Here is a 60,948-nt window from a genome sequence, read left to right on the forward strand (position 1 = left end):
TTATTGATTTAATTGAAAGGATTTTTAAGATTTTAATTGATTTCTGAAGCTAATTATCATGTTGATTTCTTGAATTGATTTTAAGGTTTACTTAACGAAATTGAGTTGTTTTTAGAGTGATTATAATCATATTAAATCATTTTTTCGATCGCAAATGATTTGGATGTTGATTTCTTGAAAGCAATGTCGATTTTTGGTATTTTTGGGAATCCTGGAGTTTAGGTTTGTAGATGTTGTTTTGTGATGTTCTAGCTGAGTTAGATGTTGATTCTAGTTGTTGTTTATCAGCTTGTAGTGTGGATATTCATGCGCTTCAGTTTGGGACTTTCGAAGTGACGTTTTGGTAAGGTTTTTAGTGTTTTCAGCATTGATGTTTTGTTTTAGAAACAGAGGGTTCTGCTTTGTTTTAGATTAGATTTTGATGTGTTAATTTTCTTTGCAAGGTTTTTATTGTGTTTTTGGTTGAGGAAACTTTGTGCTTAGAGTTTAGTGAACATTAAGGTAGTGTTTCGAAGCGTTTTTGGTTTCCGGACAACAACCGGAGTGACTCTCATTCTTGGGAAATGAACATGGTTCAAGGGAAATGAATATGTTGATTTACATATGATGTTACTTATGCTGGAAATGAGAATGTGAATTGTGAATGTGATGTGTTGCAAATGATGCATAGAATTTTGGAAACGGTTTTGTGAAAATCTATATATATTCTGAATGTGAATTGGATGAGCTGAACTTTCTCATTGTCCAAATATATGGGTTGATCATGAAAACTAAATTCGTAAGTGTGTTTCAAGGTGTATTTGAATCGATATGTGAAAAATGTGATGTGTTGCAAATGATGCATAGAATTTTGGAAACGGTTTTGTGAAAATCTATATATTCTGAATGTGAATTGGATGAGCTGAACTTTCTCATTGTCCAAATATATGGGTTGATCATGAAAACTAAATTCGTAAGTGTGTTTCAAGGTGTATTTGAATCGATATGTGAAAACTTGGTTGTTGTTCTTTATAGGACCTTTGGTTATGAAAGGCATGCCTAGGAAAGAGTATTGTATGTGTTTTGTATTAGTGTGTGATTTGGGATTATACGGGGTTTGGATGGTAGGTTGAACTTTGCTATGAGATGATACGGGGTAAGGTTGGTCATTGAGTTTACTCTATAATTCATGGTTTTGGATATATATGAGTTCGTAATAAAAATGGGAGTTGTATGGAGTATGCTTATCTAATGAGTGGTTGATCTTAAAATGGAAAAATGTGTGATTGTGTGACTTGTCAAGGAAGGTAATTGTGCCTGTGTGCTTATTATTGCTTTTGAACTATATGGTCCTTGATTTTTGTTTAATATGTAAATCAAGTGATTTGGAAAATATTAGTTGATCATTCAAGTATGAGATGTTGAATTATATGTGTAGAGTAAAGAACAAGTTACATATGAACATATAGGATTGATCTTTATCTTGGTTATATGAAATGCTTTGAATATTAGTCTTTCACTAGGCTTTATAAGCTCACACTCGTTGTTAACATTTTTTTATAGCTTTAGAGTCGAGTTTGGAGGCGAGGAGCTTGGTATCGGTGTGATCAAGCAAGGCTAAGGCATAAAGTTATACGTATGTGGTTTTTGAAAACTTTGTGTGGCACTTTGGAGACGTTTGGGACTTATACCTGTTATTCACTTTGTTGGATTTATAATGATGGATTTTGGTTTTTAATAAGTGTATTTATGTTTGGTATTTGATGTTGTTTTGATGTGTTGACATTGGATTTATAAGTATGAACTTGTTGCTTGAAGCATGAGATTACTCAAATATTGATTTAGACCCTATAGAAGTGTTTGGAGTGTTTAGTTAAGTGTAACTTGGCAAAATAAGTGTGTTAGACTCTTAGGTTTCATGAAACGACCTTAAATGTAAAAAATGAGTAGGTGACTTATGTTTGAGATGAACTTTATGAATTGTTGACTTTTGGTGCCAAATCCTTGATTAGTGTGTTGACTTGTGTTATAAAGCATACTACACCTTTATTTTGACATGTATGAAGTGTTGAATAATGTTCAAGCATGTTCCTAGTCCATGATTACTTTTATGTGGGTGATTAGATGACCAGATATGCATGTTCTTAGCAAATCTTCAGTTTTCAGAAAAAATGATCGATCCCAAAGTTTATGTTTTGCATAGAATTGATCTCTTTTCAAAAGGATCGATCCCCAATGAAAAAGGATTGATCCTTTTCAAACAATATTTGATCCCTTCACTATTTTGATCGATATAAAAAGGTGAAATTACATTCATTAAAGGTCCGAAGTATTCTTAAATTCTAATTTGACCCTTGAATGATTATGTGAGTTCAAGTTAACCCAGAAATTGATTTGTTTAATTACTTAAACTCTTAAATTCAAATTTGATGAGATTTGAGTGATCATTTATTTAACACACTTAATCATAATGGAACCCTCATTTTCATGTAATTGTTTGGTACATAAGTTTTGTATATTTACGTTTAGGTCCCTAATCTTGTATGATCAATTGAATGATTGTTTGATGTCTGACTGATATGAAATTTTGTGTGCTACTTCCTTATAGCATTGTTTAACATGTAGTAACCTTAATGGGGCGATTTAACCTTTTGATTTATTATGTGATGTGAAATGACTAAAATACCTAAACATTTAAATGTAATGTTTACATGTTTAATTGAGATTCAATTGCATGTTAGTTATATTGACATGTGATGAATAATAAGATATTTTAATTTTTTTACTTCTCCGAGATATGTATAATATGGATCCTGATCTATCCAATACGATTGGAACCTAATGTACGCTCAGGTATCTGACTCAGACTCTTGGACCATGTATGGGGCGTTACAGCCTTGCCATGAGTACACCTATGAAGGGTCTCTAACCTTAATAAATGTAACTACTACACATGATCTAAATGTGATACTGACACTCTTGTGCATTATATGAATGCAACACTGACTCTATTGTGCATTATCTGAATGCGAGCTGACACTACTATGCAACACACAAGCTGAGGTAGGCATCATAATGTGGATAAGAGTTCTGTGTCTCAGAGCATACACCTCTCTAGCTTACCTAAGATACCCTTTGGTATTTCGGGAGAGATTCAGAACTGCATCTAAAATGTACACCCCGCCAACTTACTCCGTCGCGTTTTTGGGCATCTGCACCCACATGGCATCTGAAGTGCCTTGGCACTGATTGGTATATACCTGGATATTCTAACAAACAAGACAATCAATATATTGTTAAAGTAACTCGAGTGTCCTGACTCTTTCTTGAGTATCACACAAAGTCTAGTTTTATGATATTTATCTCTTTAGATATTTTAAGTTATTATTGTTCTCGCTTACTACTCTCTATCTGTTATCTCGCTCGTTCCCTCATTTAGAATGTTAGAAAGGTTTTATTAGTTTTTTACTAGTGATAGTTTGTTCTAATCTAGTTGTTCGCTACTTAAGGTACTTTTAGTCATTCTCTGACTCTGGAGAAGCCTATACGTGTTTCATGGCTTCACGATGATTATTGTGTTTGTTGTTTATTGGCTATGATGCTAGCTAGTATAATATCTAACTTAATTTCATTTCAAGGTAGCGATAATCTATTCGCTCTTACTACACTTTACCTCAATTCACCCTCGAATTAAAGGGACATCTATACGTCCATCACTCTCTAACATTCTTGTAGTACATGATTTTTTTGTTTCATAATCTGATTATTTGATCATATCGCTTGCTGGTACACCCTCTGCAATGATCCTCTATTCTTATATATCTGTTATGTGTTCAACTGAAGATATTTGGACACGTTACACTTTTTATGTTTACTCTGGTTGTAACCCACTCCTACGAGTGTCACTAGGCCCCCTTTGGCCATTTACGTCCCTTACAGACTAAGTTATACCATTACAAAAAATCATTTGCTCATATATACCTTTAAGAGGTTAAATCTAACAATCCAAATTGGGTAGTATCGATACTCTACTTGCAATATCGAAACTCTGGGGTAAATAACGATACCCCTATAAGTATCAGTACCAAAATTATAATTTATTTCTAAAAACGAGGTTTAATATCGATATTGTACACCCTGATTATCGATAGTGTAGGGGAAGTATCTATACTCCCAACCTGAAAACCCTAGATTTTACTCTAAATCATCCAGTATCGATATTGTTCATCCCAGTACCGATAATTGAACCAAAAAATATTCTTAATCACTATAAAGGTCATAGTTTGGTTCTTAATCATGTGCTAAAGCTGTAGAAAACTATTTAAGGTCTTAAAGTGTCATAAGAACACATTCTTTACATCAAGTATGAACGCTTATATGCTTAAATACCCAAATTTCAACAAAACTTCATGATTATGAAAGCCTTAACACCAAAAAGGATTAGAAATACACTACCTTGATATTTAAATCCCTAAATGAAGCTCATTACTTAGCTACTCTCATTTCCTTGGTGATTTGGATGAAAACCCCCAAATTTTCTTTAGCTAGGAATGAACCAAGACTTGAATCGTTAAAACGATACTGTTGGAAGGATTATGAACGAAAATGAAACTTGAAAGAAGTAAGAAAGGTCAAAGGACTTACTTTTGGTTTATGGAGCTTGAAGAGAAAAGAAAGGAAAAATGAGAAGAAAAGAAGAAAAACGAAGAGAATGAGGACATAAAGAAGATAAAAGGTCTTTATCTTTTAAAAATGTGATAATCGCACTAGAGGTCCTTCTCATATTTCTGAAATTTAAAAAATTTCATTCATGATGGCTAGTCGGGCCCAGTTCCAACCCTATTAAGCCTAACGATTTAATTATGAAATTTACGAGGTCCACATGCATCTCGGGTAAACCCAAAACTACTAGCCTGGAATTTAGAGTGTTACAACCATGCTCTAAGATCAATGGATTGAATGAATAACTTTATTAAGTTCTTCCAATGACTATAATTAGCTTCATTAATGTATGGAGGCTTCTCGATTGGTTGGGAGTCCTCTATGTAGAATGAGTCGAAAGTGAAATCCATCTTCTTGGTTGAATAAAAAAAATTGATAGAGAGTTTATAGGATCTTCACAAGGTTGTTAAATAATCGATTGTGACCCGCTCTAATACCAATTGTTAGGCTCGATAGATCAACCGAAAAATGCCAGAATAGAATTAATTGGTCTTTAAAAATCTTTAGTATGGAAGTAATAAAAGATAGAAAAATTAGAAAATGATATATAGTGGTTTAACTTCTCAACCAAGTTTATATCCACTACCTTAGCTCAAGGATTTTCTACCGAATTCACTAATTTCTTTTTCTTTTTCTAGGCTCAAGAGTAACCTTTACAATTCTCTAGTTTTTCAAGGCTAAAGTAAAACCACTTTCCTTTTCAACAAAGTATAACTTCTGTAGATGTTTACAAGAATTAAGCTCACGAGAATATATATATATATATATAAAAGATATGCAATTAAGCTCTATAAACTTATATAAGAGAAAAAGAAAGAAATAAGAATGAAGACTCTTTTCTCTTGATCTCTAAGTTTGGATAGGTGTAGTCACCTTCTTCAAGTGTCATTGGGTTGTTTTTATGTGATGGAATGAGCTTGTGGCCATTTCTAACTATTGGGAACGTTTTGGAGATGTTGGAAGCCTTTAATCCCCTCAATTTTAGCATTTCTGCACAGTGGTTTCAAAACCACTAGAGAGGGTTTTAAAACCCTTTTAAAAATATGATCGTTCGAACAGGGGGTTTGGAAAAAACGCATGGGTTTCAAAACAAGGCTGAAATTTTTTAAACTTTAAGCATTCTGCCTCAGAGGTTTCAAAACCTTAAAGAGGTTTTTGAAACCTTACTCCAAAAATTGAATATTTTGACTTAATTTTGAGTTTCTAAACGTACTTTAAGGTGTAGATCATGTCAAAAATACTTGGAAAACATTTTTTAAGTTTTGTGGACTTTGAATTATTTTTGAATCATTTAAACAAATTCAATTAAGTCCAAAATCATTTTTCCTTATTTATTATATCAAAATATAGGTTCAACATATACACTTCATACAATGTATCTAACATTCCATTCAAGATATAGTTATGATATCGAAAGTCAGAATATTCCAAAATTCAATAACAGTGAATGTGGTGACAATGTTTACCTTATCTTCTATAATAATAGGAGGATTATCATATATTTGGTCATATTCAACATGATCAAATATAACAACATGTTATGTTTCTATGTAGGGGTGTTCATTCGGTTAAAACGGTGGCCGACCGAACCGAATTAACCATAACCGAATTAACCAAATTTTTTTCTTTAACCATTAACCGAACCGAACTTTTTTATGAAAAAAATTAACCGAACCGAACAAATTTCGGTTAATTCGGTTAATTTTCGAATTAACCGAAATTTTTTAAAATTTTTGAATTTAATAATTTTTTAATTAAAAATAATTAAATATCTAATTAATTTGATTCAATATATATTAAAATAAGATATTTGTATCTATCAATTTAGTTCAAAAATAACCAACAATATTGCACTTCTACCAAATAAATCAGAACAAAGTGCAGAATGCAGAACTGGAAGCATAATTCAGTATACAAACCAAGCATAATTCAGTATACAAACAGTTTACACTTTAAGTGTTGGTGCATGAAGAAGGTTGTGCTAACTACTAAGTTGTTTACTGATGCTGCCATACCAACCAAGATGTTCTCTATCAAGTGCAGAATAATTCATATCTTAAGAGAACATATTACCTGCACAGTGCACAATATAAAAATAAAGAGATGCAAAATTCAGTTCGAACTATCAAAAACAATAAAAACAATCCAAGGTATAAACATCAAATATATCTATTAAGTATCAACCAATGCTAAAATTATAAGTGCTAAGCTAACTCAATCTAATGTAATACAATCTTATTTCAGGTTGATGAAGCTCTTATTAAAATGAATGTAAGGGAAGAAATTACCACAAAAAAACAGTATTCAAAATACTCCTTTTGCACAAACTGAATCCTCCCAAAAAATTTCCATTTGCATTATCTCTACAAGAAAAAGATATTATTTTAAATCTAAAAATATAGTATAAAAAAACATATATATAAATTAAAAAATACATTGTAATAATGCAATTTACAATTAATGCATACCCTTCAACTCATACAGTCATACTCACAGTGCTGCAGGCAGAATCCTATGAGCTCATGAATTGAGGGTAGGTTGTAATGCATTCCAATAATCTAAAAGTTAAAATGATTAAATCAATTAATGTGTGTCAATTCTCCTCAAAGTAAATTCACTTATTAAATTAAAATTAATTAATAAAGAATCAATATACCATTATCAATCTTGTCAAGCTCTTGAATTTGTTCTTCAAACTTCTTGATCTCCTCTTCGGTTGATGACTTTTTAATATAGTCTTGAGTACACACAAGATCTTGTACCATTTTAGGAGTTAAAGAACTCCTAAATTGATCAAGCACACGTCCACCGGTACTAAATGCAGACTCTGAAGCGACGGTAGAAAGCGGTATAACTAATACATCTTTGGCCATATTTGACAGAACTGGAAATCTAGGGCTATTGACTTTCCACCATGACAAGATATCAAATTCATCATCATAATTCTCAACAGCCTCCCCTAGATATTTATCTAATTCAGATGTTTGATCCTCACCACTAATTTCAATCACACGCCTTTTATACAAATCTTTCATGCGTCTTTTCACTTTTTGTTGCGGTTCAGAAATTCTCACATTTAAATGGTTTCCATCACTAGAGACTCGAGGCTTATACTCATCATACAATTCATTCAAAGTCTCTTTCAGCTTTTGCATCACTTCAAAACTTTTTTCTGAATCATACATCTCACTAAGTGCAAATTCAAGATAACTTAATTTCTGCCTAGGATCTAAAACACAGCCAACAAAAACAAGCATATTCATCTTCTCAATATCACCCCAATATTTCTCAAATTTATCTTTCATCCTCATGGCCATAACACTAAATTCAACATCAGCACTTAATTGAACATCCCTTAAAAGTATGCAAATTTCAGTAAGTTCATCAAAAAAAATTGTTAGATGTGACATATGAAGTACCTGAAACTCGCAAAGTGACTTCATAAAAATGTTCCAAGAAATCCCTCAAGTTTCTAACACAAGTCCAATCATTTACAGTTGGCCAGCCCTCTCCTAACTCAAGTTCAGCCCTAAAATTTGTATCTTGCTCCTCAAATCTCTCAAAAGCTCTCTCAAATTTTCAGCAGTGTCTAACATTAAATATGTAGAGTTCCACCTAGTACAAACATCAACATAACATTTTTTTGCTCTCAATTTTTTCCATCTCAACACACTCCATGAACTTTTTCAATCTAGCTGGAGATTGTCTCACATATTTCACAGCCCCCCTAACACGTGCAGCAGATTTGTTCATTTCCTTTAAACCTTCAACAACAATCAATTCACAATATGTGCAATACATCTATATGAAGATATTACCATTGCAATGCAACCCCCTCGAGGACTAAATCTTTCTTAAATAACCAATAGCAACATCATTCGAAGTTGCATTGTCAACGGTGACAGTGAACAACTTATCAATCCCCCAATCTAATAAGCATTTTTCAATCATCAGCCCAATTGCATCTCCTTTATGACTAGAAATTGGATAAAAACTTATGATTTTCTTATTCAATTTCCAATCGTTATCAATAAAGTGCACAATGAGACACATATAATTAACTCTTTGCATAGAGGTCCACGTATCAGTAGTTAAACAAGCTCTAGAACATGAACTTCTTAAATATTGTTTCAGCTTAGTCCTTTCATCCAAGTACAACTGATAAATATCTCTAGTTATAGTCAATCTTGAAGGAATACGAAACTTGGGGCATGCTATAGACATAAATTTTCTAAATCCTTCACTCTCAACAAACTTGAAAGGAAATTCATCAGTCACAATCATTTGGGCTAAAACCTTTCTAGTTGTTTCTTGATCAAATTTTCCAAGTTGTGAGATGTCCTACTTCTCCTCGAATATCCTTACTAGGTAACACTAAATTGCTTTGATTAGTGTCAATGTTGTTAGGGTTTTTTCTTACATTGTTTCATGTGATATATTAATGACCCAGTTCCATTTTTTTCCCATCACAACAAAATTCTTTCTCACAATGATTGCATCTACCCTTGCCTTTACCCTCACTATTTAAAAACTTAGTAAAGTGAGTCCATACTTCTGACCTTAAAGGAATAGCTTTCCGTTTACTTGCAGTCCCTCTTGTGTTGTTGATTTGACTTGAAGCTTCAGTTGTTGAATTTGTAGAATTTGATAAAGGGGGTGAAACACTTCCCTTAGCAGATGCTGCCATATTTGATATCTACAGCAAAATATGAAAAGTAAAAAAAAAGTAATAAATAATCACATTAAGATAACATAACTCAAAATAAATCAGAAAGCATAACTAAATACCATTTTTTTATTACAAAAGAATACATTTCACGAATGACTATTTAAAGACTGACACCAAAAATATCAAGTAGAATATTTACACTGGAGTGATAAATAAACCAAATACAGGGAAAAAGGATAAAAGCAAATGGTTCCTACTTGTTCATTATAATTATCGCTTCACCCTCAAAATTTTCAATTTGCATAAAAAAATATTTAGTTTTGTCATTGTTTTAATTGTTAGACCACTGGACTTCAATTTTCAAATTCTGTGGTGGCCCGCTTTTTACTTTTCCAAAGGAACTTAAATACCATTTAATTACTAAAGCTCATTCTCGTTTGGATTTTAAAGAAGTTGGGTAAATATGCAATTGGAAAGAAAGTTGAAATTCACCAGGCCTCTGACAATTTATTGCTAATATTTGGCTTTCTCTTTACTACTGAAAAAACCACAAGTCAAGATGTAAATTGGTGGCCTATGGCTTTCTAGATTTTTTGCACATGTTCACTTATGAATTCGAGCTCTAGAATTAGAAAGAAAAAAAGGATTCGTGTAGTAGTTACACAGGCACAACCATCATTTCCTCTGTAAGCAAGGTTTTATTTTTCCTTTTATATCAAATTTTAAGAGAAGCAAATACATAGATATTGTGACCAAGATACCTTAAAAACCCAGAACAAGAAGGTCACCAAACATAACCGAAACAGTAAACAAATAAAAGAAAAGAGAAAAATCCCATACACAAAAATGATATCAAATCACAAACCCTAAATCAAACAAGTGATTAAAATTTTTAGTGGAGATGTAAACTAATCAAAGAGAAAATCTAGAAATTTTAAGTTAGAAAACTAACCTGAATCGAGATTAGAGAGATAGAGAGAGAAGGAATGAGGGTTTGATGAAAGGCGAAAGCTCGGGTGGGGGTGAGGAACTGAGAATCGTGAGATGAGAATGAGATTGGTAAAAGTTTACATTTAGTTTTAGGTTATTTTATTTTATTTAGTTTTAAAATTTAAATGGGTTTTAAAATTTAAATGGGTAGTGGGCTGTTGTATGAGTCTGATGGGCTATGGCCCGGGCTGAGTTATATATATATATTATATGTATTTAATTCGGTTAATTAACCGAATTCGAACATAATTAACCGTTAACTAAATTCTAAAAATTTTCTTAACCGTTAACCGACCGAACTAATTCGGTGGCCGACCGAATTAACCGAACTAATTCGGTTTGGTCGGTTAACCGAATTAGTTCGAAAATTTGAACACCCCTATTTCTATGTCTTGAAATTCTAATAGAATTTCACAAGTTTCTCATTGTAGCTCATGATCGCCGATATTATTAAATTTTATTGGATGCTTGAGTAGGAACCAACATTACATATCACGATTTAGGTAAATCAGCGAGTTATCCATTGTTTCATTTAAACACAAAACTATAATTTGTAATAATTCCAACAATAAATAAAAAATTAATTCAATTCATTTTATCATCTGATTGTGTTACAACAAAATGTAATTAGAATATAAATTCTAAAACAAAAGTTATAATAATGGTGTTGCTTTTCAAATGATTTCTATTATAAACAGTAAATTGAATAAATTCTTTTTGATAACATAGTTAAATACTGAAATAAATCTTTTGTTAACAACATATCACAATTTTGTTTCAGTACCTTATTAATTATAAAAGGTTTTACTCAAAAACTAAAACCCAACAATTGAATAGTTTCTGTTAAGCGGTAAGAATTTAGTAAAACTAAAAACTCGAAACAAAAGTTCACAATCAAGGCCATTTTGTTGAATTTATTAAACTTCAAGATTTAATAAAATCCAATAAAACCAACTTATGTTGAACAGTAGGAATATGTTAATTGAACATGTTAAGTTGATTTTAGACTGACTCATATATGTATATGATCAATTTAAAATTTAAAAATTTACATGTCATTTTGATTAATGTTGTGATGAAGTCATTTGAGTCGGTATTCAGACCAATCATTCATATTTAAATTTATTTCGAATTTAAATCATTTTGAATTAAGATTGTTTTGGATTTTGATCATTTGGATGAAGTCAATTGTAACTTTAAATTGTTTCTAATTTTAACCATTTACTGTTAAAGTCCTTTCGAGTTGTGTTTTAAGTTTTTAAATTACTTTTTCGTGTTATTTTGAACTTAAATTATTTGAGTGGATTTAAATTGTTACTTATTTTTATTTAAACTTTGGATTACGTTTTAGTTTAAATTAATATATTTTTTTATTAATCTGAGATAAATATAAGGTGATATGTTCAAATATAATTTTCAATCATTTAACATTAATGATTTATACTCATGACATTTATGACACTCGTGAATCATAAAATTTGACAAAAAGAAATCGTAAGAATACATTTGCTCATGTGACATTAATGGTTAATAGAGGTCACACTCCTCATAGACGTCTATGTAGCGTATTTTGAAAATCTCTTAATAAATTATATTTGCTTTTTATAATAATTGATATTCGATTTATTGATCGATTAATCCGAATCGAGTATTGTAGAGATAAGGACCCTCATAACCCAGTTTATTTCATTCGCGATTGTCAAAATTTGAACTACTGACATTACTTAAGAAATCTAATGTCTCATCCCACTAGATCAACTGGTTGTTGATAAAATACATTTACTTATGCGACACAGGTGACATGTAAAATACAGATTATGTTTATATTTTAGATGTTTTTTATACGGTAGAAATAGGTGTTATTTTGGAAATTTAATATTTTCTGATATTATTTTAGTAAAAATTATTATTTAGGCATTATTTTAATAATTTAGCCACGACTTCAATGTTAATCTCAACCCAATAACTATTTGATTAAAACTGCGTCTGAGATGCTTATAGATTGTGGTTCTGGGAATCGGAGTTGTGCTTTCAACTGCTAATCGATACGCATGGCTTCATCCCAACATGATCAGGTGCGTCTTCATTTACGATGCTCTAAGTATCGTCTTTTTGTTTCTGGAATTGTGGGTTTTCTTCATTCAAAATACTTGATTTTGAATCTCGAGAAGAAGCAATATAACATTCCGTATCCTCTCACACTCTCTTTGTTTCTCCGTTGACCTTAAATTCAATTCAAACTCTATTTTTTTGTAATTGAATTCAATCCATGCTGATTTTCCTATATATGTCAAAACCGTTTATCGGACAATGAGTTCCCAACATTTCTACTTGCCTCTTAGATTAACTAACTTCGGTGTATTTGGGAGGTTCATTTATGTTTCCCCATTACCTCTAGAAATTCATCTGCAATAATTGTAACCTTAAACCGGCCTAAGCAGCTCAATGCCCTTTCATTTCAGTTGGTATGATGTGTTCTTTAATAGGGTGCTTCAACTCTTCAGTATTTTGAATTACCCTTATGCCATACAATGTGATTTAGGATGAAATTCTTTGTTTTGTAATTTTCCTTTGATTATACATGCCTATCTGTGCATACATGATGCTACCTATTAAAATTTTTAAGTTTTTTGTATTTATGTTTTGAAGAGTTCTGAATTTTATGTCTACTTATTAATGTGGCGGCATCTTATGATTTACTCTACTAATAGTGCATTATATACTATCATAGATTATATGATTATCATATAAATTATAAGGAATTGCCCATCTTAACCTACCAAAGAATTCAATTTTGTTTTTCTTTTATTGGTCAATATGCATGATTTGTTTCGCAAACCTTGAGACGATATCAAGGTCAATTTTTTTAGCCTACCGGCTCATGGAAAAGAGTGCCCAGGCGCATCAGGTGTAGCTTGATTAAATGCGTCTTTCCCAAAAGGTTATGAAATGCTATTGTTGTCTAGTGCTAGTTCTTAATGCCTAGGCGTGCCTAGGTGCATGCCTGAAGAACATTGGGTCAGACGTTTTCTTTTTCTAGCTATTTGTGTAACTGCTAGTTCATATGGTTTCTTTTGCATGTCTTCTATATCAATCATCAACTAAAATGACCTATCAAGTTTCTTTTTCCAATAAAATGTTGTATTCCGTATTTGTACCATGGACTTTGTAATCATGCTTCTATTTCTATCTTTTCTGCATGACTGTTATAAATTGTTTGCCAACGGCCTTCTAGTCACATTAATTGTTTGAAACATGAAATAGTAATAATGTTTTTTCTTTCAATGAAAGGTTTCTCGGTTATTTGAAATTTTTCTCGCCTATGGAGGATCCTAATGTCAAGCTGGTTATACTGAAGGTACACACCTCTGCAGATACAACTTTAGTATCGTTTTCTTTCATTTTATTAAAAGAAAGAATTTGACAAAAAGAAAAGTAACATTGTTAAAAACAATGAAATTCTATGTAAAACTCATGTATTTCTGCTGTAGGTAGTGTTACATATTTATACAAGTAGCAGCCTTAACTTAGGAAATTCTTTAGCTAGGAAAATAGCTAATTTTAAGGAATACACAATCCCTTAAAGTTAGGGATTACAACTACTAAGTGATATTTACATAATCCTATCTTAATTACTCATAATATTCCTAATTTAGGAATTTATTTTCTGACACACCCCCTCAAGTTGGAGAGTGCATGTCTTCCATCTTCATCAGCTTGAGACTGGATGTCTTCCATCTTCATCTTGCCTGGTAACTTCTGAAAAACCTTACCATGTAGTGCCTTGGTAAGTATATCTGCAACTTGATCTCCAGTGGACACATAGGGAGTACAAATTAGTTCCCTATCGAGTTTATCCTTTATGAAATGTCTATCCATTTCAATATGTTTTGTTCTGTCATGTTGAACTGGATTATGAGCAATATTAATTGTTGATTTATTGTCACAGTACAACTTCATTGAACCTTCCCACTTAATCTTTAAATCTTCTAAAATAATCTTTAGCCACAACAATTCGTAGATTCCAAGTGTCAATGCTCTAAACTCAGCCTCTGCATTGGATCTAGCCACAACATTTTGCTTTTTGCTTCTCCATGTCACTAAATTTCCTCCCAAAATTGTACATTACCCTGAGGTTGATCTTCTATCAACCACTGATCCTGCATAGTCAGCATCAGTATAAGCTTCTAATGTCAAATTTCTTTCTTTTTTAAACAAAATTCCCCTGCCAAGTGTACCCTTCAAATACTGCATAATTTGATTCACAACCCTTAGGTGTGTTTCTTTAGGATTGTGCATAAATTGGCTCACAACTCCAACATCATAGGCAATGTCTGATCTGGTATGTGATAGGTAAATTAGCCTCCCCACAAGCCTCTGGTATGAGCTTCTGCCAATTGTTGCATCCTCCATTGTATCCCTAAGCTTGTGGTTCACTTCTATTGGTGTTTCTGCTAGTTTGAACCCCTGTTTTCCAGTCTCTTCTGACAAGTCTAGAGTGTATTTCTGTTGAGATATGAAGATCCCTTGATGTGAATGTGCCACTTCAATACCTAGGAAGTATTTCAATCTCCCTAGATCTTTGACTTCAAACTCTTTCACCAAACACTTTTTTAGATCATCAACCCCTGTGACTATACTGTCATCTACATACACCAATATGGAAGTAACTGCCCATTTACCATAATGTTTCACAAACAAAGTGTGATCACCCTAACTTTGTTTGTAGCCTATCTTCAACATCACTTTAGTAAATCTTCCAAATCATGCCATTGGAGACTGTTTTAATCCATATAAAGCCTTTTTTAACCTACACACTTTCTGCCCAACACTTGGACTAAATCTAGGTGGGATGTTCATATACACTTCTTCCTCGAGTTCTCAATGTAAGAAGGTGTTACTGTTGTAATTCCCATCCTTGGTTTACAACTAACGACAGTAAAATTCTCACAATATTCATCTTTGCAACAGGGGCAAACTTTTCGAGATAATATATCCCGTATGTTTGAGAATACCCCTTAGCCACCAACCTTGCCTTGTACCTCTCTAACGATATATCTGACTTGTATTTTACTGTAAACACCCACCTGCATCCTATTGTTTTCTTCCCTTCTAGCAGTTTCACCAAGTCCCATGTCTTGTTCTTCTCTAATGCTTCCATCTCAACCTACATGGCATTCTTCTAATTCTCATTTTCTAATGCCTTGGACACGGTTTTAGGAATGATGATGGTGTTTAGGCTTGTAAGGAAGGCTTGGTGATTGCGAGACAAATTTCTGTAAGACAAAAATAGGTAACGACGGTTTTTTATGGTCCAAGTCCTTTTTCCTTTTCTAATTGCAATAAGAAAATCAAAATCCCTGTGATCAGAGGCAGGATTAGAAATTTCAGCGTTATTTGAATCAAAGATAGATTCAGCAGTTACCTCGGTTTGTATAGGAGAAGAAGAGGATGATTTAGCCTGCACTGGTGCCTTTCTTCTTGAGTAAACCAGCTGAGGACAAGTAGTGTCATGAATTTTTGACTGAGGAGTAATAGGTTCAGGTTGTTAGGTGGTAGGTTGGTCAAAACAGAAGGTTATTGGATTAGCTGTTGGGAAGAAACAAGAGGTTGTTGGATTGGGGAATAAACAAGAGGTTGTTGGATTGGGGAAGAAATAAAAGAGGTTGTTGTTGCTCAGGAAAGTTAATGAGAGGCTGAAGAAGGAAATAATCACTGTCATTATCTTATCTGAATGAAATCTCCCCCTGAATATAGGGATAAGTATAATAATCTTCCTTTTTTGAAAAAGTGACGTCAGACGAAATAAAATGTCTCCTTGTAGATGGATGATAGCACTTGTACCCCTTTTGAGTGGAAGAGTAGCCAATAAAAACACATTTTAATGCCCTTGGATCAAGCTTCTTCCTATTTTGAGAGTGTATATGAACAAATGCAACACAACCAAATATTTTAGCTTTAAGGTTAAGTGAGGGGCTGAAGTTTGGAAATAAATTGTTTAAGATTTGGATAGGACTTTGGGATTCAAGGACTTCAGTGGGTAGTCTGTTTATCATATAGGTGGCAGTCAATACAGCTTCTCCCTAATATTGTTTAGGTACATTTTTTTTAAATAAGAGGGCTCTTGTAATGGCAAGAACATAATCATTTTTCCTTTCTGCTACTCCGTTTTGGTGGGGGTTTTTTCTAGGGAGCCTGACAGTTTTCTCAATTTCTTTATTTCCTCTTTGTTGAACTCCACAGGCTGTTCTTGAGAGTCGTCAACCAATTGTTTTGTTGTATATGCTCCTCCTTGATCCCTTAATGATCCCTCCTTTTTTGGCATATTTTAACCTACTGGTTGTAGCTTTCCATGAAGTTTTCAACACTTATCCTTTGTGTGGCGAGGTTTCTTGCAGTAGGTACACCATAGAGAGTCTCTGTTTACTGCTTTTGTTATCTCTTTTGTACCTTGTTGTTCCAGACCCGCTTTTCTCTCAGTTACAACTTTAGTGATCGGGCTGAACTCTCCTCTTGGTTGCTTTAAATCATAACTCCTCTCCTTTGCTCAGCTCGAATGATCGTAATAGTCTCATTCAGTGATGGCAGGTCTTCTTTTCCAAGAATCTGTACCCTTACTACATCAAACTCAACGTTTAGTCCAGTAAGAAAATTGTAAATTCTTTCTTTTTCAACAAACCTCTTTATGGAAGTTGCATCTTCGCTACAATTCATCTGAATACACTGGTAGTAGTCCATTTCTTGCCAAAGATTCTGCATTAGGTTAGAATATTCTATGATTCTTAGAAGTTGACAAGTTGATCCTTACATTTCCAAAGTTAGATGTCCATCATAGTGGGTGGTTGGAGAATAGGTTTACCGAGGAAGAGATATTTCATGTTCTCGAGAATTCAGATGGAAACCGCGCGCCTGGGCCTGACGATTTCAACTTTAATTTCTTCAAGAAATTCTGGCCTAATTTGAAATAGGGTATTCTGAATTTTTTCGATCAGTTTTATAAGTCTGGGGAGTTGGATCCGCGTTTGAATTTTTCCTTCATCTCGTTGATTCCTAAGAAATTAAATCCCTAATTGTTAGACAAGTTCAAGCTGATTAGTTTAGTCGGTGGGGTTTATAAGATTCTAAGTACTAGCTAGTCGTCTCCGTTCAGTTTTGGGTTCCTTGATTAGCTCGTCTCAGTTCGCCTTCATTCCAGGAAGGCAAATATTAGACTGTGCATTAATAGCAAATGAAGTTGTTGATTATGAAAGGAACACTGGGCGTTTGGGGTTGGTTTTTAAAAAGGATTTTCGGAAGGCGTATGACACAGTTGACTGGGGTTTTCTCCTAAGAGTGTTGAAGGTCGGTGAGAAGTGGCGGAAATGGATTTGGTCGTGTATTTCTTCGGCTTCAGTTTCAGTTCTGGTGAACAGTTGAGCGTTTTAACCTTGGTCGTGTCCATAGACAGGGTTGTCCGCTGTCGCTTGTGTATTTAATCTCGTTGGGGAAGTGTTGAACCTGATGCTTTTGAAAGTTGTAGATGTGGGTTTGTTGTCGAGTTGTGTAATAGGGAAAACTCCGTCCGAAATTCAGGTGCTACACCTTCAATACGCAGATAACCTCATCATGTTCCTAGATGCTTCGGAGACACAAATCAAGAATGCGAAGTGGTTCTCAGAGTCTTCGAGCTTGTTTCGGGCCTTGAATTGAACCTAAAGAAATGTACAATGTTTGGAGTTAATGTAGATGTGGATGTTGTGAAAGTAAGGGCAGAATCAATCGGGTGTTCGATTGGATCCTTCCCCTCTACCTATTTGGGACTTCCTCTCGGGGCTTCGCGAAAGTCTGCTCGGCTGTGGGTACCGGTAATTGAGAAGGTGGAAAGGAGACTTGCTGGCTGGAAATCAATTTTACTTTCGTTCGGCGGACGAGTCGCGTTAATAAAATCTGTGCTCTCTCTAACCTACCCACATACTTCTTGTCTCTCTTTAAAATACCTGCTTCGGTTTACAAGAAATTAAATGGTTTGTTTTCGAGGTTTTTATGGGTAGGTTCTCACACAAACAGACTATTCACTGGCTAAAGTGGACTGAGGTTTGCAAGCCAATGGAGGCAGGTGGACTTGGCTTTGTAGACTTGACGAACAAAAATTTGGGTTTTCTTGGTAAGTGGAGTTGGCGTTATTGCAACGAAAAAGTAAGCCCTTGGAAACTCGTTATTTCGGCAAAAAACAAGCCGGACCCTTTGGCCATACTACCTCCTACCTCAGCTTCTCATGGAGCTTCGTGGGTTTGGCGCTATTTTATCTCTACGTTTGCTGGGGCGAGTGATGAATTTCGTTTGAAGGATTTGTTTCATATTCAAGTTGGGGATGGCAAGTCAATTAGGTTTTGGTAAGACAAGTGGCTTGGTGACCGTCCACTGCAAGAATTGTTTCCAAGGATATATGCGTTGGCGATCAATAAAACGTAACCAATATCCGACTATGGGGTTAAGAACGAGGCAGGGTGGTGCTGGAATATTCCGTCAAGGATGGGAGTTTTCTATTGGGAGAGGGGACAGTGGGAGAATTGATTGTGTTGTCGGATTGGGTGAAGTGGTTGGGTGCAGGTGACGGAGTCTATACGGTTAGATCAGCATCAAATGTACCTTGCTCAAGGGATAGGTCCGAATTTAATTGGAGGAAGAACGTTTGGTTAGGCATCGCACCCTTCAGAGTTGAAGCCTTTATCTGGAGAGTGCTTCGACGTCGAATCCCAGTCAGAGTTTATCTTCAAAAGAGGCGAGTCGTAGTCCTGGATCTTCGATGTCCCGCTTTGCCTAGGTTCGCCAGAGTCCTTGGAACACCTCCTATTTTCTTGCGTGGTAGTTTGGAAAGTGTAGGGCTTTTTCCCGTCTCTCTGGGGGGTTGTAACAGCTTTCCCTGAGGAGCCTATCAACTTCCTGCAGGCTTGGTGCGAGTTTCTCCCCATGGGAACGCCTTACAGATTAATCTGGAGTCTGCTACCTTTTGCGATCATCTGGTCTACCTGGCTTGTCAGGAACTATATGATCTTCAATCAAAAAAGTTTTGATGGGCTTCATCTGATTTTCTTGATTAAATATCAGATTGCTTGCTGGATTTGGCCAAGTTTCCTTCGGCTCCTTTCACCTTGAAGAATCTGGCTGCCAATCTCTTGATTGCAAAGGATGGCCTCCTCACTAAGAGACCTTCGAAACTTTCGCTGGCCTGGATCCCCCCTCCTACTGGTTTTTTAACGTTTAATATCAATGGGTCTATGCAGGCTGACGGAAGCGGTGGAGGCATTGGGGGAATTTTAAGGGATTCAAATGGTAATTCGTTGTTTTCATTCTCGATTCCTATAGGGCGAGGGTCTTTGATTCTGGCAGAAATATTAGCAGGGGAGCACGTGGTGAATTGGTTTATATGCTCTACTTGGGTCGATTCATCGGGCCTTATTCTAGAATACGACTGTGAATCGGTTGTGACTTGGCTTAAAAATCCGAATTTGATTCCTCTCGAGGGGGAGTCCTTAGACCGGTAGCAGAGACTGTTTTTAAAAGAAATTTCTTAATTAAACACATTCCTAGAAGCAGGAATATGGCTGCAGACTCCCTCGCGAAGCTGGCTGCTGGTGTTATCTTTGGTTAAATTTGATTTTGTGTTTAGATTGGCTGTGATGTTCTTAGGGTGAAGCTTTGTTCTGCATTGGGTGTTTTAGGCTGTGTTGTTCTTTGGGAGCAGCCTCTTTTTCCTCCATATAAGTTAGGGAGGTTTTTAACGTGATCTCGTGCTTTGTTTTTTCTTCTTATTACATTAATAATATGTTCTCTTTCAAAAAGAAAAAACAAAAAGAATATTTTGTGATTGACTTGCTTACCTGTTTTGTGGATGAAATCTTAGTCTTGATTTCATAAATTTGGGCAGCATCTTTAACCTTTGATTACATTTGTTTTACAGCCTCCCATATCTCTTGATCTGTATTAAGGAACATACATATATCGCTAATCTCTGGCACCATGGAATTCCATAATCAGGAAATTACTAATGAATCTTGTTCATCCCAAGATTCGAACCTAGGATCTCCTTCCTTAAGTCCAGTCCCAAGTAGATGACTTAACTTGCCTCTACCTTTTAGGAACGTGCGAACAAGCTCAGACCATTTGAGGTAATCTTTTCCATTCAACCTATAAGCGGCCTGTATATTCTTCAAGTCACCTACAGAATTGGAATAACTCCCTTCACTCACATTTCCTCCTTGGACAGTTTCAGTGTTGCTGGTGTCAGCCACTTTGACCATCTTTTTTGTTCGGATAACAGTACGCGCTAAAGGAAGAATCAACTAGAGGGAAAGGGTGCAAAACGAGCTTAACAGGACCCAAACATGAGCTTAAAATGGCTTTGATACCATGTTAAAAACACAATGAAATTCTATGTAAAACTCATGTATTTCTGCTGTAGGTAGTGTTACATATTTATACAAGTAGCAGCCTTAACTTAGGAAACTCTTAAACTAGGAAAGTAGCTAATTCTAAGGAATACACAAATGTGTTTGGTTCACGGAATGTAAGATTACTAGTGGGAATAAATGATTACCAGGGAATAGGATTACTGGAAATGTTGTATTTTGTGTTTGGTTGGTTTAGTAGGAATGTAAGATTACCGTGTTTGGTTAAAGGAATAAAAGATTATTGGAATGTATATTTTACCAAATTGTCCTTATTATATATTTGTTTTCTAACAAGTTAAATTCTACTATAATATTACTATAATTAATTTATATATTTTCTTTAAAAAATTTAAATTCATAAAATTTATATAATTTTTTTTACAAAATTGAAAAGATAAATAGGTTTTGAAAGGGTAAAATTTTATTTTAACCCCTAAACTTCATATAAAATTATAATTATGGAATTTTTTGTAAATCTAAAATAATTTAAGGATAAATTTGTAATTTAACCTTCATAGAATTTTTATTGTTTAACGACAGAAGAAGGATAATTTTTAAAAAAAAATTAAGGGCATTTTAGTCCAAAACGCCGGTAATCCAACAATACCTAAAGAATGGGGGTAATCACATTCCCGGTAATATACCCCAAAAAAATCCATTGTTGGTAATAAAAGATTATCGGGAATAAGATTACTGGCCAACCAAACGGGAGAATGAGGATTCCATTCCCCCGGTAATGTTGTATGCCGTGAACCAAACGGCCCCTTAAAGTTAAGGATTACAACTACTAAGGAATATCTATAGAATACTATCTTAATTACTCATAATATTTCTAATTTAGGAATTTATTTTCTGACAAACATGAAATCGTAAGACATTTGAGTCCGATGAAATTTTTTGGTGTTGCATTACAAGTGTGCCTGGCATCTGCTCTTATCTCATACCAAGTCACTCAACCAGATTGTTTGACAGCACATTTTGGGTTTGACAATTTTACTTGCATATTCTTAGAATGTCCAATGGAAAGGGTATATGTATTTTTGGTTAACTATTGCAGCACATCAGCTTGAAAATCATGACTATGTTTAATTTCTAATCTCTGTCAGCATTCCTTTTGGAAGTATAATTGGGCTTTACATATTAGCATTATTAATCATATATGGTTCTAGGTGAAGGCCAGTTAGGAATTTACTTCTCATCATTGCCACTTAATTGGCAGAGTAAATAAACTTTAGAGAGGCAGTGTCTGCTCAGTTTTGACCATCGATATTCCGTAATGGCTGTGCTGAAAGACTTAGTTAATTTTTGAGTTAAGTAAGCTTTTTATATTGATTTTTGGAAGAATTTCTAGGTACAAAATTCATCGTATTTGACTCAACCCTTTGGTAAGACTATGTTCCTTCATTGATTTTGCAAGCCAATGTTTTAGCATTGAAGAGAATATACCTGATAGCTGGCTATTTGTCATTAGGGGAAAGGAAGAGCATTTTGTGCTGGTGGAGAAGTTGCAGCTGTGGTACATGATATTAGAGCAGGTATGGATTCATTCATTTCTTGTTGATACCAGATAGTACAGATCATTTAGATCTAAAAGGTTGATAAGTTACATTATTAGTTTACTCTAACCTGTGTTTCCTCTTTGTCTTCTTCATGTTTGCTACCATTTTTTATTGCTCTTTGGCTAGCACAGTGGACCACCTACCACATTTGAAGAGCCAAATGTGTCTTCTTATTCCTTCTTGTTTGTTGGAGGAATTTAAAGTCAATGACCTTTTGTTATGCATCTATATGCTTTAGGTGGATGGGGAACAGGTGCCAACTTTTTTATGAAAGAATACGCTGTAAACTATTTGATGGCAACCTATAGCAAACCGCAGGTAACCCAAATGGCTTTATGGCTCCGTTTATTTCTAAAAAATGTTCTTCCAGGAAACATAGCCTTTTCCTCAAAGCATTTCTCTTAAATGCTATTTTTTTTGTTGTTTGGATAACATTGTGAGAAACAGTTTGCCTTCCTAGATGGAAAATATCTTCAAGACTCTTCATCAGTGGTTAATTTACACCTCAGTAACTTTTTCACACCATCTAAATAATTAGAAGAATTGAATTTATGAATCAGAAATAACCATATAATCAACGAAATCAGCAACAAAATTCTTTGAAGCCACTTGAATCATGTTTTAGCCATGATCATATTAAATTTCAAGTCGATAAAAGTTAATAATAATTAAATGGAACACCAAATGATTCCTGACCAAAATCATGTGAAATACATACAAAACAATACATAAAACTATTCTTCGATTTCATATAATAGATCCTCAAACAAGTTATGAACAATAAAGAAATCTTAATTTGAGCATAAAAGAATACAAAATCTGGAAATTTAACAAACATGGAGTGAAGAAAGTGTGAAATCAATTGATAAGTTTCCGAGCTGGGTGTTTTGGAACAATATCTTTATCCATCTATCTATCTATATATATAACCTGAATTTGAGTATAAAAGAAAACAAAAATCTTGTAACTTACCAAAATTAGAGTGAAGAAAGGGTGAAATCAAATGACTAGTTTCTGAGCAGGGTGTTTTGGTTGTGATCTTATTTTTTAATGGAAAAGGGGTGGGTGGGGGGAGATATTGAGGGAGGAGAAACATGGAAGTTGTACTGGAGAAGAAGACAGAGGAAGTTGTAATTGAGCAGAGGAAGACAAAATTCAGTTGTTGAGGTCACAAGAGGGAGGGAAGAGGGTTGTTCCTTTGACCATGTTAATTTTTGTCTCTTTTTCCCTTTCTTTTTGGTTTGATCTATAAGTCCTTTTCAGTTAAACAAACAAATCCCAAGTAAAATTTCATAAAAGAGCATTTAAGGCTATGCTTACTTTTGCCTATATCATGTATGCTTATGATTTTTCTAATTGTGAAAATGCAAATCTCATTGAAGGTTTCAATTCATAATGGAATCGTTATGGGAGGTGGGAATGGTGCTTCAATACATGGTAGATTCCGTGTTGCTACTGAGGACTCGGAATTTCTCTCGTCTCCTTTGAAATACTTTAGAAGTTCCTTGCGTAAATTAGAAGAAAAATGGCTCTATTAGAATTGTTTGCTAAAATAATGTGATGTCGCTTCCCTATATCTTGTCTACTTTTTACATTTTCTATTATTTTTGTCAGAATCAGATGCTAGGTGTAGCAGATTGGTTTTCTCTTTCTAAATGTTTATATATTGGATATTGTGTAGCTTTTTGCAATCCCTGAAGCAGATTTAGGACTCTTCCCAGATGTAGGAGCCTTCTATTTCTTGTCAAGACTCCCAGGATTTTTCGGTACTCCCATTTATATTCTTGAATATCTTATACATTCCCTTTAATTACTTCTTTTTTTAAAATTTCATATCCTAAGCCTAAATCCTTTAAAAAAAAGGTTCATCTCTTCGGTAGTATCCTGGATTTTGGCTAATGCCTTATACAGTTACAAGAAAAAATGCAAAGGCAGTAAGGCTCCGTAAATTGGGTTCTCCTTAATGATAGCTACAATAGCTATCTTTGGGCTTTGTCGAGTTTTATTTTGGTTAACAGAATTGATTCAAGTTGTATTCATTTCTTCTAGCTAGCCAAAAACTTGTATACTGGAATTTGTTTTATGTTTAGCTTCACATAGCGCATCATCTTCTGGCAGGAGAGTATCTCTCTCTTACTGGTGCCAGATTGGATGGTGCAGAACTGCTTGAATGTAGCTTAGCAACTATTTTTGTACCTTCAGTAGTATGCTTCCCAACTTAAAATATGGTTGAGTTCAAGATATATTTGAGACAAATGTAAATTTATTCCGGTTGGTTGAGAAAACATGATTGAGGAAGCACATAACGTGTCAGCTTTGTTTTTCCTTTCGCTAGTAAAGTTAGCATGCATGTTTCTTATTCTTTTTAAATTTTAGACATTAATATTTGAAAGTTAAAGGAGTTACTATTGTAAATAACCAGATTTTTCCAGTAGTGAAAGAATTGAAATACTTTTATTCAAAGGAAAATTACATCTTACACAAGAGGGCACATGGGATTTTTATATACATGTATTAGAGACCTAGATAAAATAGGAGTCATATATTTTCTACAAATTAGGTGATAGTTTTAGAGATAAATTAGGATTAAGAGTTTAACTTATACATTACTTACACTCCCCCTCAAGCTGGGGAGTAAATTTTGTGAAGACCTAGCTTGGATGCAATTTCGTCAAAGGTAATCCTTGGAAGTACCTTGGTCAATACATCTGCTAGCTGGTTTTGTGAAGAGACGTAGTTTAGTTTCACAGTTCTGCCATTTACTTTTTTTGCAATAAAGTTTCTATCGATCTCCACATGTTTTGTTTTGTCGTGGTGCACCGGATTCTTTGCAATGCTTATCGCAGATTTGCGGTCACTTTGAAGTTCAAAATAGTTGTTGTCGCACATCTTTGGTTCGGTTAAGAGTCTTTGAAGCCAAATTCCTTCACACATCCCGAGTGCTATCGCCCTATATTCTGCTTCTGCACTGCTCCTGGAGTCTACTGATTGTTTCTTGCTCCTCCATGTTATTAGGTTTCCCCATACAAATGAGCAATATCCTGAGGTTGACCTTCTATATGTTAATTCTCCAGCCCAGCTTGAATCTGAGAAGATTTTAACTGGTCTGTCTTCATGTTTTCTGAAAATCAACCCATGTCCTGGTGTCATCTTTAGATATCTTAAGATTTGATTGACTGCCTTCATATGTTCTTCTCGATCATTCATATATTGACTAATAATGCTAACTGTAAAAGCAATGTCAGGTCTAGTTAGAGATAGATAAATGAGTTTACCCACTAACCTCTGATAATGTTCCTTGTTTATCGGGTTTCCAACTTTACTCAATTTTAAGTTAACTTCCATAGGAGTTTCCGAGGGCTTACAATTAGTCATTCCAGTTTCAGAAAGTAAGTCTAGAATATACTTTCTTTGATTTATGACAATTCCTTCTCATGATCTTGCAACCTCCATGCCTACAAAATATCTTAGAGTTCCCAAGTCTTTGGTTTCAAACTCCTTTGCTAGTAAAATCTTCAACTTTTCGATTTCTACTAAGTCATCACTAGTGATGATGATATCATCAACGTAGACAATCAAGATTGACTTCTTATCTGGAGCAATTTTTACAAACAGAGTGATCGAATTGACACTGTTTGTAGTTGTCTTGTATTATTACCTTCGTGAATCTATCAAACCAAGCTCTAGGTGATTGTTTTAGGCCATATAAAGATTTCAGTAGTGTACATACCCAGTTATTTCCAGAATGAATTCCTGGTGGAACTTGCATATAGACTTCTTCAAGATTATCATTGAGAAATGCATTTATCACGTCTAGTTGGTGAAGTATCCAATCCTTGTTTGCTGCCAAGGATAATAGAACTCGAACAGTGTTGAGTTTTGCAACTGGAGCAAAGGTCTCCTGATAGTCAACTTCATATGTCTGAGTGAACCCTTTTTCCATAAGTCTAGCCTTATATCTCTCAATTTTTCCATCTGCCTTGAATTTCACAGTAAAGACCCATTTGCAGCCGACTGGTTTCTTGTCTTTAGGTAGATCAACGATGACCAAGGTTTTGTTGTTCTCTAGAGCTGAAATTTCTTCTTCAACTGCCTTCTTCCACTCGGGATTTTTTAATGTCTCTATGGTTTCTGGAATGTGAATATGACCAACCTAAAATGTGAAAGTCTTAAAATCATACATTAGTTTCCCATAAGCAACAAATTTACTAATCGGATGAGTTGTACATCGTTTAACTCCCTTTCTTTGAGCAATTGGTAACTCGCTAGTATCAATTATCACATCCAACTTACTTTGGCCATCATCTCCATTGTCTGTCGATGGATTTAAACCTGGTTTTGGCTCTTGACTATACAGTGGCTGCGGTGTGGAAGGTAGGGCTTGTTTGGGCCGTCTTGTGTAGGTGAGAATATCGATAGATGGCATGGGTGTTTTATGAGAGTCGGTGGGATTAATGGATTGGTTTTTATTATCAGATGTGGTGGTGTTAAGAGGTAGTGGAGTGGTAGTTTTTTCATTAGAAGATAGTTTGATGGGTAACTCAGTAATAATCGGTAAAAATTGAAATTCAAACTCACTCTCCCCCTGGATTTCGGTTTTTGATAAGAATGGTTTATGCTCTTGAAAAGTGACATTCACAGGTGTGAAGAACCATTTTGTAGAAGGAGAGTAGCAACGATAATCTTTCTGATAGGATGAATAACCAACAAAGACACACTAAATTGCCCGAGGATCAAGTTTAGATTTATGAGGATTATGGTCATGGACAAAGGCAGTACAACCAAAGACACGAAGTGGAACAGAAGAGGTAAAAGGTTTGAAATGAGGGAATTTAGTGGAAAGGATATCTCGTGGACACTTAAAGGCAAGAATCTTACTAGGCAAACGATTGATTATAAAAGTAGCTGTTAAGAGAGCCTCACCCAAAGGTATTTCGGAATATTAGAAGAAAAAAGGAGTGCTCGGGTTACCTCAAGAATATGACAGTTTTTACGTTCGATGACTCCATTTTGTTGTAGAGTGTCGACACAGAAAGTGAGGTGGACTATTCTGTTTTCCTAGAAGAAAGATCCCAATGATTGAGAGAGGTATTCCCCACCATTATCAGATTTAAGGATGTCAATGGAACTTTGGAATTGTGTTTCAACCATTTTGTGGAAGCATTTGAAGATGATAAAAGACTCAGATTTGTCCTTCATAAGAAAGGTCCAAGTGGTACGAGAGTGGTCATCAATAAAGGTAATAAACCAATGAATTCCATGTAAACCCGTAACCCGTGAAGGTCCCCAGATGTCACTATGAATTAAGGAAAAAGGTTTAGGTGAGCGGGAGGGAGGAGGATAAGAGCTCCGAATGTGTTTTGCAAGAGAACAAATTTCACAAGAAAATGATGCGGGATTTTTATTAATAAATAATTTTGGAAACAATTTTGCAAGATAAGGAAAACTTGGGTGACCTAACCTAAAATGCCATAAAACAATGTCGACAGCCACATCTGTAGGAAAAACTGAAATAAAGGAAGAAATAAATGGTGTGAATGAGTGGTTCGGAACGGGAGCATAAGGAGGAGCGTCAAGGATGTAGAGTCCACCACGACGCCTAGCATTGCCAATCACCATCCCCATGTCAAAACCTGAAATTCACAATGATCACGAGTAAAATGAGAAGTACAACCCAAATTGGTAGATAATTGCTAATCGAAAGAAGATTACAAGTCAAACTTAGAACAAATAAAACATTAGACAGAATAATTCGGCTATTAATGCGAACCGAGCCACTGCCCTTAACCGGTGATAGGGAGCCATCAGTAGTACGAACACTACATGAGATACCATTTTTGTGAAACGTTGAAAATAAACTGAAGTTGTCTGTCATATGATCACTTGCTCTGGAATCAACAATCCAAGAGACACATCCAGGTGAAGGGGATAAGGAGGCAAAAAGAGAACTACCTTCGCTAATAGTGCAGGCAGACTTGGGCTCAGGAGCAGGTGGAATCTGTAAATGACCAAACAGCTGTCGTAGATCATCCAGCTGTTGACAAGAAAAGGAACCACCTTCCAATTTTTTTACAATAGAGTTACCGTGGGATGGACGCAATGAGGATTTCGATGGAGTCTAGTTGGCCGGACGACCATATAGCTTCCAGCATTTATCACGAACATGACCAGGTTTCCGACAAAGATCGCACTAGGGACGGCCTTTCTTGACACGTGTGTCACTGAAGGAATGGGTATTCAAGGCATGACTTTCAATGGATGGCGAAAGCATCAGAGAGCAGCAGCTTTCTTTGCGGCGGACCTCAGAGAACATCTCGCGAAGAGACATAAGAGGTCTGATGCCTAGAATCCGGCCACGAACATCATCAAGAGAGACAGATAGCCTCGACAGGAATTGAAAAATACGTCGTTTTTCAAGCAGCCCTTTGTAGAGTTTGGCATCTGCACCGGTTTGCCAAGCAGGAGTTTCGAACATATCAATTTGCTTCCATAAGCGAGACAAATGAGTGAAGTATTCCGTAACAGTAAGATCGCCCTGCTTCAAGTCATTGATCCGACATTCAATAGAAAACAGAGCGGACGAGTTTTCCTTATTGGAGTGTCTCATTAGCAGCATTCTAGATTTCCGAAGTAGTGGTGTAGAGCATGAAGTTCACGCTAATGTCATGCAACATAGAGTTGAGGAGCCACGACATGATTTTGGTGTTCTCGGTGAGCCAAGTATCGTATTGGGGATCGAAGGGATCGGGGACCGGTATATTATTAGAGAGATATTGTTGTTTTCGGTGACTGGTGATGAATAGATGCATGGATTGAGACCATGCAATGTAATTCTCACCATTTAGACAATGAAAACTAATGGACGAGGAAACCGATTCGGAAGGAGACGAATGGATAATGGAATTTTCAGCCTCGGATGGAAGATTAGATGAAGAAGGATACGTCATAACTTCTGAGAAAAGGAATTGAAGGTTGTGTTACGGGGAGACTGGGCTGGCCGAACAATGACCAAACAGCGGGGAAGGACTGCCGATGTGATGAGGGCAGCGCTGGACCAGTGACGCGATGAGAGCAAGATGGCGAAGAGAGCAGCAGTGCGACAGAAGCGGTACTGTGAGGAGAGCAGTATTGGGAGAAGAGCAGCGCTGTGATTGCACAACAAGGAGGATGAGTCTACGACGGTGATGTGCTGCAATGCGAAAAGAACAGCACTGGGATGAGGACAGCGCTGTGAAGGGTGCGGCGATTCAATGGAGCAACGCTGCGGTGGTGCAGCAAGGAGGACGGCGCTGCGAAGTTGCTGTGCTGCGAAGAGGGCGGCGCTGCGAAGGGTTTGTTGCTGTGATGGGTACGGCGTGTTGACAGGATTTTACGATTGGGAGGACGACGGTGCACTAAAAGCACACTGTTGATCGGAAGGATGACAAACGGCGGCGGCAACAAGGTTGGGATCAACGCCGACGACTGATACCATGTAAATAACCAGATTTTTCCGGTAGTGAAAGAATTGTAATACTTTTATTCAAAGGAAAATTACATCTTACACAAGAGGGAACATGGGATTTTTTATATACATGAATTAGAGACCTAGATAAAATAGGAGTTATATTTTCTACAAATTAGGAGATAGTTTTAGAGATAAATTAGGATTAAGAGTTTAACTTAAACACTACTTACAATTGTCACCTAATAAACATGTGCTTCTATATAGTATAGAGCTACTTTTCTAACAATAGCCAGGTTCATCTTTAAGGGTTTCCTAAATGGGGCTTTATTTTATAAAGCTACTTTTGTAGCTCAAGCCAAATCTTTCCTTTGTATGGAGAAGCTAAAACATCTGTCCACATTTCCTAAAGCAACTGAATCTGAAAATACATTCCCTACTTATTTGTGCCTTGTGAACTGAGGGAAAGTCGCACTGTGATTACTTTTGGTACAAGATAGGTTTTCCCGCTGTAAGAAAGTTTTTGATGCCTACTCTTCTTTTGAATCCTCAAAATCTCTGCTTAATTTTCATCCAAAATAGGCAGTGTGAATCTCTCTTGCTTTATGCCTTAGAAAGTTCACTTGACTGTTTTTAATGATTTTTGTACTTTATATGTTTACATCTTTCGCTTAATCAACAGAAATTGCCCATGTTAGAAGCTGCATTATGTTCTGTAGACTCCGGTGACCCAGCAACCATTTCATCAATTATTGGTCAATATTCCGAGCAACCCTCTTTAAAAGAGCAGAGTGTGTACAATCGGTTAGTTTTCTATTAACAATGCATTTTCCTGCATAATTGGTTTGATATTTGCTTCCACCGAGGGAGAGATTGACGGTAAATATAAGAAACTGAGTATCTACCCTCGTATTTCAATTCTGTTTATGAAAGAGGAGGTACCTATAACTGTAAACTGAAGGCGCATTTTCGTAATGACGTTCAACTCCCTGATTCAGTACATTATTTAGAATTTGTATTCTTTGAAATTCAAACTTGCTAACAGCTGACTGACAAGACTTTTTAAATCCTCATTATCATTGGTCATATGGCTTGAAGAAATTTTATTTGCTCTTGTAAGTCGATAGTTCGACTTCGTTTGTTATCTGAAACACTAATCCGGTGCTTTCTTTTAATGTTTCTTGCATCTGTTTACAAAGTTCCCAGCAATTTGTATGTGCCACCTAAACTGAAAACCTGTGAACATGCTTACAAAGGAGAGGGAGGCTGTTGATCAAAGGGACTGTTGGATCTCTGCTACAATTCAGCAAAGACTTTTTCGAGGTTTCAGCTGTCTCAAATTTATGCATGTTAACTTGCTTTTGCTCTCACCATTTCTTCAACTGATTAAAAGCTTACTCAACAGGGTTGCGGGGCCATACTGCTGGATAAAGATAAGAACCCAAAGGTTAGGTTTCTCTTCCCTGAATCGTCAATCCATTAATATTCAAGTCCCGGTGACTGAACCACCTTCCGTTTTGCCAGCAGGAGCCGTCGAAATTGGAGCTCGTCACTGATACTACAGTTGACGGATATTTCTCCAAGGTGAACAATGGAGATTGGGAAGATCCCAAGCTTCCAGTTAGAACCAAATTCACCTTGTCACCCTATGTAATTGCGAAGCTTTAGATGAGCACTTAAAATGATCATGTTTGAGTATAGGGCATAAACTTGTAATGTCTGTTTTATATATATATATATATATATAAAGTCTCATTCGGGTATACACATGTATGCATTTCACTCCTTGGGCGAGTAATAAAAACATAGCCTTGAATTCATAGGTGACCCATAAATATTACACCAGTTAATGTTTAAACAAAACTCGATTTAATTTCATATTATTTAGGACAACTTGAATTTTTCGTTTGTATTTCGAGTCTGAATTTATAAAGTTCAAATAATTGAAAACTAAAATGTTCTTTGGTTTTAAGTAATTATTTTCTATAATTTAGTCTTTGATTCTCTCATTCCTTTTGTTCCTTCTTTGTTTAAAATTTATTTTTGACCAAATTTGAATCATTTGTTACTCAATCACTGTAGAATACATAGGAACTTCAATTTCTAGTTTTAACAACAAATTTTCTTTTTCTTTTTGCAGTTTAATTTTATATTTTATTTAATTTGATCACATGACTAACTCTTTGTGAATTCTTCATCCAATCAACTGATTCATTTATACCCATAAATAAATTATTTAATAAAATTATAAATCTCATTTAATAACTAAAAGTTATGAAATATATATATATATATATATGATTATAAAATATTATTTAAATTAAATTTATTATCCAATAACATTATAAATAAATTATGATTAAATTTATTTTATATAAATTTAATTTTATTTAAATTTTATAAATTTAGTTTTAAAAAATTAAATAGAGCAATAATAAATAATAAATTTGATTATTTATTTATTTATTATTTTTTTTCAAACCATCAAATATCATTCCCCCATTTGAAGCATGGCAAATAGTACATGCAAGCAACATTTGATTGGAGGTAGGGGTGTAAAAAGCTGACCCGACCTATAAAACTGACTGAAACCGACTCAAGTTAAAATTATTTTTGACTTGCGCTGTGACAATCCGAAACTGACTCGTGTCAGAACTGGTGTTGACATGAATCCTAGTTGGACATGAAAATTGTGAATCTAAACCCGACTGATATAAACCCGAACCCGAGATTGACCTGGTAAATAACTGGTATTACCTGATTTGTTTTTAACCTGACTTGGTTTCAACCTAACTTGTAAATGATTCTATTTGTTATTGATATAATTTGATATTTATCTGACTTGACATTTACCTAACTTATATATTACCATTGATGAAATTATAAGATTTTAATAAAATTGTGAAAATTAAGTTTATAATAAATCATACTAATTAATACGATTAATTTTTAAATCTTATAATAAAATATTAATTTTAATAATTATATTATGATTCTTATGTTATATATCTTCAATATAATCATTTTATTTTATTTTATTAAGTAATTTATGTATTGAACATTATTAATTAAATTAATTATAATGATTACAAGTTAGAATAATTTATTGGCATTAAACATGAATAATAAAATTATTTTAAATGTAAATTTTATAGTTTAATTTTTTGTAAAGAAAAATTATCTAACAATTATAACATATATAAAACATAATATAAAAGATTAATTTAATTGATATTGATAATGTAAATAACAGTTGATCTAAAATTTGAATAACATTTGATTTATTACAGTTGAATACAATAAGATCACAATAATATGAACAAAAAGTGTTTGTAAGCTCTCTGATCTTATAACAAAAGTTTTATAAGGCTAAAACCCTAACTTTGCTACCAGAAATTTCTTCATCGAGCTTTTGTATCACAATATCTATATGCTGCCAACATTGTTAAATTACGGGCAACTTTTCAGCTTTTCAGCTTTAAAGCCACCAACATAATTTAACATGAGTATTAATATAGAAAAGAAATGAAAAGTTACAACAATTTATTCAAGTCAGACCAACAAAATAAATTACAAGGCAGCAACATCCAACAGGCAGCAGCATCCAACACTTCTGCATTAAACAAGCATGCAATCAGTGGTAAAGCCAAAGGGAATACGATGGCCAATAATGCCAAACATTTCTGACTTTACCAAACTCTTACAGAATCAGGCATTCAATATAGTTTAGAATAACAAAAACAATATCAAATAGAATGAGGAAAAAAGCAACAATAAGCATTTAGAATGATGTTTGTTGTAACTTGCAAGGTACCCAACAAAAACATAAACATTAGTAAACAATGGTTTTAGATATTGTTAAACATAATAAATATAATAAGTCATTATCTAACCCCCTAGACCCGGCCTATGCGTTTCGACTAAGTTTAGTGGATCACATACATGATTCTTAAAGACATTTTCTGAAACCGTTATTCAATCATTGTAAAATCACATTATAAATGACATGATATTATACTATCAAAACCCAACTCATAAATATAATACCAATAAGTAAAAAAATTAATTTAAAACATGTCTTAAAAAAATCAAAATCACGTTAAACCGAATATTAATAGCAAAAGTGTAATCACTATAAAATCCAATACTTTAAAATAAGGTCCATGTCACCAAAATAAAGTCAACCTGAATGATAAAAACATTACAATCAAATATACTTCAAGAGATATGTTGATCCTCCAAGTGCTCAATCTGGGGTATCTAACCAACAGTATCTGAAAGGGGGAAAAACATTTTCGAAAGGTGAGCTAGGCTCAGTGTGTCCCAATATTACCTTAAAATCACATTAGGTACATTAAACAAATCATAGTCCAGTAAATCTCATAAATTCATAAAAGAGTTTAACTTTTGAAAATCATAGTTTAAACTCTTTTCTTGTACACCATCAGTAATTTCCAAAACTATTTTCCATATAGCTTACTCTAAGCGCACAGCAAAAAGAAAGCCAACCTAAGGATAAGCTTTAGAGCTTGTATCCTTAAGCCCGTAAGTCCAAGTCCATATAGCTTACCCTAAGCACACAGCAAGGGAAGCCAACCTAATGCATCTTGGGGCCCCAAGAGTCACATTAGGCCCATTCTGTTTATTAGCTTGATCAGAGCTATACTATTGTAATTCAATCCAAAAGTTCAATTGCACCGTGACACAAATTCCATAAATCATCACATTAAATTGGTGCATCAATAAAACAGCAACCAAAGAACTAAGTGTACCTCATATTAAAACCAATAAAAGTTCAGTAATAATTAGGGAACACACCTCGATAATAGGTTCAAATAGTAGATCTACTGATTGCTGGTTTCACCACGCTCTGCTACAGTTTTTGAACCTATTTTATAATAACACTATATTACTTGGTAACATAAATAAATCTCTAAAATCATAAAAATTATGGGTCTTACGGATGAATACTGGCACACGTGCTTTAATTGATCTAGAAGAGATGGGTCGAGCTGTCGAACGATCCTGAGAGTCTCTTGTACCTTCAAACAATAATAATTTATCAGCCCCAAATCTTACTTAATTGTTCAAAGCTAAATTCTTAAGTATATAAGCATTTTCAGGGTTTGACTATCAATTTGGAGGATTTCAGGTTTGAATTTGGCCAAACGGATTGCGGAATCGGAATCAGAACGTCGAAAAACATAAAGTATGTCTTTTCACAAATTTAAATTCTTGGTCAAAGTCAAAGTCAACCACTTTGACCGTCGATTTAGAGGCCTTCGGGTTTGAATTTGACGAAACGGACTTCGGAAACGAATTCGGGACATCGAAAACTATCAGAATAGGTATACTCAGAAAAGATTAACGGTCGTTTAATGGTCGGTCAAAGCCATTTTAAGTTTTGATCAAAGGAAGTCAACGGTCAACGGTCGGGTCGGGTCAACGGTCGGGTCGGTCGGGTCGGGTCAGACCGGTCAAACCGGTTCGAACCGGTCGAAACTGGTTCAAAACCGGTTTTCAGCCACTCACTCTCCCTACGGCGGCGCGTGTGGCGCGTGAGGCCTCCTCTGGGGGTCTAAAAATTACGGAAAAATTTCTAAAAATTATTTTGAGCGATTTCGAGATACTTACAAAGATCGGTTCAAATTTTTGAACGGCGGAGAGCTCGATTTCAACTCGGCCGAATCTTTGACTGCTCCATCCCCTCACGCGCCGCCGTCGACGAAGACCAAGGTTGGCACCGGCAGACTCGAAACGGCACAAGGAACACGATGGTGCGGTAGGTGTCGAAAACCGATCAACGATCGGATATGAATTTAAGATTTTCTCAGCGGTAGTGCTAAAAAAACGTCGAGACTTTGACTCGAAATTCCCGTCGTTTGGCAGCGTTTCGCTATAATTGATTTACTGGGTTTTTTTTCACGGGTCGAAGATGAACACGACGGTGGTTTCAATTTTACGATTGGAGGTCGAACGGCGTCGGGATATAAGTCGGAAACCGGCGTAGGGGGAAGGGAATTTGGGAGCAATTGAGGTGTGGTTTTTTGTTTGAAACAGAAAACCACGTTTATAACATAACATACCTAACTTTCTTGGGTAAATTCAAGGCTTAGTCCCTGAATTTTTTTTAACTCTAAAACAAGCTCCAAGTTTTAAAATCTTTCAATTTAGTCCCCACAATTTACCAATTTTCACAATTAAAACCTCCAATTTCAATTAAATATTATTTTGAAAATATCTGGGTTGTTACACATTAGTAAATAGAAATTACCTGTAAAGGGAAGAAACAAGACAGAATCTCCAATTCCAATGGTTTCACTGAATGTTAAACACCCTAAAAATTAAAATTAAAATTAAAATAATTAATAAACAATTTGAAATATTAATGACATTAACATAAAAAATAAAACTATTTGGCATACATTTACATAGAAGACTCATTAACCACAGTAAGGTATTTTTTTATCTTTATCGCCTGACTCAAAATCATACAACCAATTACGGATTGTTACAAAAATCTCAACATTTTTAGTAAGAGTTTAGCTCTTAATTTGTTCAAAATTCGACCCCCATACTAAAAGACGATTCAGATGCAACTGAAGTAATTGGAATAACCAATATATCTCTCGCCATGTGAGAAAGTATCGGATATATGAAATACTTTGATTTTTCCAAACCTCCAAAATATCAAAGTTAGATTCTTCAGTATGAGGGACAAGGGGCAAACTGATGTAAGAATCAACATCAGATCATCCACTCCTTGAAGCAGTTAAATTGACATCAAAATTATGAAAAATAATGGAAAAATTAGTAAATGAAAACATAAAATAAATAAGATAAAATTCAACTTAAAATTATAATAAATAACCTGAAATATATCTGCTTTTCTAAATGTTCGAGGCTGATTGGAACTTGAGTCACTTCTGCCTAAGGATGTGTTACTTTGGACAGAAGAAGAAGAGAAAGAACCACAAGGTGCATTTTTTTTAATAAAATACATAAAACTCAATAAACTCATTATAAATGAGACCCTCCGTTGAACCTCATCCTCAACATAAAGAACATTGTACAACTCTTTCAGAAGTTGTGATTTATATAGAGGGTCAAGTAAAACTGTAAAAGACATAATCATTGAGTGATCAAACCAATATTTCTTATATAGTTCAAGCATGGGTTCTGCCATTGCAGAAATACCTTCACATGGATAATTATGAGCATCATACAATAATTTTTCAATTACAACAATGTTAGCCAAATACAAGTTAGAAGTGGGATACTTAGAACCAGATAACATAGTAGTAATTTCATAAAAAGACTCAAGATTATCACATATTGTTTGAACAATTTCCCACTCATGATCAGTAATGAAATCCAACTCATTTTCCCTATTAACAAACAAGTTTACTGCTAGTCTAGCCTCAAATGACATATGAATCATCAAGTAAGTAGAATTTCATTGAGTAGGAACATCTAATACTAACTTACAAGAGAAAGAAGAATCACGGTCTTTAACAGCTAATTCAAATGCACAAAGTCGAGAGTCAGAAGAATCAATAAACTTAACAATCTCATGCAGTTTAATAATAGAAGAATCAATTACCTTCAAACCTTTTTGAACTATCAAGTTCAAAATATAGGCAGCACACCTTATATGGAAGTACTTACCATTACAGGGAAGATGAGAAATGACATTCAAATCATTTTTCAGTCTTCTGACCATTTTATCATTTGCACAAACATTATCAAGTGTAATGGTAAATGCTTTTTTTTCAAGACTCCACTCAAATATGATCTTTTTAACAAATTTAAAGATTGACTCACCATCACGAGGAGGAGGAAAACGATGAAAATTAAGTATTTTAGAATGAAGTTTCCAGTTATTATCAACATAATAAGCAGTGAGAGAAAAATAAGAACGTGAAGTGCAGGCAGACCAACCATCACATGTAAAACAAACACGACTTGAAACAGAATGCATTGAATCAAGTAGCAATTTTTTATGCTTTTCATGCTCCAACATGCAATACTTAGTAATAGTATACCTAGATATATCCTTAATAGAAGAATTAAGGTAATGATGCAAATCCCTAAGTTTTTCATGCTCAACAATACTATATGCATAACCATGACATAGAATAGCCTCAACAAAAAATTCAAAATATTTGTTTTGATCAAAAGAACTTAACAAAACAATATTTTCACCAAGATATTCCTTATAAGATTGGCATTTCGTAGTATGCCTTCTACGGTTAGATGAAGAGGCTAGGTTAGGGTTTAGGATTAGAGAGAATGAACAAAGACAGAAAGTGAATAGGCTCGGTTAGGGTTTGGCTTCAAGTTTGGATTTAAGTTCGAGTTTGGGTTCGGGTTCAGGATCGGGTTCGTGTTTGGGTTTGGGTTTGGTTTTAGGTTCGGGTTTGGGTTCGAGTTATGGTTCGGGTTCAGGTTCTGGTTTGGGTTCGGTTAGAGAATATGAACAATGTTTGGTTTGATCTAAACAAACAGTTTGAGTTTGAGTTTCAGTTTTAGGTGTTTGTAAGGATTAATGAAGGGTTTTGGGATGAATTAGGACGAACTGGTGTTTGATAAAAAAAACAAGTTGCTTTTAAGTTTTGGGTGTTTGTAAGGGTTTGGGGAAGAACACAGATGAACAAGGGTTTAATTTTTGAGTGTTTGATCGAAAAAAATAGGAATGGGTTTAGGTTTTGGTATTTGTGAAGATCAAATAATGGTTTGGGGAAGAATTGGGATGAACACGGATAAACAAGGGTTAAATTTTTGGGTGTTTGATAAAAAATATGAAATGTTTTGGGTTTTGGTGTTTCTGAAGATTAAAAGAGGGTTTTGGGGATGAACACGAATGAAAAAAGATGAACACGAATGAATTTATAGAGAGAAGCCAGAGAATTTTGAGAGAATCGGAGAGTTAGAGAGAGATCAAAATAAGAAAAGAAAGAAAAATGGTTGAAATTGGGAAAATTTTGCCTTTTATACGGGTTCATTTAGGTTTCGGGTTTGAGTTTTGACTCGCGTTTTTTTAACTTCATTTGGTATTGTAGCGTTGTCTCCTAGTTTTAAATTTGTTCAATTTAGTCCAATTTTAATGATGTAATGTATTAATTTAAGCTTCATATTTAAAATTTGTTCAATTTGATCATTATATATTTTCCAATTCTTTCAATTAATATATATGTTTATATTAATAAATTAATATATAGCTTATATATATTAATGAACTATATAATATATAGTTTATATATACCATGTACTTTATATATATATAGTTTTTATATATAGTATATATAATATAAATAGTTTATTAATTAATGTATTCAACTATATAGTATTGATACATATAATATATACTTGGAATTTATATAGTATAAATTATATTTATAGTATATAAATATCAACTATAGTATATAGTTTATATATAAACTATAGTTTATATTATAGTTCATATGTAAACTATACTATATAGTATATATATTATATATATATATATATATATATATATATATATATATATAGTATATAAATATCAACTATATATATATATAGTGTATACTATATAAATAGATAATATTGTTCATATGTAATAATGTAAACTACATATATTATATAGTATATAAATATCAACTATTAAATATAGTTTATATATAAATTATAGTTTATTTATATATATATAGTTTTATATATAGTTCATATGTAAACTATATATAGTCAATAATTCATATATAAACTATATAGTTATAGATGGTATATATAGTTTATACATAATATATATAGTTTATATATACTATATAATAATACAAATATACACTATATAATTTATATATATAATATATATATACTTTATATATAAACTATATAGTTTGTATTAATATAGTTTATACATAATATATATATATGTAATATAAATATAAACCATATAGTTTATATATATAATATATTTATATAAAAACTATATAGTTTATATTAATAAACTATATAGTTTATACATAATATATATAGTTCATATATAGTATATAAATAAAAATTATATAGTTTATATATATTATAATTGTTTCAACTTTTTTCTCAACTTTAGAAATGAATGCAATTTAGTCCATTTTATAGATTTTCTTCACATTTTACAACTATTTCAATTTGATCCCTTTGTGTTGTTTAATTTATTTAAATTTTTATTTGTAATTTCATATTTGTTTAATTTAGTCCATAAAATTATATTTGCATATGAAATTGGCTCATACTTATTACTTATTTATATTTTTTAATTGGCCCATAACTTTTTAAATGGTATAATTTAGTACTTTTTATATTAATTTCAACCTTATATTTTAAAATTATTTTGATTTGGTCCCTCATCAATGTGTGTTGTTTAATTTATTTAAATTTTTACTTGTAATTTCATATTCGTTCAATTAAGTTCTTAAATTTTTATTTTTCATAAAATTGATCGATTGTTATTTATATTCTTAGTAATTTACTCTAAATCATATACAATTATAAATTGTAATTCAACGTTCGCGAAAGACGAAAATAATTAATCCAAAAATAAAAATTGACCCGATTTAAACTCAATTCATATCTGATAGAGATCTGACCTGAATTTTATCTGCCAATGATGTGACTCGATCTGAACGAGATCCGCCTGAAGTTCATCCGAACCTGAATTAACTGGTCTTTAACTGCTCTGGACCTGAACTGTTTTGACCTGAACTGACATCGATTTGAACTAAAAGTAACCCGACCTGAACTCGAACTGTACTTGGTGTCAAATCAACCTAAAAATGACCCGAGCAGATTTGACCTGGACCGACCTGATCCGAGTTGAAGCATCAAATTTACCTGACTTAACCTATATCCGATTTTACCTGACTTGACCTATATCCGATTTTACCTGACATTACATGATCTAACTGAAACCTGAACAATTACCCGATTTTACATCCCTAATCGGAGGCTGCTCACTTGAGAACCTAGGAAAGTGAGAGAGAGAATGCAATGTTCTTGAGATGAAAGTTTGTTAATATTTTTTTGACCCTGAAGCTTTTTAAATATTCTTCACCTTTCTTAGACTGCTCACTTGAGAACCTAGGAAAGTGAGAGAGAGAATGCAATGTTCTTGAGATGAAAGTTTGTTAATATTTTTTTGACCCTGAAGCTTTTTAAATATTCTTCACCTTTCTTAGACTGCTCAGCCATTTTTTTCACTTAAATTCCCCCCAAAAAATGGCTCATATTTCTTGTCCCGGGGATCGGTCGATTCGATGTTTCGTTTGATAGATTTGTTTTCATTTTCGGTGTAATTTTGGCTCTAACCACATTGATGTCAACATGTTTGATTTTATGCCTGAATAAGTTACAGGTGTTCTAGCGTGGTCTTCACTTAATCCTAAACCCTTAACATAAAACCCGTTCACCAGTAGCATCCTAAGAGAGAAGAAATAAAGGAAGAAAGAAAAATTCATTCGAGACAAAAGATAATACTAATGTCAGCAAATAGCGTTGCAAGTAAAACAGCAAGGAAAATAGGGATTGCAGTACAGAAAGCAGCAAGCAGAAATAAAGGATGGTGGTACGACCCCCACATGGCTGCAGCCGCAAATGTCATTGCTCAACGACTTCCATTGGTTGATCTCGTTGCTAAGATCAGAGACGCCAGTGTATATTTTTTTACTTTATTCTTCTCTGCAAAATGAAACTTATAATTCAACTTGTTGAGTGGTAACCTTTTAGATTCCCTTGTCATCCGAGTATGAGCTGTTGAGGAATTTTCCTTCTCTTTCTAGACGAATTGTTGCCATGAACAAGATTGATATTGCTGACCCAACTCAAGGTTGGTATTTATTTCTTGTGTCTTGCCCTGCCATTTCCATATGATCATGTCAAAGGGCTCAAGATTTTATGCAAGGATGAATTTATAAAATTTTAGGAGGTGAAAATAGATAATCAATAGAAAATACAAAGAAAATATTTAAATTATATGAGAATTTGATATTTCCTAGGGAATTGTTATCCCACCGGTTCCTTTCGATCCATCCCTAATTGTGTCGAATTTGGTGTCTCCTATTTAAAAAAACACTAAGTCGATCGGAGAATTGAAATAAAACGTGTAGACCCTGTATTTTGACCGGGTCATGTTTGACCCGAAAACAAACCAAAAGCCCAATGGGCAGAAGCCTACGTGAAAGAAAATGGGAACTAGAGTTTCTAAACCCTAGAACCAGCACCCACTTGTTCCCAACCCTTAGATCTGGACCCATTTCAACGGTCTTGATCAAAGCATGTATGTTATCTAGGGTTTCCTTTAACCCTAGTGACAAAGTGCCATCGCCGCCCTCACTTTCCAACACCACCCCTTTCCAGATGCATCACGTGCTCGCGCTCGGTCCCCACATCATGCCATCCGACCACGCCAAGGCAAGATCACAAGAAATTCGGGGCATTAAATACCTCGATTGGCCGACTTTACCATCGCCAAACACGCCGATGAACCCTCTATTTTTCCTGGTCAAGCTCACAAACTATAGAAAGGAAAACAAAAAAGCGAATGTTCATGCCATTATCAGTAACCAAAAGAGAAAAAAGCATTTTCAAGAGCAAAGAGAAATCTTTTTTTATTTCCATGTAATCAGGTATATAACCCGAACGAAAACAGTGTAAAAATAAGAAGAAATGATTAAAAAAAAGGAATACCAAACACAAACAACTCTGTTCTTTAAGGTAACTTTTTACCTTGCATGCCATTTTTTTATTTCATTCAAAATATAGTCACCAAAACAAATAAAAAAAGGCTTTCTTTTTACCTTCGGTTTTGGGTGTGCGCCGTTGGTTGGGGTCATTGGAGAGGCAAAAATGGGTCTTCATTTAGGCGCTTTAGGTGGCCGGAAGTCCAAAGGTGTGGACTTTTTGGTCGTGAGGGTCTCGTCTGTCTCCAAAAGGGTTCGGGTCAAGGTCTTTTTAAAAAAATGGAGTTTTAGGTTTTTGTGTGTTTTGTCAAGCTAGATCGACCACCGATGATAGTGGTTGGAAGGTAAAAGCCATCGAGCCATGACATCATATAAGGGATTGGTGTTTCAGCTGAAGGTTTCTCCTAATGTTTAGGGACGATTTAGGTATTTGGGTTCGATCTAGGCTAGGATAAAAAAAAGGTTTCTAGGGTGTTCGTCGGAGAAAATTCGGCCACTAAGGTATGGTGGATGGTCGGGATATTGGCTTTGAAGGCTTCGGTCGTTAAGAGTGTTGAGGGAGAAGTCGAGAAAGAATAGAATGATATTTTGAGGTTTGGGTTTGGTTTTACCTGAAATAGCCAAAGTGTAGTATATATAAGTCAAAAATCTTACACTTCAAGGAACGACTAAGCGCGAAAACAATACTAAAAAATGACTTGCACACCTATCCCGATGACATACAATGAAATTTTCCAATGATTATTCAAATCACATGTGGTGTCACCAAGGTATGTGGATCCACTCAAACCACCTTCCCTAAGTGGTATAACGAGAATGAAACCTATGAATATCACGCCAATATCTGAGGACACACAATCGAAAAATGTCTTGCCTTCAAAAGGGTGGTCGAAGATTTGATCAAGAGAAATGTCATGTCCTTTAATGACTCAACGGCACCATGCGTTGCTGTAAACCCTCTCCCAAACCATCAAAATCAAGGAGTTAATGCTATCAACGAAGGTCGTATGGTCAAATCAAACATTGAGGAAGAAAAAACACCGTTAAGATTAGTGTATGAACATATGATCGTGAAAGGATTGTTGAGCCCAAAGAAAGGATCAGTGGGTCAGAAATAAAAAAAAACTAATGTGAATACTATTGTGAGAATGGCCATCAGATCCAAGATTACTACGAATTCAAAAATATAATCCAGAAACTGATGGATGAGAATGAAATGCAATTCTTTGAAGAAGAACCAGCAAATAATGAAGAAGATGTTTATGCCTCTGAGGATAATTCATAAAAGATTGATGCAATGATGAAAAAGTTAATTCTTGTTATATCCAAGCCAAGCTACGAGGTGAACAAGGGGAAGGCGGTACCGAAAGTAGTGATAAATACATCGATACCATTTGCCTACAAAGACAACAGAAATGTTCCATAGAGTTACACATGTCAAATCACCACTCCCGAGAACAAGGAAGGTAAAGTTGATGAGGTTGGAGGTTTCACTAAAAGTGGCAGGTGTTATGCTCCTGGCCAAACAAAAAAGGCTAGATTCATTGTAATCAATGAGAATGAAGACAAGATGAATAAACTTGTCAAGATCGAGGAGGCTCAAGAGTTTCTAAAATTCTTGAAGCACATTGAGTATAACATTGTGGAACAACTCCATATAACCCCTACGCGTATTTCAATACTATCTCTTTTTCTACATTCAGAGGTACATCGAAATACGTTGATGAAGGTATTGAATGAAACCTTCGTAGCCAAGGACATACTAGTGGAACACTTAGATAGATTGGGGAGCAATATCAATGCAGACAATTTTATCTATTTTTATGATGACGAGATACCCGAGGATGGAAAGGGTAGATGCAAAGCACTATATATAACCATTCACTGTAAGGGGGTTATTGTATCTGGAGTTTTAATAGACAATGGATCAGTCTTGAATGACATGCCCTGGGCAACCTTGAATTGACTTCATGTAGATACCTCACATATGAAAGTTTGTGGCAATATTGTAGGAGCATTTGATGGCACGGAGAGGAATATCATGGGAAAGATCACAATCCCTTTTCGAGTAGGTCCTGCAATATTCGAGGTAGAATTTGTGGTCATGGACATTCACCCGAGTTATAATTGCCTACTTGGAAGACCATGGATACATTTGGTTGGAACGGTTCCCTCTTCACTACACTAGAAACTTAAATTTATCACCGAAGGGACTTTGACAACCATCAAAGAGGAAGAGGAAATCACAGCCTCTATCACCACTGATATGCCATATGTAGAGGTAAAGGAAGATGCACTCGAGTCGTCCCTCCAGTCCTTGAAGTTCGTCAACGTCACATTTTTCCCTGAAGGAAAGAAATTTTCATCTCCCCAACTCTCAAAGAACACTAAGATACAGCTGAAGAAAACTTTAGCCCGATGAGCTATAGTTGGAAAAGGACTGGGGAAGTAACTACAAGGAATCACTGAGAGATTGAGCCCCATACTTAAGAGGAATTGTTTTGGGATAGGATACAAACCTACCTATCAAGACAGGGTTAAATATGCCCATAAGATCAGGGATAGAAAGAAGGTCAGGGCATATGGCCAGGATGTCTTCGGGGAACCTATCGTCATACTGCCCATTACTCAGACATTCACATCTGGGGGTTTTGTGATGAACACGTTGGAGCTTCCATGGATTGATGAAGAAGCTGCTGAAATTGAGACCCAAATAGAAGATCTTAGCATCAACGCTGTGACAAATGACACAAGTGGAAAATGCTCTCTAGCATCAATTCGTCCATGCCCTCCTGGATAAGTTCTGAACAATTATACTGTTGAGGAGCTCCTTGTATTTTTTAAACAAATCTCAGAGTAATGCATGAAAAAAATTTGTTACTTTGGCCCGAAAGTAATAGGGATCCTTTGTAAGGGTGTACTATTATTAATCCTTATTTTAATGAAATGATGCATTTACTTCATTATTTCCATGGAAACATTTACTTTGTTCTTTATGATAGCCATTAGCCTTCGATAAAAAATAAATATTCTTGTCTCTAGCTCAAACATATTCATCTCCCTTTGCAGGTCTCCATATATCAATTACAAAAATAAAGACATTTCTAAACCAAAAGTTGATTTCAAAAATGATATGTGTCTAGAGGAATATGATGGTTATGAGGATGATGAGGAATACCAGTTAAATCATGAACCTGTCAAATTGATTGAGCAAGAAAATAAGTAGATTTTGCCCCATCAAGAGAAGACTGAGACAATAAATTTGGGGACATATGATGATAAGAAGAAGGTCAAGATTAGTACCTCACTCTCAGTAGAAGTAAGACAGGATCTTATACATCTCCTGCACGAATTCAGAGATGTGTTTGCATGGTCTTATCAAGACAAACCATGTTTGGATAATGACAATGTGGTACACATGCTGCCAATAAAGCCAGAATGTAAACCAATTCAGCAGAAACTTTGGAGGATGAGACCAAATATGTTGCTAAAAATAAAAGATGAGGTGAAGAAACAGTTTGATGTTGCATTCCTGCAAGAATCCAAATACCCCGAGTGGGTAGCAAATATTTTGTCGGTTCTAAAGAATGATAGAAAGGTCTGAATGTGCGTTGACTACCGAGATCTTAATCGTGAAAGTCCTAAAGAAAATTTCCCACTCCCTTACATTGATACATTGGTCGATAACATTGTGGGGCATGTTCTCTTCTCATTTATGGATGGCTTCTAAGGATACAACCAAATCAAAATGAATACGGACGACATGGAAAAAACTATGTTTATGACCATGTGGGGCACATTTTGCTAATAAGTGATGTCTTTTGGGTTAAAGAACGTAGGGGCGACGCATCAACGAGCTATGGTTACTTTATTTCACGATAGGATGCATAAAGAGATAGAAGTGTATGTGGATTATATGATTTCCAAATCACAAACTGAAGAAGAACATGTTTAAATCCTAAAAAAGTTATTCTTGAGATTAAGGAAATATCAGTTGAAACTTAATCCAGCCAAGTGCACTTTTAGAGCCACTTCAGGGAAGTTGCTCAGATTCATAGTTAGTGAGAAAGGGATAGAAATAGATCCTGATAAAGTCAAGGCAATCCTAGAATTACCACCCCTAAAACACAAAAATAAGTGTGGGGATTCTTGGGGAGTTTAAATTATATTGCCAGGTTCATCTCTCAGCTAACGGAAAAATGCGATCTAATCTTCCGTTTATTGAAGAATTAGAATCCAGGAACCTGGGATGATAACTGGCAAGAAGGTTTCGATAAGATCAAACATTATCTATCCAATGCTTTGGTCCTAGTACTGCTAGTCCCTGATAAACCATTAATTTTGTACTTAACCGTTTTTGGAAATTCAATGGGATGTGTTCTAGCACAACATGATGAACATGGAAAGAAAGAACGAGTCATTTAATGTTTAAGTAACAAGTTCACTGACTGTGAGACCTGATATTCTCACATTGAAAAGTTGTGTTGTGTTCTAGTTTGGACTACGAAAAACCTAAGGCAATATTTGTTATACCACACTATGTGGTTAATATCAAGATTAGACCCTTTGAAGTACATGATGGAATCAACGACCTTTAATGGGAGGATGGCAAGATGGCAAATTCTATTATCGAAATTTGACTTGGTATATGTGAGTCAGAAAGTTGTGAAAGGTAGTGTCATTGCATATTTTTTGGCAAATAGGGCACTGGAAGACTATGAACCAATAAAATTCGAATTCCCAAACGAGGACTTGATGGCCATATATAAAATAGAAGAAAAGGAAGCTCAAAAAGAAGAAATATGGAAGATGAATTTTGATGGTGCATCAAATGCTATCGGGCATGGAATTGAGACAGTATTGGTTTCACCTAAAGGAGATCACTATCCTTTCACCATCTGTCTCTCTTTTGAATGTATGAACAACATGGTCGAATATGAAGCTTGTATCATAGGGATCCGAACTGCAATTGAGCACAAAATCAAACTCCTAGAAGTGTTCAGAGATTCTGCCTTAGTTATCTACCAACTTCGTGGAGAATGGATTACTAGAGATTCCAAATTGGTAGAGTACAAGAATCTAGTCATGGATATGATAAAAGGATTTGAGGAGATTACTTTTAGTTATCTCCCAAGAGAAGAAAACCAGATGGCGGATGCCTTATCCACACTGGCTTCAATGTTTAAGGTCAACGACCAGGCTCGAATGATGCTCATCCGAATGACTATAAGAGAAATGACAGCACACTGTTGTAATATTGAGGAAGATGAGGAGGAAGATGGCTTCTCGTGGTATTATGATATTCTTCAATATGTGAAATATCAAACTTACCCTGCTGAAGCTACTGAAAATAACAAACGAACCCTAAGAAGATTGACTATGGGGTACGTTCTTGATGGACATGCTTTGTACAAGAAAGGAAAAGATCAGATATTGCTGAGATGTGTGGACAAAGTCAAAGCCAAGAAAATACTTGAAGAATTCCAAGAAGTCCACAAAGGGATTTGTGAGACACATGCGAATGGTTTCACAATGGCCAAGTAAATTATGAGGTTTAGTTATTACTGGTCAATAATTGAGGGGGATTGCATCAGCATTGCACGTAAATGCCATAAATGCCAAATCCATGGTGATAAAATACATGTTTCTCCCTCACCGCTTCATGTGATGATCATGCCTTAGCCCTTTTCAATGTGGGGCGTAGATTGCATTAGGGCAATCTCACCAAAGGCTTTAAATGGGCATCGTTTCATCCTGGTAGCTATTGAATACTTCACCAAATGGGTTGAAGCTACCTCATATGCCAGTATCACAAAAGGAGTAGTGTGCATATTTCTAAGAAGTGAAATTATCTGTAGATATGGAACCCCAGAACAAATCATTATAGATAATGTTCTAAATTTGAACAACGACATTATGAAGAAAATTTGTGCGAAATTTAAGATAAAGCATCACAATTCAGCTCCTTATCGCCCAAAAATGAATGGTGTAGTAGAAGCAACAAACAAAAATATCAAAAAGATTGTTTCCAGAATTACCAAAACATATAGGGACTGGCATGAAAAACTACCTTTCACTCTGCTAGCTTACCGCACATCAGTCCGAACATCGACTGGGGCAACACCATTTTCACTTGTCCACAGGATGGAAGCAGTTTTACCAGTTGAAGTGGAAATCCCTTCTCTGAGAGTAATGATAGAGCTGAAATTAGAAGAGATTGAATGGGTTCATAACAGATTCGATCAGTTGAATTTAATCGAGGAGAAAAGATTAAGAGCTATTTATCATGGCCAAATGTATCAGAAGAGGATGATACGAGCTCACGATAAGAAAGTTAGACCCCGAGAATTTCATGAAGGAGATCTGGTGCTGAAAAAGATATTACCCATGCAAAAAGACTTTCGAGGGAAGTGGATGCCAAATTGGGAAGGCCCCTATGTCGTAAAAAAGGAATTTTCGGGAGGAGCTTTGATTTTGACTGAAATGGATGGAGATGAGTTGTCTATTCCTGTAAATTCTGATTCAGTCAAAAGATACTACACTTGAAAAGAAGAAATTGGAAAGGGGGATCAAGATGAAAACCCAAAATAGACGTCTTGAAGCCAAAGGAATAATTCGAGTTGAAAATCCGTAAATGTTGGCTCAAATATTTGGGATTAGGCTCGTAACATTAGCAGTTAAGGAGAGGTTCTCATAGACATCCTTAGTACGATCTGAATCCTTTAAACACATGTCAACTTTCAAGAGAGACTTGGGACAAAACGATAGAAGAACTAATGCACTTGATATCAGGGGTACCTAGTCCTTGTTCTTTTTCTAATGATTGCCTTTCATTCGTTAAAAGAAATATTCATCCAAAAATTGTACTTTTGACCACTCTTTAATGAAATCAATTGGATGATTTTTGTTACCTTACTTGGATAAGCATCATACATATAAAATTTTTATTAATAATGGTATTATATATAAAAAAAAGATTATTATGCCTTACTCAAAGATGAGTTTGAGGGTACGGGAATTTTAAAACAGGTGTCCACCAGGAAACTTATGAGAGCATAATAGCTCTAATCAATTGGAGCATCAGAAAAGCAGTTTACGTAAGTAAAAGAGATCAGTCAAAAGAGCTATCTTATTTGGGCTTCACCCTCCCAAGAAAAATCAAAAGAGATCCTAAATCAGAGTTTGTACCAGATGTAACCTTAGCCATTCAATTTGACCTTTTGTAAATTAAGGGGGTTGGTAATGCGATCACATTTGGAATCCCAAACAACAACAATAGAAAACCTTGACGGTTTTAATCAAGGGTAGACCACTGGAAGCAGATGAAAATTCGTGATTCGAAACATGATGCACCTAATTACATTGAACAATCATACATTACATTCACATTAGATCATCTTTAGGACATGTTGCATATGACATGCATGGTATTTGATTTTTTGAACAGAATCAGTTAAAGTTAGTTTTGACCCGATCTCCTCAACACAAAGGAGAAGTTACAATCAGACTTCCTCAATGTGAAGGAACAGTGTAGTCTCTAAATTATCTCTTGATTGACCCGATATCCTCAACACGAAGGAACAACGTCATCTTCAACAAATAATTTACCTGAAAACGACCAGATCTCTTCAACACGGATAAGCAGTGTTGTCTTCAACATCAAATTATCTCCGGGTTGACTCGATCTCCTCAACGCAAAGGAGTAGTGTCATCCTCAGACAATTAGACTTACTCAACGCGAAGGAACAATGTTGTCTCCAAAGTATCTCCTGATTGACCCAATTTTCTCAACACGAATGAACAACGTCATCTTCAACAAATAGTTTACCTGAAAACGACCAGATCTCTTCAAGACGGATGAGCAATATCGTCTTCAACATCAAATTATCTCCAGGTTGACCCGATCTCCTCAACACAAAAGAGCTGTGTTATTCTCAGACAATCAGACTTCCTCAACGCGAAGGAACAGTGTTTTCTCCAAATTATCTCCTGATTGACCCGACTTCCTCAATGAGAAGGAACATCGTCATCTTCAACAAACAATTTATCTAAAAACGACCAGATCTCTTCAACACAGATGAGCAGAGTCGTCTTTAATATCAAATTATCTCCAGATTGACCCGATCTCCTCAACGCGAAGGAGCACTGTCATTCTCCGACAATCAAACTTCCTCAATGCGAAGGAATCGTGTTGTCTCCAAATTGACCCAATTTCCTCAACGAGAAGGAACATCGTCATCTTCAACAAACGATTGAAAGTGACAAAATCTCTTCAACACGGATGAGCAGTGTCGTCTTTAACACTAAATTTTCCAGATTGATTCGATCTCCTCAAAATCAAAATAATCAGAGAGGTCGGACAAAATCTGGGTCTTTGATATTTGTCATATTCTTGTTATACGAAAATGGACAAAGAGGGGTAGCTGTAGACCCTGTATTTTAAACGAGTCATGTTTGACCCGAAAACAAACCAAAAGTCCAATGGGAAGAAGACAACGTGAAAGAAAAGGGGAACTAGGGTTTCTAAACCCTAGAACCAGCACTGTCGCCTGTTCCCAAGCCTCAAAACTATACCCATTTCAACGGTTCATATCAAAGCAGGTAAGTTATCTAGGGTTTCCTTTAACCCTAATGACCAAGTGTCACCACTGCCCTCGTTTTCCAACACGTACCCCTTTCAAGATGCATCATACACTCGTGCTCGATCCCCACGTCACGCCGTCCTGCCACACCAAGGCAAGATCACAAGAAATCCAGTGCATTAAATGCCTCGACCGGTCGACTTTACCAGCACCAAACACGCCGGTGAACCCTTTGATTTGCCTGATCAAGCTCATAAACCAAAAAAATGAAAACAACAAAGCAAATGTTCAGTCCATTATCAATAACCAAAAGAGAAAAAAAAATAGTTTCAAGAGCAAAAAGAAATCTTTTTTACTTCCATGTAATCGGGTATATAACCCGAACGAAAACAATGTAAAAATAAGAAAAAAATATTTAAAAAAAAAGGAATACCAAACACAAGCAACTATGTTTTTTAAGGTATATTTTTACCTTGCATGCCATTTTTTTATTTCATTCGAAATATAGTCGCCAAAACAAAGAAAAATAAAGCTTTTTTTTTACCTTCGGTTTTGGGTGTGCGTCGTCAGTCGGGGTCATCGGAGAGGCTAAAAGGGGTTTTCTTTTAAGCGCTTTAGGTGGCTGAAAGTCCAAAGGTGGGGACTTTTCAGCTTTGAGGGTCTCGTTTGTCTCCAAAAGGGTTCGGGTCAAGATCTTTTAAAAAATGGAGCTTTAGGTTTTTGTGTGTTTGGTCTAACTAGATCGGCCACCAATGATGGTGGCCAGAAGGTAAAAGCCACCGAGCCATGGCGGCACATAAGGGGTTGGTGTTTCAGCCAAAGGTTTCTTCTAATGTTTAGGGAGGATTTAGGTCTTTGGGTTCGATCTACGCTAGGATAAAAAAAGGTTTCTAGGGTGTTCGTTGAAGAAAATCCGGCCAACAAGGTATGGTGGTCGGCGAGTATATTGGGTTTGATGGCTTCGACAGTTGAGAGTATTGAGGGAGAAGTTGAGAGAGAATAGAATGATATTTTGAGTCTAGGGTTTGGTTTTACCCGAAATAGCCAAAGTGTAGTATATATAAGTCGAAAAATGGGTAAATTATGTTAAGGCCCTCTCAATTTCTATCGTGTTTTACATTATGGCTACCAAACTTTCACGTAAAATCACGATTAAACTCTTTAACATTTAGCGCGTTTTTATAAAATGGTAACTAAATATCTATGAAAAATTTCGTTAAACCTCCTAATATGTTTCGTGTTTTACATTCCAATCCCTAAAGCTCTATATTTGATATATTTCATTTTGGGCACTTCAATTTCATTATTTTTAATTTAGTAACTAGTATGTTATATTTCATGTTCTATTTATTTTTGATTTGGGCATTTTACTTTCTGTTATTTTATTTTAACCACTGACTTATTAATACTCTAACATTTATTTTATTTGAACTAACATACTAACTTTTATTTATTTGTTCTTATTATCGTACTATTTTTTCATTTTTACTATTATTACTAACTTACTAACCCGCTAACTTTTATATTTATGCCATTTACTTCTGTTTTTTTTAGTACATTAAATTACAGTCCTTAGTTTTTTTACCCTTTAACTTTCCAACATTTTATTTCAGTCCTCTTTTATTTCCAGCACTTAGTTTTCAGTATTTGCATTTAGGCATCTTAACTTATTATTTCATTTTATTTTAGTCATTGATCTTGCTTGTGATATATTTATATTTATGTTTTATTCTTATTTATTTACACTCTTATTTGTATGGTATTTTTCATCTTGGTGGTTGGTTTAGAAAGTTTGTATGTTGGTCATTTATTTATGTGTATATTTAAACCTTATTTTTATATAAATCATCATTGTTTTTTAATATGTGTAAATAAGAAAATTTTATTGTGAGGAAAATCTATGGAGATATCTCCCAACTACAAGGGAATGTATCTTTTCGAGGATTTTTCGCACAAGAGTTTTGTTTTGCGTTCGACAGTTTCCTTTGCTTTACTTTTTTTATTTTGATCATTATTCACCTCTTTTCGTTTTATTTTGTTTTACTTTATTGCGGTATGAGAAAAATGGGAAGCATATCTTTTTGTGAGGGGAATCTATGAGAAAGTCTCCTAACTATAAAAGAAGTGCATTCCCGAGGATTGTTCGCACAAAAAGAAATTCTTTTATTTGAATATTCCAAAATTTTAACATAATGCTATTCTTTTTTAAACTATAACACCTATAAAATTTAGGAAACATCGTTTTGTGAGGGGAATCCATGAAAAAGTCTTCTAACTATAAAGGAAGTGCATTTTCAAGAATTGTTTGTATAAAATGATGTGATTTCTCATATAAAAAATAATTATAATTTTTGGGGTTAAATATATAGTTTTATTCTATAAAAATATATTTTGGGCTCTTTAATCTTTTGACCCGTTACATTTATTATTTTAGTTGTTTTTGAAAATTGACACTTTTTAAATAAATTCGAATAAATAGAAGAACCGTAATTTAAATATGTTTTCAAGTTTGTAATTCCCAATATTTAAACATCGTATAATCGTTTAGGTACCAAAATTTGGGCATTGTGGGGGTGCTCACTCTTCCCCACACGTAATCGACTCTCGAACTCTTAAAATGATTTTTTTGGTAAAACGCAAATCATTTTTTATCTTTTAAGGTTTCCGACCTACCTAACTTAAAGGTTGGTGGCGACTCTAAAATCAAATTGTTTCAACCTTATATTTCATCGCCTTCCCCAAATCAAAATTTTCAAGTCTAACGGATCCCGAGGGAGAGGTTATGACAAAACGCACTTTATAGATGTGCCATAATCTTAGCATATTGTCGTATACTGATATTTTGTTCCATCTTTTAGGGATGGATGAGATAGCAGCAAAACTGCATTCCTTATGGAGTCCATTCCCATAACAAGGACAGTGTGAAAGGGGTATTTTATCTCGCTTATCTAACCACTAGAATTCTCCTACATTCAGTGTTAACCCTATGTCTTTATTTTTCTCTTTGACGGAACCTTTTTCCTTGTTTAAGATATTTATACATACCTGCCAATTGGTAAACAATTCATTTCTCACAGCTGCTCAATTTTATACAAGCTCAAGTCAGGGGACTATGCAAAGCTAATTCTAGCGAGACAATAGCAATAATGCTGGTAGGGATTCCTAATGTTGGTAAATCAGCACTAGCTAATTCTTTGCATCAGATTGGGAGGATTAGTGCTGCAGGTGCTTTGATCCTTCTCAAATCTTCTTGTTTAATTTTCTCTTGTTCCTCTCCTGCTTAATAAACCTTCAAATGAAATCTAAACTATCCCATGTTCCTTCTATTTAGAAAAAGGAAAGTTGAAGCATGCAACTGTGAGTCCTCAGCTTGGAGAGACAAAAGACATCAGCAGCTTGAAGGTATATATTCCACCATGCTGTAATGGGTATTTTTTACTTAATTTAGATTCCATTTTTTTCCAACACCATGGAGTTTTTCATGCTCAATTCTTTTCTTCAGATTGGTAGCCATCCCAATATCTATTTATTGGATACTCCTGGTATTTTGCCTCGTATCATTCATGATGCCGAACTTTGCTCCAGACTAGCATTGACAGGTGGTCTCTTTTTCTTAATTTAGATTCCATTTTCTCCAATATCATGGAATGTTTGATGCTTCTTTTCTTCAGTTTGGTAGCCATCCCCTTATTTTTCTCTTTCAAGGGAATAAGTTAATTGTAATAGTTCAACTATATGAGGCTCAAGTACTTCCTGTATTAAATCCCCATTTTCCCTTTTGCAAGTGCAGGGGTAATTAGAGACGGTTTGATTGAGCAAAAAGAACTTGCTCAACATTTTTTGGCCATTCTTAAGTGATCAATATAAGAAATAAGCAAAATTTTCAACTAATCAGAATAGGCTAGACCGCAAAGAAGAGGCCTTAATTAGCTCTAAACTGGAGGTGAGACACAAAAAAGCAGTATCTGATGGATCACACTCAGGTATGCGCTTGTCTTCGGCCTTGATTTTTGTCCCTAAGACCTGTAAGTCCTGGTCAAGAAGAGAGACCTTATTGTTTGTGTATGAAGAAAATGACTTTATGCTTGACTTGTCGATGCAGGATCTGGTAGTGCATGATGTTCGTGGGGCTATCTTTGATACCATTTCATCTTTTGATGGCAATCCAGAGCTCGAGGACGACATGATAAAGCTTTTCGAGACACAATCGGTAGCGTTGAGGGTGGCTTTCCGTGTCCCAGAAGACGTAGGTGAAAATGTTTGCAATAAAGTCGGTGTTAAGTTGCTAGATTTGTATCGCACCGGGAGCTTTGGCATTATAGTCTTGATCCCCTGCCTGTATCTACTCCATGATCCTTTTCAAACCATACCTACCATTATAAATAGGGGTGTAAATTAACCGAGCTTGAACGAACATAATTGTATTCTTGTTTGTTTGTTTATTTTTTAAGGTGTTCATGTTTGGTTCGTGTTTTTTTTTTAATATTGTGTTCGCTATTTATTTTTGAAGGTGTTCGTGTTCATTTGTTTAATATTTGCGAACGTGTTATTTTAATGTTCACTAACATATTCATTTAGTGTTCGCGGACATATTCGATTAGAATAAAAGGGAAAAGAGATTAACAAGAAAATGTTGTGTTATAATAGGGGAAATGATAACCTTCTTAGGATTCATAGTTTAAAACTCCAAATTTCATTATATATTCAATTTGGTATATACATTCATTAATATTTAAAAACAAAAGGGTAACTTTTGCCCGTATAGTAGACTTAATTTATTACTTTCGTCCCTGTCATATTTTTCGCGTTAATTTAACCTTTAAAGTTGCTCAATTGCATCATTTTATAACCCTACTCGTAACTTAAAACTTTAAATTATAATCCCTAAACCCTAAATCATAACCTTATTACCTCTAAACACTAACTTAGGATTTATAATTTAGGGTTTTAAGTTAGAGAAATAATATAGAATGATGCAATTAAACTCTGAAGCCAAATTGATACGAAAATAGGAGTTAAAATGATAAATTTGGTTTATTACAACAAATGTGACATTTAAGTCATATTTAAAATATAAAAAATAAATGAACTAACAAACGAACTTGTTCGTGAACATAAACAAACCGAATACACATCTGTTTGTTTTCGTTTGTTTGTTTATTGAATGAACATAAAAATTTTGTTCATACTCGTTCATTTAGGTTAATAAATGAATGGTTTACAAACATTTCACTGAGTTCGTTAACACCCCTAAATATAAATAGAGCAAACTTGAAGCAAAAACAATTCCAACTCAGATAGACATTCAAACTTAAATTGCTTTAATTTTAAGCTCTCAACAATTAAATTTCAAAATGATTAAACAACAAATAATCCAAGTGCTAAGAATGAAAAATATATTAAACAATTAAATTTCAAAATGATTAAACAGCAAATAATCCAAGTACTAAACATGAAAAATATATTAAACGGAGAAGAACTGAATGACTCGATGCAAACACAATTCAACCTACCCAATTGCAACAAAGTCCAAGAAGTTTAGCCTAATACATAAATGCAACTTCAAAGAAGAAGACAACTATTCATGGCATGCTAATGTAGTTAGTCCATGGAGATTGTTATTCAAAGTAGCTGGAAATTACCTAATGCGACCATGAAAGCTGTACACCGTTATACATACATACATAAAGGTAAATTCTCGCCCTATAAGATTGCCTTGCATGAAACCTTATTATGCCCGACTCCTTTGCACCGAGTGCAACAAACGGATCTTCTGATAATTCCCTGGCTTTTGTTCCGTTTAAATTTCTTCTGCTGTTGGCCTAATGGCTGTGCGATTGGAGGCAATATCTGCTCATCATCATCATCTTCATAATCTTCATCTCCACCGGGGTAAACAATGGCCAAAGCAGGATTTATGCTACCAGAATATGTCGATCGGAAGCTATCTGCTGTGAAGTACCTTGAACAATAATCATACACATTCCTACCTGTGCAGTTAAAGACAGCAATCGCATGATGGCAAGGAAGCCCAGTTGGTTTCCACATAGCACAACTGCAGTGTTGTTTAACAATATCCACGACATTAATGGAACTATCATGAACTTCGAATAGGGTGTCGGATGAGAATAATACTTTCAGACCACGTGCTTTTGCAAATTCTTCTTGTAATGTTTCCTGCTTCGATGGCGTAAGTTTCGTAGTCCAGTTACTTGATTCCATTCGACGACTTTCCATTAATTCCATGATTTTACATCTCAGTACTTCCATCTTCTGCATAATGGGTCGTTCTCGTGCTTCCTCTATCCAGTTAGCATATGACTCTGCAATGTTGAGTGTTACGTGATTATAAAGCTCACCCTTGAAAAATGTATTCGCCCAGTATTCAGGCTCACTTTGCATGATCCAATCATAAGCACTTGAAGAAACTCGTTTAATTTGCTCGGTGTACATCCTAAAACCACCAAGTCGGGCTGCTTTTGCCGCAGCCAAGAAACATCCAGGCAATGAAGCTCTCCCTTCTCCATGGAATGGCCCCTTCAAGTTTTGAATGAAGCTGTCCATCAAGTAGTATATCGAGTAACCATGGTGAGCATTCTCAAATATTTCAAGCACATGCTTCATTAATCCTTTATCTCTATCAGTGACAAAGGTTAGAGGACGAGAAGTCGACACTTGAGATCTCAACTGCTGCAAAAACCAATGCCAACTGTCTTCATTTTCAATGTCTACAACAGCAAATGCAACAGGGAAAATCCCATCATCACCATCCAGTCCAGTGGCCGTGAGCAGAGTTTCATGGTATTTTGATTTCAATGGGATGGCCTCGAGGAAAAGCAGTGGACGACAACCACTTTGGAAACAATAAACTGTAGCATGAAAGGATATAAAAAGACACTGAAATCGCCTATCATCTCCAATGAGAAGCCGTGTAAAACTACCAGGATTTGCCTCCTCTATCTTCTCACAGTACCAAGGCAACTGACCATATGCCTCTTTGTATGAACCCTGAAGTTGCTGCCGAGCATCTTCAACTCCACGCCATACTTGCGCATAGTTCAGCTCAAGCCCAAAATCACGAAGAATGTCTTTGGCAATTTCTTTTGGTTTGTGGTGTGGGTTATCTCTTAACCTATCCTTAATAATATTCACCAACCAATTTTTTTTAGCTGGAGTACCAGTCTTTCGAGATTCACCATCACAAGTATGTGCTTCGTCCATCCTTTTAACCCTAAACACACCATCGGACGGGACCCAAGATGCATGAAGCTTCCAAGGACAGCCTTCTACTGCACATACGGCATAAGCACGATTAGTGTCATTCTTTCTTAACCTATAACCAAAGCGATGTGCAATGGCATATTTCTGTAGAGCATCACGGAATTCAGCCACACTTCCGAAGTCCTGGCCTTCACCAGTAATACCATTTTTCCAAAATTCAACCAGTTCATCCGGTGAAGCATCACTAGGAGGAGCAGGAGCCAGGCTCATGTTATCAGCTACCGCAACAATATTGTGTTTCCTGGCAACCTTTTTCCGGGATATAGATTTTCTGGTCTCCTCAAGATCGTTGTCAATGCTCACAATGCTAAGACCATTTGCACCACTTCTCCACGAGGCAGTGCGCCTTCGTTTCTTGACGGTATCAGCAGGAGAAGCACTCATATCAATTGTATCTGTGTCAGTTGCATCAGCAACACTGACCTCAAAAAGACCATCAACAATGTTACGGCCAGCAGTACGTTTAGCAGCTTTAGTGGGGCTTCGGAGTGTTGCATTGACACCTGCAACAGAATCAGAGGGGGTTGCTATACCGACAGTAACATCCTTCAGGCCAACAGCAGAGCGAGTAACTTTGGAAGTAGCAGGACCCGCCGCAGAGGCAGCACCCTTTTTCGCACCAGTTTTCCTGCAAGTGATGACTGATCTTAATGAAACTGTTGATTTTACAATTTCCGCAATATGCACAAATACTGAGGCAAACCCAAACTCATCAAAGAACATGTTTTTTCAGCAAATTCTCATTTTCTCTTGCTGATGCAATGATAATGCATGACCTTATAATTTAAGGTGACAAAAGAAAATAACAGTGACAGCAAAAAAAATCTAGAAGATGCTGGTAACTGCAGGTAGAAAGCAATTACCTCTTAGCTTGCGTGCCAAGATTCGCAGGAACAAAGCCTTTTGTCCCTGTAAGGAAAATATCTGCGGTCACCGAGTCCTCATGAAAGTCATACATCCTTTTTAGGTCTTTGTCATTGGACAAAGTAATTAGAGTTCTCCTGTTTCCAGGGAGAAAATACTTCATAGTCAAAGATTTATATTCCAAGTTACTTTTTTCGGCTAATTTGTACTTGAGATCGTCGAATGCTGTCTCAAGACTGATATCTAAGGCATGTGCCTCTCCTCCAGAATATGACAAGGATCCATCATCCTTCGGCACAAATTCACCGCCATGCTGGCAAATCAAGATCAGCTTCCCCCGCACCATTCCAAATCGCTTCTTAACTTATACAAACAAGTTTACAAATAGATTACATAAACTCATAAAATAAATTACAAGTTTTTAGCTGTTACACTTGCTTTACCAAACCAAATTTTAAAATCATTACAAACTATACATAGCCTACAACCATCATTACATCAATACTATGCGCAAGGCAAGCTATGGGGTTGGTAGAAATCCAGCATAAAAGGAAATTGACATGGTCCTTTAACCATACAACAGTCAAACATGAGCTAGCAATTTAGACCAAAATGCTAAGTCTTTATTAACTTAACTAAAGTGAAAGACACAGATTTTCATTGCCGAATCACCATCTCATTCTTCAAAGGCAAACTTACAGTCAGTACTATGTAGTCGAGCTAGTTAAGCCTCAAACAACATAACCGCAACGTTGTCTTAAGACATCAAACCAAGACAACCCACATAATGATTTACCATTGCAAGAAAAAGATACACAATTGACAAATTTATATATATATATAATTTATACTACTAAAACCTTCAAATTTACAAGTAACATCAGGTCACTAACAAGTATTTTTTTAAAAACAAGTGCTCATATCAACCCAAAGCTTATTTCAAGATGAAAAAGGCTTTAAAAACCAAATGGATCAACATATTCCATTGCTAGGGAGCTCAATTTTCTTCTTCTAAAAACCAAACAAAGGGTCATGATAATCAGATCAGCAAAAACCCACCACGAAGCATAACTTTTCAACGGAAACCCAACGATCTAAACAGGAAACTAAATCAGATTTTCGACTCAAAATCAAGGATTCCCAACACATGCAAAAGAATTAGAACAATCAAACAAAAATACAGCATTCAAACCCAAAAAGAAAACCAAGAAAAGAAGAATTAAAAGGAGGAAAATTGAATGATAAAGTGTAGAGAGAGGGAGTGAAAGGGGAAGAATTTACCAGAGAGGCAAAGTCAGGGGCTTGGAGATGGAGAAGAAGAAACCCTAAAGTTTTTTTTTGGGGGTGTTTTTTGAGAAATTAGGAAAAAGAAGAGTGAGTTATCGAAAAAAAGAAGGGAAAGGGTGTGATGGGTAAATAAATAAAAAGTGGGGGCAACGGGGGGGGGCAGCGCTGGAACAAGGACAAATTTACAGGGGTTCTTTTGTAATTTAAGAAAATATATTATAATATTTTTGTAAATCGCGATGGCAGAAGAGTAGTTGAAAATTGGCATACATGTTGTGTGTCGATATACAAGCGGAAAAAAATTAAAATTAAATCCCTTCGAATCTATGATAAACATTCAAAATTTGGGATTATAAGATATAATATTAGAAACAATTAAAATAAGTAAAAAAATAATATGAATACCATACAATTTATTTTAAGGGTAAAGTATGTAAATGGTT

General features: G+C 35.1%; 2 protein-coding genes, 1 long non-coding RNA gene and 1 pseudogene across 4 annotated transcripts; 3 read left to right on the top strand and 1 right to left on the bottom strand.

The window, feature by feature from the left end:
* The first annotated feature begins 12,354 nt into the window (after positions 1-12,354).
* Positions 12,355-20,935, top strand: LOC120197492. The gene is made up of 3 exons (XR_005523268.1): positions 12,355-12,435; positions 13,652-13,718; positions 14,017-20,935. It is a non-coding gene; the product is annotated as an uncharacterized LOC120197492 (long non-coding RNA).
* A 563-nt stretch (positions 20,936-21,498) lies between these two features.
* LOC120197491 (probable 3-hydroxyisobutyryl-CoA hydrolase 3) lies at positions 21,499-31,547 on the top strand. Its single transcript, XM_039199000.1, has 10 exons — positions 21,499-22,175; positions 22,262-22,325; positions 22,588-22,667; positions 23,732-23,816; positions 24,032-24,115; positions 24,468-24,553; positions 30,476-30,597; positions 30,993-31,116; positions 31,199-31,240; positions 31,321-31,547. Exons 3-8 carry the CDS (start codon positions 22,617-22,619, stop codon positions 31,018-31,020), a joined length of 456 nt encoding a protein of 151 aa, XP_039054931.1. The 5' UTR covers positions 21,499-22,175; positions 22,262-22,325; positions 22,588-22,616; the 3' UTR covers positions 31,021-31,116; positions 31,199-31,240; positions 31,321-31,547.
* A 9,737-nt stretch (positions 31,548-41,284) lies between these two features.
* LOC120197368 lies at positions 41,285-55,472 on the top strand (annotated as a pseudogene).
* A 1,166-nt stretch (positions 55,473-56,638) lies between these two features.
* On the bottom strand, positions 56,639-60,592 carry LOC120197704. 2 transcript variants are annotated; one of them, XM_039199125.1, is made up of 3 exons: positions 60,500-60,592; positions 59,218-59,576; positions 56,639-58,982 (listed from the first exon to the last, which is right to left on the bottom strand). In XM_039199125.1, the coding sequence occupies exons 2-3, from the start codon at positions 59,562-59,564 to the stop codon at positions 56,777-56,779; spliced, it is 2,553 nt and encodes an 850-aa protein (XP_039055056.1). In that variant the 5' UTR covers positions 59,565-59,576; positions 60,500-60,592; the 3' UTR covers positions 56,639-56,776. The 2 variants fall into 2 exon arrangements, with proteins under 2 accessions (XP_039055056.1, XP_039055055.1); XM_039199124.1 differs by having other exon boundaries at positions 59,218-59,581.
* Positions 60,593-60,948: the final 356 nt, after the last annotated feature.

The sequence above is a fragment of the Hibiscus syriacus genome, unplaced genomic scaffold (assembly GCF_006381635.1).
Source record: "Hibiscus syriacus cultivar Baekdansim isolate YM2019G1 unplaced genomic scaffold, ASM638163v2 tig00117048_pilon, whole genome shotgun sequence".
In the NCBI taxonomy this organism is placed as follows: Eukaryota; Viridiplantae; Streptophyta; class Magnoliopsida; order Malvales; family Malvaceae; genus Hibiscus; species Hibiscus syriacus.

Excerpts from the sequence above, each read along its gene's own strand:
- LOC120197491 (XM_039199000.1), top strand. The coding sequence starts at position 22,617 with ATGAAAGAATACGCTGTAAACTATTTGATGGCAACCTATAGCAAACCG. Across the intron at positions 24,116-24,467 it reads AAGACTCCCAGGATTTTTCG|GAGAGTATCTCTCTCTTACT; the intron begins GTACTCCCATTT and ends ATCTTCTGGCAG. Across the intron at positions 30,598-30,992 it reads GAGCAGAGTGTGTACAATCG|TTCCCAGCAATTTGTATGTG; the intron begins GTTAGTTTTCTA and ends CTGTTTACAAAG.
- LOC120197704 (XM_039199125.1), bottom strand. The coding sequence starts at position 59,564 with ATGGTGCGGGGGAAGCTGATCTTGATTTGCCAGCATGGCGGTGAATTT. Across the intron at positions 58,983-59,217 it reads CTTGGCACGCAAGCTAAGAG|GAAAACTGGTGCGAAAAAGG; the intron begins GTAATTGCTTTC and ends CATCACTTGCAG.